We start from the raw sequence: 54,961 nt of genomic DNA on the forward strand, positions 1-54,961 counted from the left end.
AACAAGCTCTTAGAACTTGGTATGAAAGGCTTAGTAACTTTCTTTTGCAAATTAGTTTTTCAAAAGGAAAAGTTGATACAACTCTTGTTAAAAATTATGTAAATGATATCCTTATAGTACAAATATATGTTGATAATATTATATTTGGTGCTACTAATGAGTGTTTCTGTGAATAGTTTACTAATAGCATGAAGAGTGAGTTTGAGTGAGCATAATGAGAGAACTTAAGTTCTTCCTTGGGCTTCAAATCAAACAAGCTAAGGATGACATCTTCTTCAACCAAGCTATGTACACCAAAGAATTGATCAAGAGGTTTGGAATGCATAATAGCAAGCCAAGTAGAACTCCAATGAGCACAAACACCAAACTTGACAAGGATGAAAAAGGAAAACCGATTGATGAAAAGCTCTATAGAGGTATGATTGGTAGTCTCTTATATCTCATAGCTAGTAGACTGGACATTATGTTTTTCATATATTTATGTGCACATTTTCAATCATGTTTTAAAGAGTCTCATCTGCATGCTGTTAAACGTATTCTCAAATACTTGAATGGTACATTGCATTTAGGTCTATGGTATCCTAGAAATGCATCCTTTGATTTATGTTCCTACTCAGATGCTGACTTTGCTGAAAGCATAACTCAGGTACTTGTCAACTCCTATGACACTCTTTAGTTTCTTGAAGTAGCAAAAAATAAAACTCAGTTGCACTTTCCACAGCTGAAGCTGTCACACTCTACCCCTTAGTAAGATGTAACATGATCCCGTAGTACATCTAATGAATTACCGTACTTTGCATATCGGTAACTCATTAAATATACTACAAGGGATTTTAAAATAATTTTCTTACTTTTTAAAAGTGGTGAGCTTTTATAGCAGGTATTAAAAATATTTACTTAAAGTTTAAAGACTAGTTAAAATTTTTATATATTTTTATTTTTACGCAAATTTTGAAAAATTTTCAGCAGAGTGCCGTATATATTTGGGAAAAACAGTTCTTCAAAACCTGTGAAAAACACTTTCAAATAATTCATTTCAACCCAATTGCAACCACCAAAGCTCAAATCATCACAAATCCAACCAATCTCCATAATTTATGACAATTGCAAAACATTTAAGTAAATTCATTCTCATTGCATTGAAAATATTTGATTTCATTCACAATATAGTTCACAGCCATAACCAGCCAAAAGATAATATTTTTACATATGACTGTACAACTGCTCAATTACACAAAAAAAAAAACATATGACTATAACATTATTTACATCAACTAATTACAAGGGTATAACTAAATACCCGTACAAAAGCCTCAGTGTAGTCCCAATAATCAGCAGCTCACTCTGCTACTTTTTCCTTGTTTCTATTTGCGATAGCAAAGAAAGCTATCGCTGAGTATAAAAATACTCAGTAGTGCACAAAAAAATATAAAATGTAAGATATAAAACATTTGTTATTAATTCACAGTTTATATATTTTACAATCACATTTCAATTTTCAAATCACATTTATCACAAATCACAATTTAAATATTTCACAAATTTCAAAGCTTAATATAACACAAATTTGATCAAATAATTTAATAAACACAGTATTGCCAATCAATAACACAACTTAGGCCATGACACAAAATTTCCGAACATACCGTGTTGTACACCACGACAAGGCAAACTCACCCCACTAATCGAAATCAATGAGGGAGGTGGCTAGCTTGCTAATGAGTACTCATCCGTACTCACCTCCGACTGACACGCCAGAGGGAGGAAAATAATCATACTCACCCCATAAATGGAGGAGGAACATAGTGATATTGCCATGCCAAGTGTGAATCAAAAATAATTTAAATCAAGTTATTCAAACATTTCACATAAAACACAAATCAATTTTCATTTCAAATTTTCATTCATAAAATGGCAACACAGCATTTCTCGAAACCCATAATTAGTACAACTAATTCATAATGCATAGCTAAATAAGTTTTTAATTAGAAAACGATAAATTAAAGTTTATTGTGCACAAACCTGATGTGAGTCACCTCTAGGCCTTGACTCAGTTTGCCCTATCCTTATCTAGGTCTTTTTCAGCTGAAACACGCAATTTATAGTATCTCAGTATCTTATCTCACAATAAATCTAATAATTAATTCATATATAGTTAATTCTAGCCCCAATATGCTTAAACTAACGTTCTTGAAAATTTTCATTTCGGAGTTACTATTCACGATACTATTCAAGTCAATTTATTGACTTTCTTATACTTAATAGGTATAGGAAATCTAATTTGACCCACATACCACATTTTGGTTACTAATTTTATTGGCATTGATTGCCAATTCATTTTCTAAGTATCCTAAGAGAAATTATAATTTTTCAGTTTTGGTCCCCTGTATTTTACTGTTCCATTGGTCTAGTTACTATGATAATTTAGCTAAGTGTCCTTCATCAAAGTTGTTCCTTATTATCTTAGCTTTAATTACCTTTTTGAATCACTCCATTTGGATTTTTGTAGCTCAAATTATGCCTATTTTTCTAAGGTTGGCCGGATTAGTGTTACCCAAAATTCTGGGCATTTTCTGAATATTGCCAATTTTTGTACACTGACTGTAGGTGACTTTTTAGATAGATTATGGTCAAAATTTGGGTTTATTTTCTTCATGAAAGTTGTAGGGATATGTCTCAACTTTCTATCGATATAAAATTCAGGTCATTTGGACCTTCCTAGACCAAGTTATGATTATTTACGTAACTACTGTTCATTTGATTATTTTTATATAGGGCAGTGTGCCCAATTCCGGATTTGGCCTAATTGTTCACTAAGTTATGATCATTTTCTGGGCATAATTCCTCAATGAAAAATGTTTCATTTTGTGTCTAGTTTCATTCTCAATTGGCCTTACACTAATTGGGTTTGTAAATTTTAGTTTTGGTCCCTGAAAATTACCTAGGTCAAGCTGCCTGCATATTGACTTTAACCAATTCGAATTGAAACTTATTTCTAACAATTCACACACACCATAAATGGTCACAATTTACCATTTATCAACTCAAATAAGGTCAACTACATCAATTGACCAATTCTCAACTTTTTCTCCAATTTTTCAAAATGCTCAAAACCCTAATTACATAGAATTCAAATCTAATGCATTCAAAATATATATCCATACTTCACATACACAACTCAATCTAAACAACCATTCAAACACCTCAAAATCATTCATTTCAAACCCTAACGAAGGCTGGCCGAAATTCTCTTTTAGTCCCTCAACAATTATTTTCTTTTGATTTTAATTTAAGATCTAAGTTAATTGAGTCATAAACACAATAAATAAACATAAATTTCCAAGTACAAGTGCTTACCTCCACTAGAATTTTCAATTCTTCCCTTTCTTCCTTTTCTTCTTTTCTTTCCTTCTTCTAAAGCTTTTTCAAGTTGATCTAACAAGTTCTTATGGACTAGTTTGGGGTCAAAGTAGGGTTAAGTGGTTGGAAGCAAGCTTAAGGCATGCTTTAATGGAGGTTTTTGGTGAGAGAAGAAATGGGATAGAGAGAGCTACGGGAATTTGTAGAAGAAGAAGAAAAAAATTAGTCTTTTTAATTTTGTTTTTATCCCTTTAATTGACTTAGTCAAATAGAATAATTAAATGGTAATTATTTATGAGGTAATGCTTAGGTCATGTAGGTGATGTCATTATTCTAACTTTCTTTTCTTTTTCTTTTTCTTTTATTTTTCCATAGCTTGTTAATTTAATTCCCGATTCTAAAATTTTCTTTTCTCTGATTTTATTAGATAGTTAGGTCAGGAGTCAGCTCTAGGGGTGAATTGACCAAATTGCCCATCGCTGGTTGAATTCGGTTTGTAAGTTATTCGGTATTTCTTTCGGATCTCTGACTTAATTATTTGACCTGCTTAACAACTCTTTTTCGTGATTTTCTCTTTTCCACTGTGTTCATAATAGTCTTAAGGACCGCGTCGTCATATTTTTCAGTTCGAAATTTGAGTTTAGACTGACCTTACAGTCATTTCCCGAGAAGGTCACCCATCGCTGTGACTCCCGGCTCATTTAACTTCTTGTGCTTTGTTTTTCTTCTTTATACTTAACTATTTAGCAATTACTAATTATTTACGTTCAGGACTTGTCTAGGTGTCTTAGAAGTGATTCTAATCCCCTTGATTGTTTGGACCGATACTGGTCACCGGAATAGTAAAATTTACTAGGCTATGCAAATAGAGGTGTTACAGAAGCAAAATATGTGGCTGCGGGTCTTTATTGTAGCCAAATACTTTGGATCAAGCAACAATTGAGAGACTTCAAAGTACCTCTTTCTCACATTCCTATTAAATGTGATAACACAAGTGCAATCAATTTAACCAAGAACCTCATAAAACATTCTAGAACCAAGCATATAGACATTATACATCATTTTATACGTGATCATATATTGAACGGTGATGTTGTTCTTAAGTTTGTTGATACAAATCACCAATTAGTTGATATCTTTACAAAGCCTTTGTGTGAAGATAGGTTTAATTTCATTAAGAGAGAATTAGACATGCTTGACAACCTTGATGCTTGAGATTGTGATTTACTATTCACATTACTAATCACATGACTGTTCACATGAATAAAATATTGGTTTCCTATTTTTGGCTACCATATGAACACAATACCATTTCTCATTAATTTAGATTGTTCTCCTTGACTGTTCTATGAAAGTTATTTGCCAAAATTCTATTGTTGCTTTGAATAGACTCCTTGATGGTTTTACAAGTCTTATGCAAATGAAATTACTAAATTTGTAATTTAGTCCTTTTGGATCTTTAGGCTATTCTTGAGAATAGTTGTTTATGCTGCCTCTAGATTGAGCATACACTAGATATGTGGTTTGAGTGTCTAAACAATATAGTTGTATTCATGATAGGATTCAAATCCAATAAACTAAGCCTTGTCTTAGAATTGCACCTTGTCTTGTAATCTTTATATATTACCACATATTCTTATATCTTTTGGCATGGTAGTACGCCTTTGAATGATGTCATAATTTTTGTATGTTTTTTCTTCTGGAGTGTATTTTGATGATGCTAAAAGGGGGAGATATATAGCTAGTGGATGAATTAGCTAAGTAGATGAATAATTCCAAATTTTAAGCTTTAAACATGATATATAAATGATGATTTAGTGCGATACATATTTTGGGTATACTTATGTGATGCTTCTTGATAATCCTTTAATACATATTCTGAATTGTTTTTGATATAAAAACAACTTTGCATCATCATTCACCTAGGACTCATGGCATTGCATTCATTGAGTCAAAGCCTCTCTTATGTGCTCTCCAAATTCTATTTAGCAAGGCACAAACTGTTTTTGAAAGAGAGAATACATTAAGGAAGAGAATTTCTGAAAAATACACACTTCACTTGTGCTTAATTTTCTTCATCCACTAATTGTTTATCATCATAAAAAAGGGGGAGATTGTTGAACCTAGGTGTCTTAACCCATGTTTTGATGATAATAAACAATTAGTGTGCTACTAATATACTTTAGAAGTGTTTGTGTTGAGTTTGTAGGCCCCAGATTCAAAATTGTCAAATTACTTCAAATCAAGATTAAGGAAGAGCAAGATAAGGAAGCAAATATTTATGGGACCCTACAATATAACTTTTATGTATTTTATATCTTGTAAATCTCATTTTATTAATTGTGTTGGCTCAAGTCTAAGTGGTACTAAGAATATCTTATTTAACTTAGTTTTTACCTAATTTTTTATCAAGAGAAAATTAAATAAAATTTTCAAAAATGCAAAATTAATTTTGAAAAGTATTTTAGTTGCAAAATACATTGAATTAGCTTTCCAATTGTTCAAACAGATCAAAAATCTAAATTCGAATCAAAAAGTTATAAGTTTTTTAAACTCTTAATTTCTTAGTGTATTTACTTGTAACTTTTTCTTGACCAAGGGGGGAGTAAAATTAAATTTTCAAATTTGAGAAATACAAATTTGTTTTTGAAAGTGTTTTCATTGAAAAGTTTATCAAATTAGCTTTCCAACGGTTCAAACAGATCAAAAATCCGAGTTCCGATAAAAAAGTTATGCATTTCCGAGACCTAAGTGCCATTTTGACACTTTTTGTCCAAAGAGCACTTCGGCAGTCGAAAGTGAGAAGTTCGGCTGCTAAAGTTCATTCTTTAAATCATGATTTTTGAGCTTTAAAAACCATTTTGTCCAGAGAGCACTCTTTGGCAGCCGAAAGTAACTTTTCAAAAGTTATTTTTTTGCGCTCCAACTTTCGGCAACTGAAGTAAATAACATCGGTAACCGAACCTGAGTTTTTGCAACTCTATAAGATAGAGCTTTGAGTGGTTGAATGGCTAGTTTAGCATTTAATGCACCCCCAATGACTATTTTCTTGCAAAAATTATAAATAGATATCATTTATGACTGGAAATAAGTTTTTTACAATAATAATCTTTTTAGAAATTTATTATATTCTAATGATTTTCTTCACTCTCTTTCTCTAGAACTTGAGCTATCATAATTAATGTTGAGAACTTTATATTTGAGTTGTAAATTTTTTATTCTAAGAGTTCATTCAAGGTTGTTGTGAGTACTTATTGTTATTTTGAATGTGATAGATCTTTAAATAGCTCTTGAATGTAAATGAATTTGTAAAAGAGCAAGGGTTTGCTCTTGTGGTGATTGTAAATGGTTTATTCTTCACCCAAAGAAGAATTTTAGTGTAGTTAAGTATCAAGGAGGGCCTTGAGGAGAAAATGTAGGCTTGGAATAGCCGAATCTCTATAAATTTCTTGTGTCCTCATTCTTCCTCTACTTCTTTGTGTTTAAATTTCTTTTAGTATTTAATTTTACAATTAAAACCCAATTCACCCTCCCTCTTGGGTTGCTACAAAGGACCATATGCCATTTTCCTCCCACTAATCAAGTCCATTTTTTTAAAAAAGGAAATGTATATTATAAATACTTACATTTCATTTATTTCAAGGAGAAAATATTTTCACATTTTCTAATATTTAGAGCATTTAGAAAAATATATCAATGAAAAATATTTTTCTAATTAAAAGGAAAATCAATTTATTTAAAAAAATGACATTTTTTTTTGAAAAGAGGAAGTCATTTAAAGTCATTTGTCATTTTTTAAAGTTTGATGATCTTATTAAAATGTGAAAATGCATATACATACATAATATAAATACAAATCATTAATTTAACATTGTAATCAAATAATAAAAAATATTTTTTATAAAAAATATTTTTTATATACAAATTATTTTTCGCAAAACAAACGAAATATAAATACGCAACTAAGTATTTATTAGTTAGAAAAATTATATTAAGAAATAAGAAGTATATATTATAAATATTAAATGGGAAGCTATGTTGTGTTTTGGCTATATTTAATTGATTGATCAAAGGAGAAGTTTATAAAGTTGTGGAAGATAGGACATGGATCTAGTATAGCCATATTTCTCCATGGGCTGGACTCTCTTTCTGGGATATGAGCTCTGAGCTTGTTAATCTTACCATGGATATCATGAATAACATTTGTGGTCAGAAAAAAAAAATATATTAAAAAATATTAAAATTAATTTAAAATTAAATTTAATATATTTTAATTATAAAAATTTTAAAACAATTAAATAATTTTTTTAATTGTATTTTTAATCATATTTAAACTTATGCATTTAAAAAAAAATCTCAAAAAAAGTTTGAGTAAGCTAGTTTTGGGTTGAAATTAAAAAATTTCAAATTAATATTAGAATCATAATATTAAAAAAATTTTAAATTGAACTGCAAATCAAGATTTGATTAAAAAAAAATAAATTTAATTATCCATAAAAAAGTAAATTTAATGAATGATTTTCCATAAAATTCACTCATTGCTTGTTGACCCATATGCTCATTGATGGATAGTGTAAAGTCAAATTATCAACAACCATTATAATTGGTGATTATAACGTTCAAACATTATAAGTATGCATTGCACTCATTTTCTAAGGAGCAATTATTACATATAGTTGAAATCCAGTCGGGACAATTTTTAACTCTTCTCTTTCCAGCCTTCACTTCTCTCCTTTATGTTATTCGTTGGAACTGCAATTATATATATATATATATATATATATATATATATATATATATATATATATATATATATATATATATATATATATATATATATATATTAAATATATTATTTAGAATGTATTATAAAATAATAAAAAATTAAATTTAATAAATTTTAATGATAAAAACATTAAAATATTAAGAGTCTATTCACTTATAAAAAATTAGGGAATTTTTTGAATTTTTTTATTTTAAAAAATAAGAAAATAAAAATTTGCATTCACATGTGTTAATTTTATAAAATTTAATTAAGATTTAGAAAATAGTTTTAAGTTGTTTTTTATTATTTTATTTTATTTTTTTTAAATAGACAATCATGATTTTTTTTTATAATCAAAAGTATGTTATAATTTTTAATACCTAAATTTGAATAATTATTTAAAAAATAATTATTTATAATAATAAAAAATTAATCTTATTATTATAAAATAAATAAATAATACATATTTTAAAGTTTTAAAAATAAAATTTTTAAATATATTTTACAATAATTTATTTTTTAATTATAAAATATATAAATAATTTTTTTAATCTTTATTAAATTAAAATATTGTTTCTGATTACTATTTCTATATTTTCCTTTATTTTCCATGAAAATAAAAATTATAGTTTTCTTAGAAAATGAAAATAGAAAACAAAAAACTATTTTATACAGGAATAGGCCCTAAAATATTTTTTTTAATTATTTTTTTAACAGTATATAAAATGATATATTTTTCTTAAAAAATAATTTTAACTCTCAAATTTTTAATGTCAAACAGATGCTATGTGTTTGATTGATTTTAAAAGATAAATAAAAATAAAAATAGATAAGAATTCTATTAAAAATATGCTTAGATTTCGATATAAATGTGGTAAAATATTTTTAGTTATGTGTTGTTATCAAAAAATAATATTATATATTTGGTGTATAATCAACCTATTTATACCCTATTTTTTTAAATAATAGATTTATTTTAAATAAAAGGTTAGGTTGTTCAAATATTAAAACATCATAAAAAAATATATATAATTAAAAAATTGCTTTCAATTCCCAATTTTTTAAAGCCAAACTTTAACATAACCTTATTGCTTTTACAACTAACTAAACGCATTTTTCAAGCAATTGGTAGCCTAACTTTACATGGTAGCATTTTAATTAATATTTTTTTCCTTTATATTCATTCATCATTCTAATCAATTTAAAATAAAAATATTTAATTTTATTTTTTTTATTTTAAAATATATTAGTGAATAAAATTGATTGAATTAATAATTCAATAATTTTATTATTATTTTAAATATAATAATTTAGAATATAAATAATTTGTAAATAATTAATAAATATTTTATAATTATATTTGACTTTTTAAGAAATATAATGCATAATGGCTATAATTAAAGTTTTACAAGCTATACCAAACCTAATTCAATGCAAAAAACTAGGTCAAGAGAGAATGCTTGAACAAATCTTATATTATAAATATCTTATCTCAAATCAATGTGAGACGACATATATCCTCATATACAGATATGAAAATTAACATATCTGTGAGTGATTCAATATAAAATCGAGTATATTCTATATAAAGAAGTTAACTTTACATGGACAAGAAGTTCACAAGAGACAAAAGGTGATTGCAAGTCTCAAACTTTCTATTGTTTTATTCAAACAATATATTTAATAAATTAATATCAATATTTTTTAAAATAATTAATATATAAAAAATTAGATATAATCCATGTTAAACCATAATATGTCACATGCCATGATTTAATAAAGGACCCCTTGATAATTTAATTTTTTTATCAATAAGATTATTAATCCATATAGATTAATAATTAAATTTATAAAATAACGTGATACATAAATTATCAAAGATAAAATTTTATTAACATGCAAATTCTATTATTTTATGATTTTAATGCAAACTATACAATGTGAGTTATCCTTAATTTTATAATTATTTATAATATTATAAAAATATATATAAACTAAAAAATTAAAAAGAACATAAAAATGAGAAGAAATTAAATAGAAATCTTTTTTTAATATAATTCTATATTAACTTAATAAATAATATAAATATATTTTAAAATAAAAATGAAAATAAAATTTCTATTTTTATTAACTTAACATATATATATATATATATATATATATATATATATTCAATCTCATTTTACCGTTGATTTGAACAATGTTTTTTTTTAATTATATTTATAGACACCATATTTTGGTCAGTCTTTAAAAATATAAATTTTTCCTTTAAAAGTTATTATGCAATTTTAATCAGTAAATGAATTTCCCCATCTGAACATCATCCGACCTCAATAAGCTACCTAAATTACAATCCGATCACAGGTCTTTTATCTGAATTCAGCAATGGTTCGTCTTTAGAATAATTCGATCTCACGCACAGTTAGGTTGTTTTCCGATCTTTTCGTTGTATATTTTAAGTTTTAAAACTGTTTGTATGCACCTTAAAAGTCGTTTTCTGATCTCTTCGTCTTTATTCGACCTATTATGATCGATATTCTATCTTCAGATCATTTGATCTTGCATTCTGTTATTTTTCGATCTCACTATGTTCAAAGTACCCCAAAATTCCAAATTACAGATAGTTTTGTGATCAATTATCCAGCGTGAATTGCTCAAAATAAAGCTAATGTTTTATCCGATCTCTAAATAATTATTCCTATCCTAGCAAGTTACTTCGATTATGATTCGATCTAAAGTCACTTTTCTGATCTTTACAATATTCCTAATCACTCCTCAAATGTCTCGAGGTTTCGATCGACATTCGATCTCAGGTTCATCAATTCTCATGTTCGTATGCAATGGTTTTCTGATCTCTTTAAGGCGACGTCTTATGTTTTATGATTAATAACCGATCTCAGAATCGTCTAGTTCTATGTTCAACTTTATTCAATTGATTGGGAGTTAATTTTTCTTGATCTATTTCAGTACTTGCGCATGTAACTTGATCTGATGTTCTTCAGATCTCATCAAGAAAATTGATCATAAAAAAAGAGTTAATTCATTTCAAAAGGTAAGAGGGTACAAAGTCATTCAACAGAAGGGTCTTCCCCAGCCCGCTCTTCAGGTACATTCTCAACATTCATTCCCTCTTCCCCCTCTTGGTCGCCCTCACTCTCTGCCTTGGCACCCGAAGCAAGTTCCTTGAGCCAGGCGAAGTCTTTGTTGAGCTCAGCATGGAGATCATTATGGGCTTTCACATAAACCCCAGCTTCCTTCATCAAAGCCTCTTCCTCCTTCGCTTGGATCTCCATGAAGAACTTAACCCGGACATTGTCAAGTTCCTTCTCTAACCTAGCTGCCCTCTCTTCATGAGACTTCGCCTACTATTCCAGTTCGATGATCCGAGCATTTGCAGCAGAGAGTTAGTTCTGCACTGCCGCCGCATCTTAGGCCATCTTTGACATCTCCCTCTTCATAAGATAAACCTTTTTTCTGACTGCGTGCTGGGTCGCCATCGCTTCCGAGCTCAAACTCATCGAGAGGCTGAGAATATAATCAATACTCTTAGGGCCCATTTTGGTTCAGTCCTCAGGAAAGTGGATCGTAGCGCTCAATATTTTTGCTAAGTCGAGGTTTCCCCGCACCAATTTATTTTTCTCCAATGATTGGAGTAGTATTTTAGCACCTTGTGAGTAGAGGTGAGTAGATTTCGGTTCAAACCGAAAAATCAAACCGAACTGAATCAATTTGGTTCAATCGGTTTGGTTTTAAAATTCAATCGGTTCGGTTTTATATTATAAAAATTTCAGTTATTTCGATTCGGTTCGGTTTTGAAGAGAAAAAATCCGTTAAACAGAACCGAATAGTAATTTTATATATTCAAATCAAACCAAATAGAACAGAATCGATTTTTGAATTGATTTATTTTATAGGGAATTTATTAATTATATTTAATTATATATATATATATATATATATATATATATATATATATATATATATATATATATTGTTTAATTTCATTGATTAATGGTTATTAGATTCAAACCAAAGTCAAAATTAGACCAAATAAATTGAAAATTAAGTCTAAATTAAAAAATCAATCAAAAATCAAAACTAATTAGTTTGAATCGAACTGAATCGAAATAGAGTGGTTCGGTTCGATTCGTTTCGATTTTCTATCCATTTCGATTCGGTTCGATTTCTAAAATATATAATTTAGTTTTTATAATTTAATTCGGTTTAGCTCAGTTTGGTTTGAACCGAATGCTCACCCCTACTTGTGAGAGAGGTTGCCCAAACGAAGCTCCCTGCCCTGAGGATCCGCCCTCTATTGCCGAAGAGACTGGAGGTCGGGAAGGAGGTTCAGATCGGGTGGGAGGCTCTGTAGTGAGGATTTGCACTTCAGGGACGGGTTGCTCTTAGATTCGAAACTCAGAGCTCATCTCTTCAGTTCAGGCTCTCTTCCGAGTCTTGGCTCTCTTCATTTCTAGCACCTTCCTGCTGAGCTCCTTATTTCGCTTTTGAGTTTCTCTCACAGCTTCACCTCCCGCCATATCTGCACAGAAAAGCAAGTTAGTGAGATCGCTAGGGCTAAGAGGTCAAAGATCTGGGTTTTACCCGTCTCGGGGTCGAGGTTAGAGAGTTGCAACTCGATGTTCTCTTGGGCGATCACACTCATTATCCACCATTTCAGCTCAGCAAGGATTATGTCCGAACACGAGTATCTGCGAGTGGTCGCTTAACTTTTCAGTTCCTTCACCATGGCATCCTCGGTTTTGTTTAGGGTGATTTTCTTTTTTGACTTTGGGACCAGGTAATTCCAGTTACAGGGAATGCCCATAAAGCCATTGGGGTCTTTGCTCCTAAGGATAAAGAACCGATATTTCCAATTTTTTAGAGAGGAAGGGAGATCGGTGAAGAGCCTGCAGTTCGGCTTTGCTTGAAAGCACCATAATTCATCATCTTTCCGCCGAGCAAGCGTGTGAAGTTCGGCGAAGACCTTCACTGTGGGCTTTAGTCCCTTGGCTTGGTAAAGATCTCTGAAGGCCACCAGAGTTTGTTAGAAGTTCGAATGCACTTGAGCTACACTAACTCGATGATACTTTTGAACGTCCTTGTAAAATTGCTCTAGAGAAAACTACAGCCCGGCTTTTAATTGCTCTTCATACACCATAATCAAATCTACTTCATCAAAGAAGTGATCGGCTCGAAGATCTCCGTGGCACTTAATGAGCTCGAAAAAGTCGATTGGGAGATTGAATTCTAAGCTAATTAACTCGAGATCGGATATCCCGAGGCTAGATGGGAGCTCGTCCACAAGTATATTCTCCTTCCTCGTAATAGGAGCTTGTCTTGGCATTAGCCCAGCAGTCTGACTGGTGGTCAGAATGGTTGTTATAGCAAGTTTGGATTGCCCACTTGGTCAAGCCTCATCACCCTCTTCTGAAGACCATGAGAAGTGAATGGATAGTGGGCTTGCAACTCTCTGACTATCGGTGCCGCTCATTTTCATGTAATGAAGTTAAAACTGACCAGAAAAAGATCAAATTAATACCAGGTTACAAACCGGGGCAGGAAAAAGGAAAACGAGAGAAAACATTTAAGAAGCTTCAGGAAATAGAGAGAGAGAAGTATGAGAATGACTTAGCTCCTCCCTATTTATACTCATCCAAGCATTAAATGCTCGCGAGACCCTAAGCGGTGCATCAGAAAACAAAAAATTAAATGTAATTATAGTTCTCCATGTGCGCCTAGAGAAGGTTCCAGAGGGGGAGAGATCGGACAAGTGAGGTCGACCGAAATATTTTGTTCAGAGATCAGATAAAAAGAGGGCCAAAAGAGTTCGGTTGAAAGGACTATGACTAGAGATCGGGTAAAAGAGAATCCAGACAAAAGAGATCGGCTAGGAAACCGATCAGAAGGGTAATCAGAACCATGCAAATAATAAAACATAATAAATAAATACAAACAGAATAAATAAATAAAATGGAATCAAGCTTAAATAAAAGTTGATTTCATTTCCAAAAGATCATATTACATCATTTGGGCGATTTCTCCAGCCCGATCATTAATTATAGATATTCCTACCTACTCTACCTAATGTTCTGCCCTTGTTTTCGCAGTTCAACACCTCCCAATCTCAAGATGTCGTTCAAGAGATACGTGAAGATCAAGAAGGTAGCTCTCGTCAACTATGGTAAAGACTACGAAAAGTTCATTGCCATCATCGGGGGACATTCTCTTAATTCTCTGACCATCAGTATCATCCATTTTCAGGTAACAGGCAAAAGAAGTAATCGAAAAAAGATCAAAGCGATTGTCATAGTAAAAAGGGGTACCGAAAAGGTAAGGCATGGGGAAGAGCAGGCCGAAAATTGACCGAAGAAGGAAAGGTGAAAACTTGAGAATGGCAGTCTACTGCCCCTAGTATATATAGGCCTAGGCATTTAATGCCTGCAGAACTCGAAACGGTTCATTGGTAAGTAGAGAATTTAATGCTTCACCATTATTCGAGGTTCACTGACATAGACTAGTTGCAGAGGAGGGATGGGAAAGAGTTCAGGAAGCGAGAAGAGATCGAACGTGGAAAGAGTTGGTTTAGGAGATAGGAATAGAAGGTCTCAGAGCTGCCAACCATAATGAGAGATCGGGTAGATCGAGAAATGCCCAATAAAGATCGGAAGGTTTGGGGAATCAGGAGTTTAAAAGTTACTTTTAATCGTGACCCTTGATCTACAAGATTAACCCCCCACTGTCGGATCTGAGTTAGTTAAAGCATTTGAGGTACGATCCAATCTCCACCATCCATCTCATTTGTAAGGACGAACCCAAACCATTGGATCTGAGGCAGTTAAAGCATTATGGTATGCCTCAATCTACACCACTGATCTCACTTGTAAGGACGGGTTTTGGGCCATTAGATTAAAAGTAAATAACAGATTCGACACTTTTCATTCCCAGCCTTTAGATCTATTTTGTAAAGCGAAACCCTCAACTATTGAATTAGAAAAGAAAGGACAAAGGAATTCTGAACTAAATCTCAACCCTCAATTTTGATCCTCTTTAATTCCAAGCCATTGGATTTTGTCCTTCTAAATATAGACTCTTTATTTTTTCCTATTTGAATCCTGACCCTCCATTTTAAGACCCCGTCTACTATAAATACCTGAAAGCTTCACTGTATAAGGGATCTTTGGTTTGAATTTTGAGATTTTGGGTATTAGTCCTTCGCTGTTTGATCTTGAAATCTCGATCTCTGTAATTTCTCTTGGCACTTTGATCTTTTCTCTCAAGTTTTAATCTCTATTTTTTTCATCCATCTCCTATAATATAAAGTTATTGGTGCGAAAAGGGCTTTAGAAACGTGTTTTCTAAAGAACCTCCTCCAGAAGTCCCAATATTCCTGTCTCATTCTTCAATAGATTTGCTCAGAAGATTGGTGATCTAGCTTTGGTTCGTCATTCCTTAGTGACCCCATCTTGACGTGAGACATTGGCATTGGCTCTCCCATCACCCTGTAGCTCATTACATGTAAACGTCTTAATAGTCCCTCTACTGATTAAATGCAACTAGGCTGTATTTGTTACATAAGAACTTTTAGGATATTGAATCATGCTGAACTTTTAGAATAGACTAGTGTTATATTGACTTATCTCACAAATGTTACCTTTTGCACGCTATAGTAATGCGTACGTCATTTCAAAAGATTTTTATTTTTGTTATTGTAAGAATAAGAGTTCGGATGATGTAAATGTTACTGGAGTTCCGAAAGGGTAGTAAAGAGTTTGAATATGAATAAGATAAACACAAGAATGATGATGTGGAGAGTTCGAATTCGATTAAAGAGGGATATATAATAAGAGCCAGTAGATGTAAGTTTGGATAAACTTGGAGAGTTCGGGTAACCAATAAGAGATCGGAAACCAAGAGAGTGAAAAGAGTTCGAATAGTGATAGAGATCGGAAAATAACGCACTATTAGATGTGTCATGGACACATATAGAATCTTTTTATTCTTAAAATTTTTTTTTTTGAATATTCTCGTTCTTCTGCAGGAGTTCGAGAGAGAGTCCTTTCTTCGGATTCCCACAATTCTATTTTTGTTATAAAAATCATCCTTTACAAATATGAGAGGCCGGGAGAGAGGTCTTTTTTGAACCTCCGCAGTTTTTACGTCTTTATTTATCAGACTCGCTTTTCATAAGTACGAGAATTCGAGAGGGAGTCCTTTCCTCAAGTTCCCTTAGGTTTACGTTTTATAAAGTTTATTCAATGCAAATAGGGGAGATCGAGAGAGAGTCCTTTCTTTGAAAACCCCAACGCTTATTATGCACTCTTCAGCAGATTTATCGAGCATATTTCAACATTCGGTTAGCGGGAGAGTCCTTCCAAGAGCTCCAAACTTTATATTTGGACCAAATGGAGAGTCCTTCTTGGAGTCTATACTCTCATATTATAAAGGAAGTTCTTCTTTCGGTTCGGCTTAGTCTAATAAGACATCATTGTCGTAAAACACTAAATAGTTTAATATGAAACGATTTGGGTAAAGGTTTTATAGATAATTATGCCGATGATGAGACCTTCCTTCATTAACTGAGAGTCCTCATTAATGAAGGAAACTCTCTAGGTCTTAATTAATACATCCCTTTTCAATTAGAGTCCTAATTAGATTAAATGAAAATTTATACCCATATCGGTTTATGTATATTCACTACAAACACCGCTTCCTCAATTATTCAGATGCCGGCATGATGTGTGAGCCGAGAGTCCTCCTCACTCATTATGAATCTCTAGAGACTAAATAATACCTCTTTAAAATTAGAGTCCTAATTCGGAGAGGGAGGAATTTAATAAATACATAACAAATTAAATAAATACAATATCAACTCACTTTAGGGACATCTTATATACTCGTGTTATTGAGAAGTCCGGAATAGTAAAATATCAAATGTTCCTTTAATAAATAATGGGAAGTAATACTATAATTTTAATCCCAAAATTATCAGTCTTAAATTATAAAGAACACATCATTAAGTCCACTTGTCCTTATTGAGAGACGATCTGGGGTGCCTAACAGCTTCCCCACTCGTATACGAATCCCGAATTTAAAATCTCTGTTTTAGAAGTGGCTTTATGAATTTTTACAAATGGTTTTCTTTAATTTTCCTCAAAATTAAAGTGGAGACTTCTTACTTTTTCACTTCGGTGAGAATCGTCTGGCGACCGCAAAACTCTTGCGATAATATTTAATAATATTTTTTTAATTTTACTTTTTTTTAATTTTACTTTTCTTTTATATTTCACTATTTCAATTAATAGTGCTATTTCATTTGTTTTGATTTTTTTTACTTTTTAAATTATTTTTTTTTACACCATATACTAAGATGATGTTCATAAATAATATTTAAATAACTAATTTTAAAAATTATTTAAAAAACTTATACAATAACAATTCATATAAGTCGTGTCTTCTAAAATAATTATATGCATCAATTAATTATATACACAACATGTTTGTAAATAGTATAATTAACATAAATTAATATTTTAATTAAATTATAGTCTTAAAATTAATATTCTCATAAAAAAGATTTAAACATATTCAAACATAAAACTTATCTACGCTTGCATAATTATATATTCAATATAAGAAACAATAAATGTGCATATAATTTATCATTTTATTGCAATTTCTAAATTATTTGTGTTTGAACTATATATAAGATTTATAAAATTTTTAATTTTTATGATAAAATTAGGTTCAATTTATTTATTTTTACACAGTATTAGAATATTCAATTTATTTCTTTACGTAGTATTACAGCCTATTATATTTTAACAATCGGTCATAATAAAATTTAAGCGAATCTCTCCCCTTAAAATTTATTTTTTTACAAATCAACATATTAAAAAGACACGTGTAATGTGCACGTAAAAAAACTGATAGTTTTAAATTTACCCGTCTATGTAGGTTAATCTCAAGAATAGTTATTTTTAAATAATAAAAGTAATTTTCATTTTGTGGATAAGAAAATAAAATAAAAATAAAGTATTAAAAAAATATGAATAAAAGGCACCACAGATATATGATTAAAAGTTTTCATAAAAACATAGTCATTTATTGCTCTTTAATATTTAATTTATAGTCATTTTATATGAAAATAACAATATGATCAGATTTTTGTTATTGGATTTTGATTAATATTTGAATTTAAAATTTTATTTATTTATTTTTATTAGAATGAACCTAAATTTTTTTCAAAAATAGTATTAATACTATTTAATTAAAATTCATTTATACTATATAATAAAATAATATAAATAAAACTATCAAATTATTTTAATATTAAGTTAACAAATGCCACGTGTGAGTTAGAAGGCTTACGAATCGTGAACTCCTTTTTCTAGAGAAGACGCAATGAAGGTGTTTGCAGAATAAGTATCAGTTAACTCAGTGTTAGCGGTCATGGTAATATAAACAATACAAGCGTTATTTGCAATAATTAAGCGTAAAGCGTATGTAAATGACTTTTTAAGTCTTCAGTCAAATCTCAGAGGTATCAAATTATTTTAATGTTAAATTATCAATCTCCTAATATATATATATATATATATATTTAAATAATTTTAAACTAAAATTAATAAATTTTAATTTAGTATTTATTTAAAATTAAGATCCGAGGGTTAACTTTAAAAGAAAAAAAATATTATTTTAAGTGTCATTGAAAAAATAATCTATAAAAAATAATTTTATTATTTTATTATCTTTATTTTAATTTATTAAATTTAATTTTAAATTATTTTTTAATATTTTTTAATTAAAATATTTAAAATATGCTTTTTTTATAATAATTCTAATAATAATGTCAAATAAATTCTTATGACTATAAAGTTATGAGTTAAAATAAAAAAATTAATTTAAATAATTTTAATACAGAAATTTAGGAACTTTATAATTTTTAATTAAATCTTTTAATCATTGTTTTATAAAAATAATCTATTAATCAAAGTTTTTTTTTTTTGGCTTATTTAGGTTAGGAATTGGCTCCACTACTAATGACAAGATATTAAATCCAATTTTAACTAATTAGGGTGATTAAGTGCTTATGGTTCCGCAAAACGAAAAAATAAAAAATAGAAAAACAGGGGAAGCAAGCAAGAGACAAATAGAGAGAAGAAACGGTCCTTTCTTATACAAATTGTTAATGGCGACGGAGGAAGAGCTCCTCCCTTTCCCATCTTCTGCCACTCCCTTTCTCAGAGATCTCATTCTCTTTATCCTTCTTCTTCAGGTACTCTCTCTCTTCCTCTGTGTATACATGCATTTATCTTTTTTTTTTTTTTGGTTTTCTTAGATCAAATCATCTGATCATCGTTTGATTATCAAAGTCCATTTCATTTTTTTTTTTCTACTCTCAGTGGATGTGTCCATTTGGTTTCATTCCCAGTTAATTTGTATGTTGAATGAGTTGGGTTTTGTAAATATTTTTTTGGCTTCATTTTAATCGGAAATTTGTGATGCCAATTCATTATGTCTGATTATTACGATTTATTATTGATAATTTATGTTTCACAGAAATCAAAATTCTTTTTTTGATTCCTTTTTATTAGTTTAAATGGTGGGTATTGTTGCTGATTCGTGTTTTTGCAATCAGATGTTTGTTTTTAAGTGACATTTATTCTGTTTAGCTTACGTGTTGTTTTTGTTTTTGTGTGCAGTTGATTGGTTTTTGAAATTGAGTTTCGCTGGTGATGATGATAAGGAAAGATTGAGTGTGAGTGTGTGTGTATGTGTGTGTGTGAGCGAGAGAGAGAGAGAAAGAGAAAGAGAGAGAGAGAGAGGTTTATTTGAGCTGTAAATGTCGTCTGGAGAAGACGAAAAGCAATGGAGTTGTGGAAAAGCCGGAGCAGTGAATTTGCAGAAAGTTGGTTCAATAGTGCGCGATATCGGAGAGCCTTGTCTTTCTCAATCGCCCATAAAGGTTGTTATTGCTGTAAGACTCTCTTCAACCGTTTTATTGTCTCTTTTTGTTTGTTTGTGTACCTTACTATGATTATTGATGAAAATCAACACCATTTCTTTCTTCTTCTTTTCTTTTTTCCACTTAAAATATGTTTTGGGCGCTTTAGGAAGTTGTTTGTTCATTTGGTCCATATCAGACTTTGAGTGGCGAGTTCTTCAAGAATCAAAATGTATTGTCTGTGCACAATGTTACATATGTTAGATGGTTTATGCCTTTACGTAAAAAGTGTTGCCACTTATGCACTTACAGGGAAAGAATACAAAGAAATAAGAAAAATTCTTATCAACTGCGAAATGGCATGCCCGACTGTCGCCAAAAGTGAGAGATTGTGGGGTAATAGGATAAAAAGAATGATGTGAAGCGGAGAAGTAAGAAGAGACTTGATTAGAAATTAAGTGAGAAATTGAGAACAATAGCTTGACTTCAGTAGTGGTAGGATAGATGTATGAGATCATTAACTGTGATCATGTGTCTTCTGTCCCTGTCCCTTTGGAGTCAAACGATTTTAGTATATGCCTGGACCATAGGGATGACACGTTAGTCATTTTATTATATATATTGGGAATTCTAATCTACGTTTCTATTTTGAAAAGACATTATTTCTAGTGACTTGCTCAATTTGGATGGAATTGCTCCCCTTTTTTATTATGTTTTTTAAATTTATTTTTTAAATGTAATTGTAATGATGATTGGTTTTCTCCTTATCTGAATAAGGTTCTCACATTAGATTCTATTATGGGGCAGCTAAGCAGAATGCTTAAACCAGACAAGTGGCAGGCAATTTTTGATACTGATGGGAAGGTTTTTGGTTTTCAAAAAGCACTCAAGTCTATTGTTTTGGGGGTATGTTGTTTCATCATTGCCATATATCCAGAAATCATTTGCTGCTGATTCACATGTGCTATTAGTTCATTTCTATAGAAAACTTACCCTTTTCAGTTCATATTTTTTACTCATTGAAGTTATATTAGTAATAAGATTTGGGGGGCTGTGAGGGGGGTTTGTGAAAAGTTATTATTATGCTTAATGCTCTTGTCTTTCATAATTGTTTATCATGATTAATTCATTCCAATTAAGATTTGGGTATCTTCATATGTGCATGGAAGTCATTTAATAAGCATCTCAATCCATTTTCATTTTCATGCAATTCTAGTCTAATCTAAAGTTTAGTATCTGTTGAATTTTCCGCATGAAATTTTCCATTGATTAGGGATGTGGCTTTGTAGCTTGACCATACTAAAAAGGCTGAGGTTGGGAGCATTTGTTGCTGCATATTATTTTGATAAGAGAAGAAATTTCATTGAGAAAGAAGAAAGGAGAGCGGACAGGAATCCTTTTATAAAATTCAGCAGACAACTAAAAAAAAAAAAGGATAACAAAATAATGTCTACCATTCAAGTTGGATAACACACAAAGAAATCCCCCTAAAAGCTATATATATATATATATATATATATTATTTTATATATGTTATATTTTAGAATAAAAAGAATTGTAATATGGTATTGATGTGATGCCACTTGGTCATCCATGTAGACGATACTCAAGTGTTATTTTATGTCATACAAGCACTACTTAAGTGTCATTTTAATAATGTTAACCAAAATTTATATTAAAAATGATAACATATAAAAACATCGGTTTCTAAATTGACACAGAAAACAGTTCCACAGTAAAGTAGCACTAAACCACATGACATGTATTTTTAGTTTTTGTTTTTTCATATATACTAAATGTGAGTCGCATTTTTTGAATTGTGAATAAACATGCTGATACTCCATGTTATAGCTCTGAATAGTTTTATATGGTTCTCTAAAAGCAAGCTTTTATACTTCATTTCTCTTCTTGTTTATTTGTATTTATATCGTCACCCATTTTGTTGAAGGGTTATTAGGCCTTCCTTGCTGGAGGCTAAACGAGTTTGAGCTGCTAGTTGTAGAAATTTTGCATATGTTTTGTTCACCTTTAGAATGATGATCAACCTCAGCATAGCATACCTGCCGTGGATGCTTTAAGATTATAGGATCTTTCTTGTATTTCATATTGTCTAGCTTTGTCTGCAGTTGCAACTTGAAAGTTTTATGTTTATTCATTTAAATTTTTGTTCAGTCTACTTCCTTCTCACGTTTTGCTTTTTTCACTTGTTCTCTATATTTGGGCATTTTTTTTTAATGTTGCATTGTTCACTAGTTTATTGATTTCAATGTCTCAGTGTCCTGCTTTCCCTGTTACCCTAAAAGATGATCCTATCTAGTTCCTCTGGCTTCTATATAATTGTAATTACCTCATTTGCTGCGTGTCATAGGGTGTGGATCCAGCAATAAGGCCAGAAGTTTGGGAATTTCTTCTTGGTTGTTACGCATTGGATAGCACTGCTGAGTACCGAAGGCAACTGAGGACAGCCCGAAGGTCTAATGCTTTTTATTTTCTATTTTTTTCCGTAATAAACTTTCCTTAAGGTGCTATTTCTTCAGCTGCACTGCTTGCATGTAACTAATTGAATAATTATGCAGGAACTTCTACTAGGTCTTTTAAGTCTACTAATTTTAGGAAGTAGCATTTTATTTTGGAAGTTAGTGTTGGTTTTATGTTCCTAATTAGATTGGTTAGTATTTTCTTATTTTGAGGTACTTGATCCTAGTAGTAGTAGTAGTAGGATTAATATTGTTATACTATAAATACTGATGTCTGGTATTGATGTGGACTTGGTGCCCAACAAAGCTGAATTTCAAAAAAGGATCCATATTGCAGAACTCAACTAATTTGGGGTTAAGGCTTAGTTGTTGTTGTATGAATACCTATGTTATCTAGGAATTTTATTAGAGAGTCTATTATGATTATTGGAAATTGAGAATTAATAAAATTTGAGAGTTTATTTCTTTTCCCCTTTTGAGTGTTCTTTGTGGTTCTACGTCAACTAATCTTGGTAAATCAAATTATTTCTATCTTTTGCAATTCTTTTGTTTTCTGCATTTTCTGATTATTGAGTTCATTCTCCTTCTCTTGTACTTTTTATGTTAATCTATGGATGCCTAGGCTTGTAGTTATTTGGAGGAAAAACCTATTCATGTAATTTCGGTTTTATTTTGTCATCTCTATTTACTTTTTATTGTGAAGAAAAATCTTAATTTATTGATGCTGTGAATTATCTTTCCACATGATTTTGTTTTCTATTTCTGCTTTTCTAGAAAAAAAGGATGATCATGTGTTTCTCGATTAATAAGATCTTAACATAAGACCAATCTTTACCAAATTTACCCCAGAGATTTAGACTTAGTTACTAGGTTGAGCTATGAAGTTCCTTTTTTTTCCCTTAATGTTCTCATCTTCATATTTTCTTCTCTTCTATTTTCTCTTGCTCAGCCTACACCCATAATTCTTGCATTGTCATGAATGGGGTGGTTTACATTTTAGATATATGCAGTGAGTACCTCCTCTCTGGGTTAAGCTACTTTTTTGAAGGATTTGGAGTGATTAACATTTTTTAATTTCTAGATTATTGTAACTTTGTCTGGATGAAACAACTTTATGAAACCTTTCATGCAGGGAGCGCTACGAGGAACTGATTAAGCAGTGTCAAATGATGCATTCAAGTGTAGGAACTGGTGTACTTGCATATGTTGTGGGGTCCAAAGTTATGGATATGAGAATGTCATCCAAGGATGATGGGAAAGGGGAAGCTCAAGTCAAAAGTAGACATGCTTCTATTGATACTGCTAACAAATTAGAGAATTATAGTGATTGGAATAATAATTGTACAGAAACATCATATGCATGTGAAAGGGAAAGTTCTAGTGATTCTGGTGAGCTTGTCAGTGTGAGGGGAAGCACAGACAGTGCAACATATGATTCTTGTTTTCTACCCACTTCTGGCCCCTATAATAGTGGTTCGCCTGAAAGAGGGAGTGAAGCTCATGAATCACAATATGTAGCAAAGAGTTATTTTGATTTTCCTCCTTTACCTGTCACAGATTTATTTGATCGAGGAGAAGATGAGGAAGAATGTATTGTGCATGATTTTGAACCTTCTACTCAACAAAAATTAAGATTTCAAGATGACAGAATGCACAGTTTTCAAATTGATAACAACATAGATTTAATTATGGAATTGGTTGGTTCACCATCTAACGATGTTTCACATTACAACAACTCTGAAATTGAAATAGTTCATGATGATGATCATGAACCAGTATCACGGTCTAATAATCAGGATTATGAAAAAGAAATAGTGAACAGATTGAGAATATCAGATGCTCCGGAGACACCCTTGTTAAATGCAGCTTCTCAAGGAGGGGCTAGAGGTGATGACAAAGTGTCTGAATGGCTTTGGACTTTGCATCGAATAGGTACTTGGTTATGCATTTTTTTTCATGTTATCTCAAAGGCAGTGAAGCTATGCCATGAATTTATCTCATCACTGTTCTTCTGAGCAGCCAACATTTCTTGTTTTCCAGTTGTTGACGTGGTACGAACAGATAGTCATCTTGAATTCTATGAGGATAAGAAAAATATAGCTAGGATGTCTGATATCCTTGCTGTCTATGCATGGGTTGATCCTGCCACTGGTTACTGTCAAGGTTTCGACCTTTTTCTATTTCTTAATTTTTCTGACAATCCTTTATAATTTATGTGTTATTTGTATAAATATTATTTAATGCTAAATTTTGAAAATTGACTTTGGCCTTGGAAAATTTGAACATAAAGTTCACCAATTTTCTTTGGTTTTCTGATTTTAGGTATGAGTGATTTGTTGTCTCCTTTTGTTGTCCTCTTTGAGGATGATGCTGATGCATTTTGGTGTTTTGAGATGCTTCTAAGGAGAATGGTATTACTAACCATTGCAGACTTGTTTATCTAGATATCTTTATTTTCTTATCTAAGACTAACAAATGGTTTTATACCTCTCCAGCATGAAAATTTTCAGATGGAGGGACCAACTGGAGTGATGAAACAGTTGCAAGCATTGTGGCACATCTTGGAACTCACAGATAGAGAAATGTTCGCACACTTGTCACGTATAGGTGCTGAAAGCCTCCATTTTGCATTCCGAATGCTAATGGTTCTTTTCCGTCGAGAGTTATCTTTTGATGAGGCTCTTCAGATGTGGGAGGTTTGTAGTCTTTAGCCATTCTCCATCATAAATTACAACAACTTTATGACGTTGGTTACATCATTATTTATCCATTATTGGATTTTTTTTTGTTTTGGAACATGAAAATTTGCAGCAACAAGTAGATGTGTATAATGGTTCTTGTTTTGCATTTTTACCTTGCTAAATGCATGTCTGTTTTCCCAAAGAATGTGTCCAAGAGGGGGGAGGGTTGCATTGGACTAGTCAATATTCCGGCTCTTGCTTGAAGCCTTAATGAAAATAGAAAATATGAACTTCGGCATGTGAGATCAAGATATGTTTATGTGTGCTAAGATGACTAAAACAAAAGAACAAATGGTGGTAGATCACTTGACTACAAATATAATTTGTTTTTGAACTAAGAAATATGGAAAAACAGTAATATAATTTGATTTAAGTGATATTTAAGCAACAACCCTTCAAGATAAAAAAGCAAACATCCAAGCAATTTAACTTAGAACAAATATATCAATATAAACAATTTAAAGTACTGAAATATAAAAGAGTAGGGTTAAGAAGTGTGAACACAAAGATTTAGAGTGATTTGGCTTCCAATGCCTACATTCACTACTCAAAGTTCTTCTTTGAGCTTTTCTCTCCGCTAATAAGTTCGTTTCAAGGGCAAGCATTAAGCCAATCTACACAAAGTTTCATGAGTGCTTGTCAACTGTTAGTGTTCATACACTTAACTTTCTGTCAAGCTTCACCAAGATGCTTGACAACCTTCACAATACCTTTAAATAGGTTTTGATTTTTGATTTGAAGTCACACTCAATTCACAATGACATATTTGAATAAAGAAGAGAGAGATTGTTTGTCAGGAAGTGCACAAATAGTAAAATGCTCAAGATTGAAAGCTCTCCACAAATCTCATAAATTCTCACAAATTAAGTGGCTTTCAATTACTTCAAAATGGCTAAAATAAAGGTATATATGTGTTCTTGACTAGAATTTAGAGAGGGACTGCCCATCAAACGGCTTGTTTGACATGAAAAGAGACATTATTTTTGTCTTTTTCTACTGATGTGACAGGTCTGTAGGATTGAGAAAATTAGACTTCTAATTTCAAACTTAGTCATCTAATTTTGCTTATGCCTGAAAACCACAAAAATACTCAATTTGGCCCAGAGCAATTAGCCGTCTATTTTTAAAATTAGACATCTAATTTTGCTTATGCTAGCAAACATCTGGGATTTCAAAAGGACACTTAAAGATTTGTTTTAGGCCTATAAAATATTTTATCATGAAGCAAAAACCTGTTTAAAATCTTGGATTTGAAAAAGATTTACAGTAAAATGATTTTCTTGGCCATCCAACTCTCTATCCTTGTACAAAATCCAATGAAAATAAAAATTAAGGACATTCTTGAGACTTTGCACTCTTCAAACATTCTTCAAGCCTTTTTCACATCATGTAATTTTTACTCCATTGAAGTGCTTTGACTTTGAATGTAGCCTAGGTTGTCTCAAATGGACTTTTGCATAATGGTTAAGCATGATTCTTTTAAGTTTTATTATCATCAAAATTAAGCTCATTTGAGCTATGGGGCTGACAATATCATTTGTTATTCTGACCAATTGTTGAACAAATCTCCTCAAAGCTGTTTGTCTCTTTTAAGAACATGAATATTGTGGTTGTTTGCCTTATCATTTGGTAGATTTGCTTATTATCCTCATGTTGTCATTTTCTTTCTTCATGTTTTTCTCAAAAATTTTTTTAGAGTTTGATCTATTTTGTTTTCATATAATGACTTGACCTATAGGAATCCCTAAAATTTCCAAAGCTTTTGAGATCCTTTCTTTGCCACCGCTAAAATTCTGACTTGACTCTTCAAATCAGTTAAACTTAGTTCCTCCATCAAAAACTTAAATCATCAATTAATAAATAAGATTTGTGTGCTAGCAAACCACAATAAGAACATTTAAAAATAGAAATTAAAATAACATGGAAAGTTAAGGGATAAAAGCTCTTGGTTCGAATAATAGACCTAAAATAGGTTAATAACAAAAGAAGAGTTTTAAACTTTTTTAAATCCTTTGAAAATTACTATTTTGCATTTTTTTTTTGTAATAATTGTTTTTTATAATGAAATGGGCACTTTTTATTTGTTGGAAAATATTATGACTCGTTTCTTTTTAATCAATTTTCAAATTGTTATTATTGCAATTAGTTAAGGCTCTTAATTGGTATATAAATAAAAAATAAAGAACCTAAAAAAATTACCATCTCTCCACTTCTTTTATCCTTCTTATTTAACCTATATATGTAGCGGAGAGCAGTTTTCGGTTTAAACCGAAAAATCGAACCGAACCGAACCAATTGAATTCGATTCAATCAGTTCGGTTTTAAAATTCAATCAGTTCGGTTCGGTTTATAATTTTGATAATTTCGATTAATCGGTTCAGTTCTGTTATTTTCATAAAAAAATCAAAAAAATCGAACCGAACCGAAATTATTAATATATATAGGAAATAAAAAAAAATCGAATCGAACCGAACCGAAATCAAAGAAAACAGAACCGAACCTTTAGATTTTTGAGTTTTGATTTCTAATTTTTTTTTGTTTTTATGTTTTTATTATTTAGATTTAATGTTAAAAATATGAAATTTTATAAATTTCGGTTTGATCGGTTTAAAACTGAACCGAACCGATATTTATCGGTTCGATTCGGTTCTGTTTTCTCTTATCAATCGGTTTTGTTCAGTTTTTAAAATTTTTGATTTTCGGTTTTCGGTTTTATCGGTTTGGTTCGGAACCGAACCGACCGTTTGCACACCCCTATATATATGATAATATTTTATTTGTTGTTACGTCTATAAACCTATGAATTCACATGGACAATATGACATAATAATGTTTTGTAACAAATTACATGGAATAGAGAATCAATTGACCATATAGGTTGCAAATTGGAAAATTGTTGTTTGGTATTAATTTTGTTTTTTGTTTTTGGTTTTTGTTTCTGATTTTGAAAATTTAATTTTCGAAAAAGAAGTTGAAGGGTTTTCCTTTGTTGCAACAACCTATTTTTATGCTTTAAAACACCAAAAAAAATTATTTTATTTTTGTAAATTTTTTTTTGACGATTAGGCAACAAAAACCAAAAACAAATAGACATCTTACGGGCTTTATCTATTTGTGGTTGTTTCAAAATTTATACATTTAATTGATTGATCTCTTTGTTCCAGGGATCAAAATATAATGTCTAGTGCATAGAAAATGTATAAAATTGTTCTCTCTCTCTCTCTCTCTCTCTCTCTCTCTTCCTTTTTAAAGATTATGATGCATTCAATTTTGAGTTCTTATCTACATCTGGGTATGTACGAGTACACCCACCCAATCATGAATGATAGATGAGATAAAAATGAGTGGTTCCTGTCTAAAATCACTGAATCATGGTAGGTTGCCTACATAATTTTTCTCCTATGATAATTTTATATTAGTTGGATGTATGAAGTGGGGCCATAGACTTTGATGTAGACAAAAAATTTCCTTTAATGTATTTAATTAAGTTTAATCAAAATATTTCTTTGAAATGTTTATGTTCATGATTAAAGAAATTTACTACAACTTAACTCAACTCAACTAAGCCTTTATCCCAAAAATTTATTGGGGTCGGCTATATGGATTCTCTTTATCCACTCTAAATGATTTTGGGTTAAATTCTGGGAAATGTGTAATGTTTCTAGGTCATATTGTTCTACTCTCCTCTAAATCAGTTTAGGTCTACCTCTTCTTTTCTTTCTATTCTCTAACCCAATGTGCTCTCCTTGTTTAACTGGAGCCTCCGTATGTCTACGCTTTACACGACCAAACCACCTCAATCTCCCTTCTCTCAACTTATCCTCAATTGGCACCACTCCTACCTTTTTTCTAATACTCTCATTATCGACTTTAAATAGTCTAGTATGGCCACTCATCCACTTTAACATTCTCATCTCTGCAACTCTCATCTTAGACACATATAGCTTCTTCATTACCCAATACTCACTACCATATAACATATCCGGTTGTATGGTTGTACGGTAAAATTTTCCTTTCAAATCATTGGGAATCTCACGTTCACATAAAACTCCCGTGGCACGTCTCCACTTCAACCATCCTGCTTTAATCCTATGATTAACATCCTCTTCACATCCCCCATCTACTTGAAAGATTGAGCCGAGGTATTTAAAGTGATTACTTTGTGGTAATACCACTCCATCCAAATTAGCTCATTCCGTATCACTAGTTCGGATAATTGTAAAAGCTGCAAGTGTAAATCAGATTTATCATTTTATATTATTCCTTTTGTTGCTTAAATGATTGTTGAAAGTGGCTTCACTATTATTGACATTGGGGCTGTAAATGAACCAAGCTATTTGTGAGTTGCTCAAGACTTGGCTCGAAAAAAGGTCAACTCGGTTCGGCTCATTTAGAAAATGAGTCGAGTTTGAGCTCATTTAAAAACAAGCCGAGTTTAAGCTTAGTAGTATTTGGCTCGTTAATGCTTGTGAGCCAATTTACAAGCTTGCAAGCTAGCTTGTTAAATAGACTCATGATTAAACTCATTTGTAAAATTATTTATATTTGTTATTGTATTTCATTATATTATAAATATTTTTTATTTTATTAAGAAATGTTCTAAAATAATATGTTGTTTAAAATTATGATACAATCAATATATAATGTGTATTTATTAAATATAGTTTTTTATAATTTAAATTTAATTTTTTTGTGAAATTTAGGTTATTTTTTATATGAGAGCTAATAAAAATTGTATAGTTTGAACTTCATAACCATAAATCTAAACTCACTCTGGAAATGAGTCGAGCTACTCGAGTTTCAATTCTATAAAAAGTTTGGTTTGGCTTGATTCCTTTAGAATTTGTTTTCTAAACGAGTCAAGCTTGAACTTATAGATGTTAGGCTCGAATTCGAAAAAATTTTGACGAACCAAGGCCGAACTCTTTAAAGTTCGGCTCGGCTAGGTTTGTTTATATCTCTAATTGACATATATACACCTATTATTTATAAACTAGACTTGTATATTTGCTCCCATTGACCAAAATCCCTGCCTTCGCCACTGTCTATACCTCGTCATGATGGGAATGAGGTGGGCTTGTGTTGTTTACGATATTCTATGGGGGCTATAGTTGTGGTCCAGTGAACAGGTGCTACTTATGAATAATGGTAGATATGGATAAAAGATCTACATAATTTTTGAAATAAAGTTGAAGTTTATCATTAATTATATCAATGGATTGCTCTGTTACAATGAAAAAAAATGGTAATTTAAAGGACCTAATGTCTTAGAGTACATAATATTTGATAAATGTAGTAGACAACTAGAAGTAGTAATAACATTTGCATCTCATATGCACATTCTGCCAAAAGTTCTGACATAATAGTGTTTGGGTCATCATATTTCAATAATAGGAATGAGATATATATATATATATATATATATATATTTTTTTTTTTTTCTAAAGCTGTCGACTTTCAAAATGGTATGATCCATTTACATGTTCTTTTCTTCTTTATTCTGGAGTGACAAATTTAACCTCGGCTTTCCTAAAAATTCAATTAAAGTTAACAATTGAATATGCATACTGGGGTATAACTGGAATTTTGTTAAATGGTTATGGGTCATTTGAATGGAGTGGTACTGTCCCAAAGTAATCACTTTAAATATCTAGGCTCAGTCCTTCAAGTAGATGGGGGATGTGAGGAGGATGTTAGTCATAGGATTAAAGCCGGATGGTTGAAGTGGAGACGTGCCACGGGAGTTTTATGTGATCGTAAGATTCCCAATAAGTTGAAAGGAAAATTTTACCGTACAACCATACGACCGGCTATGTTATATGATAGTGAGTGTTGGGCACTGAAAGAGTCGTATGCGTCTAAGATAAGAGTTGCAGAGATGAGAATGTTAAGGTGGATGAGTGGCCATACTAGACTAGATAAAGTCCGTAATAAGAGTATTAGAGAAAAGGTAGGAGTTGTGCCAATTGAAGATAAGTTGAGAGAAGGGAGATTGAGGTGGTTTGGTCATGTGAAGTGTAGACATACGGAAGCTCCAGTTAGGCAAGTAGAGCACATTAAGTTAGATGATAGAAAGAAAAAAATGGGTAGACCTAAATTGACTTGGAGGAGAGTAGTACAACATGACCTAGAAGCATTACACATTTCTGAGGATTTAACCCAAAATCATTTAGAGTGGAGAAAACGAATCCATATAGCCGACCCCAAATTTTTGGGATAAAGGCTTAGTTGAGTTGAGTTGAGTTGGTTATGGGTCATATTTGTGCAACTTGATACAATGGCCCTTGTAAAAAAAATTGCTGTTTTCAAATTGGCAGGTTGATTAATGATATGACCGATTCTCGTGTTAGAATAGTTTGACACAATTATGATACTAACATGATTAAGGCAAATCCAAATCCTCTTATTAAATGATGATTTAGTAATGCTTTGAATGTGCCTCTATTTTGTCATCTTTGAAGATGACATTGAAAGAAAGCTGAATCTGAAATTGCTAATTTTTCCTTGATCTGGCATTTCTGCTAAAGAGATTTCATGTTTTAACCATGGTTATATTATCTTGAATTGGTTTCAGCATAGTTGGAAGACAATTATAAGCTTAATTGATAGGTTTTTGTTGGCCCCTTCATCTTCTTGTGGTGAATTTGTATTCGTTAGTGACAGATGTTTTCCTAATCCTGCAGTTTGATGAACATAGTATTTTAAAATTTAAACATGTTTTTATAGATGAGTAGTACCGAGAAATGATGAAAGATAATAACTTTCTGAATTTTCAGAGTTGGCTTTATTAGATCTGATTTTTATGAGATCATCTTTAATACAGATGATGTGGGCTGCTGATTTTGATGAATCATTGGCCTGTGATTTAGAAGAGAACTGCCTGGAGGCACTGGTGCTACATCTTCCAAGGGATTCTGGAGGGGAATTAAAAGTAGAAAGCACAGAAAATGGTAATGGTAGTTCAAATGATTGTTCACAAGTGAAGCATGGAAATATGGACCACTCCATCTCTGAGGACACTGCAATGAAGTCAGTATCAGCTTATCCCTTTTGTGGTTTGACAAGGAGTTTTTGGTCAAGAACTGAACGAATGCAGATTAGCACTGTAGTCTCATCTACTAAAAATGGGGATGATGAATTACCTGTCTTCTGTGTAGCAGCAATCCTCATCATGAACCGGCTGAAAATTATTAGAGAAACTCGCTCAATTGATGATATGATAAAGGCAGGTGCATTACTGTCAATTACTTGCTTCATCTAGTTAATGTGAGATGCTTTGGGATAAGAAGCACTTTATATTACCATTAATCCTCAAATTTTCTTTTGTCAACTACTGGGACCATGTATTTTTCTTTGCCCAGTGTCTACTTCTTTACTTGTTGATGATCTCTTTCTCTCTCTCTCCCTGATGACGTAATGTATGACCAGTTAAGAAGAGCATATGTCTTGCTTATTGAAGTGTATATCAGGTAAAATGCTTGTATGGGATGTCTTGAAAAGAAAAGATTTAAAGAAAAAGTTTAAAGATAGAGTAGTTTTTCTCTTCTTGAGTTCTTGTCATAGCAAAAAAAGTTCCTGATGTTTTGATCATGGGATCCTGTATAAGTGCCAGCAATCTTTCATAGCATATTACTGACTTTAATATGCTAGGATTTATTATGTTGAGTAGCATTCGAAGAAATTTATGATCTTGCCAAAAGTCAAATTGATGCATGTCAACCTATCTACAATTTTTAGTTACCTATTAATTATCTTTATTTTTCTGCCAGTTTTTTTTTTTTTTTTTTTTTTAATCAACTCTTATGCCCTAAACTGAGTATATTGTAGGGAAAAGCACTTTATAGCTAACCTCAACTAGTTGGATTTGAGGCTGACTTGACTTCTATTGAACCTGTATATTTAAATCATTGCAGATTTTCAATGATAAACTGCCAAAGATCAATGTCAAAAGATGCATACGCACGGCAATCAAACTGCGCAAGAAGTACTTTTACAAGGTTTGGTGGTTATTTATTTGCTCATTTATTTAGAGCATCAATTAAGATAGTTTGATTATATTCAACATAGAGAATCAAATGCCCCAGTATGAAAGTGTGATAAGTTGTTTGAGGAAGGAGTGAAAGGGGAAGGGGGAGACTTAAGATAACATGAAGGAAAGTGGTATCAAAGTATTTACTAGTTTTGGTTTCGCATATTGATGTGGTCTTGGTTTCCAACAAAGTTAAATGGTGAAAAAGTATTGAAATAGCTAATCCTACTAGTTTGGGATTAAGGCTTAGTTATTGTTGTTCATGCAACACAACAAAGTAAAAGAATGGATTTTAAAAAAGAAATCCTTTAATTTTTTGCTTATTTGATTTTCTTTACAACATACCCATAAGATGAGTGTGGTGGAAATTCAGATGTTAAGATGGATATTTGATAACATGATAATGGATAAGGCTCAACTAGTTTGAGATTAAGGCTTAGTTGTTTTTGTTGTTGTTGATTTTCTTTACAAAGTCTTTTTTTTCTCTCTTTCTTGAAGGGAAATGCTATCTTTTGCTTATGCTTGACTCTATGCTATTTTTTTTTTCTATCACGGCTTCTTTTCATGAAACCTTTTTTTTTTTTTTGAACAGCTGATAAAAAGCAAGAACCCTGCAGCTCAGAATGGTGACTAGGCAGTGCTATTTCTTGTAAACTTCTACCAACAGAAGCACTGCAACTATGGTCTGTGATGTAAAGTTTGAGTAACACCTACAAAGTTATTTGGGTCTTTTACAATGGAGTTGTGTAGCGCTGCCGTTCAAAGGCGTTGTTCAGATCTTTGTACTTTCATTATCTCCTTCATAACTTTTGTGAGGTAACTACTGTGTGGTTAGGGTTCTGCTTTCCTTCACTGCAATAATATGCCTGATGCAAGAAAATTATCAAATCATATGTATTAATGCTGTTCAGCTTCAGAGTTCGTTTTACGCACTTGCAACTTTCTGCAAATAAATGTTTTGTTCAGACGGTTTCTTGCTGTGGTCCCTTAACAAGTTACTTAGAAACTATAAATGCCTATATTGTTGAAAGTATCTGGTTATGGGGCATGTTTCTGCTCTTTGTAGTTTGTACACTACTTATGACAACAACATTTATAGGTTAGTTAAAAGGTGAAAAGGTGAGAAATAATTGTGTTTAATTGGATCAAATTTCAGGAGAAATGAAAGAATAGTTGGAACAGCATACATTATATAGAATGATTGAATGAAAGGTAGATGTTTGGTTTTTCTTGGAGCCATCTAATCCAGTCCTTATAAAATTTATTACTAATAAAAATGTTGAATATAAGATACATTATTCTTGTTCTAATTTATTATTGATACAATGGTATACAAAGTTTCTGTTCAAACCTTACTATCTACATACTGAAAAAAGCTTGTTCAAATACAGACATTCCGCATGATCTTGGCACTTATTTCTTTGTACCATGTGAATTTTTCGGCCTTTGCTTTTGGTAATAGATACTTAGGCTCTGTTCAAACCGTACTATCTGCATACTGAAAAATACTTGTTTGGTACAGATATTTCACATGATCTTGGCACATATTTCTTTGTACCATGTGAATTTTTCTGCTTTTTTATTTTGTTAGTAGATGAAATTTTTTAAAATAGTTTTGGTAGGTAGTCTTAGTTTTTATTTTGCAGCATAATATGTGTGATATATTTTATACTTCTTATAGTTTTAAGGGAAAGATGTAGTTTTGGTAAAAATATGTCATTTTAATTTATAAAATTACTCAAATGTTGAATTTTATAAATCTAGAGGGCCAAAGTGTTTGTTTATGATAAAGGAATAACTAAAATGTGTGTGTCAAACCTTCTCCCCCTCCCCACCAAACTTTAGGATTTTTCACTTTGCTGTTGTTTGTAAATTTTGAGAAGCTTAATGTTACTTATCAAAGGTCAAAGGAGAAAAATAAGGAGGATTGAGGAAGTCTTCAGGAGGATCCCAGGAGCATGCCACAGTTGTAGCGGCAGGTTACTTAGATCAGCTGGAAGTAGTTATACCAGCTTTAGTAGGTACTTAGAGGAAGTTACAGTAGCTAGTAACCCGTTTACAGTGTCCAATAGAAATTCAGCAGCTGTTACTGACAGTTATAGTATTGATTAGGCTATGAAAGGAAGGAGCTTTCTATAATTCATTCTAGAGATGTCAGAAATAATATCTTCTTTGCCCTCTCAGTTTCCTCTCTCTCTCTAACTTCTCAATTTCCTTCCTTTCTTTCTCAATTGCTCTGCTATGGTTCTGAAACGCTAACTTGTGGTATCAGAGCAGTACAATCTTAGGGATTGCTTCTGCATACACTCTTCCTTTCTATTCTCTCTCTGTTTCTTTTCTTCTCTCTTTCCTCTCTTCTTTTCTCATCTCTTTCCCTCTGTTTCTTCTCTTTTCTTCCCCTTTTTCAGATTTTTTTTTCTTCTGCCCTTCTCTCTATTCTGCTTTTTTTGCTTCTTTCTTTCTCGAAATTCTTCTATCTTCTTTTCTTGATTTCCCCTCACAATTCTCGTTCCCTGTCTTCCTATTCTTCTCTTTGAGAATCAAGAACCCTTTCTTTCTTTGGAAACAAGTCTTTTTCTATCAGTCTTTTTCCTGTTTTGGGTGTTACAACATCAGGTTATGGAAAAACTATCTTGGGAATAAAAGATTCTTGCTCTAGAACATGGCATGCACAAAGTTAATGAGAAAGGATTTAAAAGATTTGAAGAGTTTCTGGAGCAGAAATTTAAAAAACTAGAAGTGCTGGATCAGAAAGTGGAATGATTGGAGAGTCGATTCAAGCTGCACAACCCAAAGATCGATTTCAAGATTTGGAGCAGAAATACCAAATTCAAGAAGAAAATATTCATCAGGGCTTTAAAGAAAATGATTCTGTAATTGTTTCCAGCTGCAAGAAAAAAGCAATCTTGAATCAAAGTTGAAGGTTGGTGAGTTCTTTGCTATTGCTGGAAAAATGGAAGACTCCAACATCAAATCTAAACCCTCAAATCAAGATAACTATGGTATGATTCTTGCCTTTGAATCTATTGCAGTTTCAGAAAGAGAATTTGAGGTGTCATTAAAAAATTCTGGGTATGCACAATTCATTCCCAAAACTGAATCTTTTGGTGCTGAGATTCTTGTAGATGTTCTTGAAAAAGGGAATAATAAAGGAGTTACAAAAAGTGTGGGTGTTGTCAGCAAGTGGCAGTGTTTTGGGAGCCAAGACGGTGAATTCAGCTGTTGTGATATTATAATTCTCATGAAAGATGAATGGGAGATATCAAGAAGGCAGAGAAAGAAATTAATTCCATATTATGGGCTGCTGGATGAAGTTGATATAGTAAATGATATTCATACAGAAAATGTCATCTCTGGGGCACTTGTTGCAAACAAAGGTAGTCACAAGTGGTCACCAAAATGTCCTGCTAGGGCTAATTGAATGGTATGAGATGTCAATTGCTAATCTAAGAAAGTGCTAATTTGCTGACCTTAGAAAATGCACCGTTGTTTATTGAACTTTGGGGAAAATTCACCATGATCGTTAAACTTTGTTTCAATTTCATCACTAAAATTTGATTTCACATACAATGTAAGTCAGCATGGTGTGTGGTGATCAACATCTCTTGAAAATCAACTATAACGAGTGACCTCACCTAAATATATAATTAAGCTACATGTTGCCAAATATAGGTCAAGGAAACTGATGTAAGCTTTGCATGCTTACTTTTTAAAGAGGGTTTATTAATTTTAGACTGCACATTTTCATCATCAGCTTGTCATTATTTATGCTTAACTATCATTTGAAGTTTTGAACTGCTGAGGTGATTATCTGAAGGGCGATCAGACATTTTACATTAATGAATTCAATTCTTGCACTTTTGTGCTCAATGGCATTCTATTTGAAGCTGGACCATATTATATAAATCATATTAAGAGTCAATTCAAGGATTTTTCATAAATGGTATTATTTGAATTGTGGTTCTGTTTTTCATTTTACAGTGGAAGGGTCAAAAAGTGCAACAAGTTTTTTTTTTTTGGTGCATCTGGTTCCTGATAAATTTTCTGCCGTGGACACTCCTGACAGGTTAGGCAAATACATTTTGTATTTTTCCTTCACAGATTTTATTATACCATACTCATGTATTGAAAATTTTGATCCTTGCGCTTCTGTTTATATGTGAAATTGAGAAGAGAACTCAAACCTGTTAGAGACAACATGATCAAATGATTGTAGAGGGTCTAAACATCAAAATCAAGTTCGTAACTTGAAGTAATAGTTATGTAATTTTATTTATGGATGGAAAACAGATTCTTCATGCTCATGCTTTTATTATTTCTGTTTTTTAGCTCTATCCCTGACAAAACAATATCATTTAATTATCATTTTGCTGAGTATGTTTATGTTGATGAATTTATCCTTATAAAGATAATATATTAGGTGTTATTCTGTTATTTCTTGTTTACGACCGAGCAATTCCGGCGTATCTCTCCTGCATTTCCCGTTAGAACATTGATGTTTCCCATCCGATTCATTGATAGAGCAAATGACTTCCTCAAGTCTTCAAAACCAGCAGCAAATTCTTGTGTTATCTCTAGCGTGTCATTACTGAATAGCAGCTGCTGGTCAACACCAAGGACAGATTTGTAGGACAAAACCCTCTTGTAGAAAGTCTCTGTGAATATGTAGTTAGAGCCAGAATCAGGGTTTAGAAACACCAGAGGATCAGATTGGCTCTTTTTGGTTCTGGGTGGACAGAGCTTTCTCATTTCAGCAGCAAATGCTGGGTCCATGTATGGGTCTGGCTTTCCTGTATTATTGTAATTGTACAAACGGTCCTCGATATAGCGACAGTGGGTTTTGCCCAGTGAATGTGCCCCTGTTGTACACAAACACACATACGCTTATTTGACTGGAAAATGTACAGGATCGTATTGAACAGGGCATATCGGATAGATAGCTACTACCATTGTTAGCCTAACTAGAAAATCATGGAAAAATCAGAGAGCTTTTAATATCATGATTTTGCAGATTAGAATAGACTATAGGTTTTTTTTTTTTTTATGAAATTAGATTCATACCTAAGAGGGTTGCAAAATCCAGCACATCTAAGCCTTTAGATTTGAAGTATGCCAATGCCTCTGACAATGGGATGGACGGTGATGGGAGGTCTACCGATGCAGCACTTGATGTCATTCCATCTCTTCTACCTGTATATAAGGGATAAGATGGTGCACCCGCCTGTTGTTTCATTTAGATCATTAAACATATCTCATGAAATTTTTTGTGCATTCCTACATATAATAATCAAGGACTAGATTGCATTGATTAGTTAATATGTTTTCATTTGAAGTTTTTGGATTTTTGTGAAGCAAAGATTATTGGGAAAATTTCCCCAATTTATATTATATCAATAAAGGTAGGATTTGTAGGGTTTCTTACCAAATGAACAGCATCTCTGGTTGCTAGGTTAAGAATATCAGCGCAAGAGACGACTCCAGGGCACCGTTCTTCAAGAACCTCTTTGATCTTGTCTATGAGTGCAAATCCACCGAGTCCCCGGTTTTGTGGTGCAGTTTTCTCTGAATTTGGTCCATCAAGAAGAATTGATGCATCGCAGCCCTGAATTTGGGTCAAATTATTAGTTGTTTTAGCTAGAGAATAAACATAACTAAATGGAAGCTAATAATTTTGGTCAGCAATAATAAAAATAAGTTCAATAGGATATAAAAGCTAAACATTTACGTAAATTAGCAATTATATCCAACCGTTTTAATTTCTGATAGAATGGGCCAAAACTTTAAAATTGGAGTAATTCTATTCAACTGTTAAAATATGCGGTAGCAAGATGTAGATGTTAATGTGTTAAAGTTGTTGATAAAATTACCAAACAAGATTAGTACAAGCGGTGAAGGACTCTTTATCTTTTAAGTAAAATTTTGATTCATATAAATGGAGAAAATCCCAATTAAAAGCGCGCTTTATTAGGATTAGGTCTAACTCGATAGATTACGAGATATATGTAATTTACTAAAAAAAATTGTTGACAAAATTCAAAATGTTCAAATTAATTTTAAAGCAATTGGTTGATTGTAGAATTTAAATTAATTACCAATTTGTTAATCACATAAAATTTTAAAGACTACTGTAATTTATCATTAATTTTTAAATTAAATTTAGTCTCTTTAATTGCAATTATGATAACTAATTAACGATCGCTAATGTAAATCTTTAGATTTTTTTTTGTCCAATTAATTTTATTGTTTCACATCTTAAAACTTGGCCTTTTCTATGTAAAATTGATATAATTATTAATTAGCCAAAAAAATTGGCTGTTTCTGTTGAATAGGCTTAGAAATGATTGAAAGCTATGGAGGGGGAGAAATATTTGCAAGTACTTACAGAGACAAAGCAATCTGAGTAGAGCAGGCGGAGAAGCTTTGGGGTAATGGACTTATCCTTTTGCCAAAACAACTCTACTTGGTGTCTTATATACACCTCTGCCTCAGGGCACGTGGTGTTCCTCTTGTAATATTGCCACTTCAGCTTCACCGGCGGTTGCAGAGTCACCGCTGCCTCCACAATTGCTACAGTAAACAAGCTTAATGCAACAACCACTAGAGGAGAAAACACCATCCTTTGTAATCTTCTCATTCTCTCTCAATACCTAGCTGATGATGGAGTAATGTGCCATAAATGATGATCATTATATAGACTAGCCTTCTGGGTTTCGTCCACGTGGCATTACCAATAACGCCAGGCTAGATAAAATATCATATTAATATTTGAATTTTAGGCTTTAGCACTGAAGTTATTAATGAGGAAGAGTGTGAAGAAAGGCGGAGGGCTAAAAGGCTGTACACATGGGCCAAGGAAGGAGTTTCAACTATAACATTTCTCGTTGCATGGTATGGTATGGTATTCAAGTATGTAAGAAGCAAAGAACGTGCATGCATGTGATCTCTACCCTGGTTTTAGGGTTTTTCAATTCACTATGCAAAAATTCTCTGATCCAAAAATTTTCTTTTGGATGTCCAAAGCACATTTATTTTAAGTTGATATTGAGATTACCAACATAAACAAACTGATTATATTGGTTAATTATCAGTGTTGGATTTTGCATATCAGATTTGGTTCCTATGGCTATATTAAACGAGAAATTAAATAGTATTGCTGTAATTTTATAATAATAAATAAATAGTGTCTAGATAAATAAATAAATATGATTATTTAAAAAAATTGTAAGGCGATACATACGTTTTTACATGTCCACTATTATTAGATTGTCATTTTAAATTGGATATCTCATATGAAATAACCGCTTTATTATATAATTTCTCATGTGATAGATTGACTTTCCTATTTGAAACATTTTAAGTAAATTATATAAACTTATGGGTATGTAATCAGTTGTGAATTTAAAAAAGAAAATTCTAGAGTCTGTATAAACAAATTATATGATATGTTTTGTACACTAAAAAATAGTACATTGAATACTCATATAAAAGCAATTAAGTTTTAAATTTAAGGTAATGCCTTAAATTTTTAAATAATTATTTTATATGAAAATTATAATATTTTATTATATTAAATATTGTGAAATTTATTTGAAATTTTTTGAATTTTTAAAATCGGGTTTGATTTTCTTAAGATAATAAATTTTATCTATTTTTAAAAATTAATTTAAAGACCATGTGGTAAATCTAAAAATATATTCAGACTCTACAAAATTTTCTGAGTTTTTTGTAAATTTTTCAGAATTTTTAGGCCTCATTTTGGGTCCCAGAACAGAGTAAAAATTTAATTTCAGGTATTTTAAATCAAACCAGACCGGATTAGATTGGTTGAATCGAATCGGCTCATCTTTTTCTTTCCTTCTTCCTCTCGCGCGCACCCGAGCCCTCTCCTTTCTCTCTTCATTTTCTCTCTCCTCTATTTTCCCCACCACCAGCCACCACCTCTCTCTCCTCCCCAGCTCGCTGACACACCACCAGGGAGCCTCCCTACCATCGGCCATTGCCCCAAATGTCGGAAAATCTAGCTTGAAACTCCCTCACGAGCAACGAGCGACCCATCAACTTTTTAGCCAAAATCTAGCCAATTCGACCATCAATTATACCAGGTCCAGTCTCAATCACTTTCTACACTTCAAGAGTTTTTCAAAAATACCAAGAACACGAATTTTTGTTGAGCGGTTTGTCCGATTTAAGCACGAAGAGTTTTAGCCTATTTCTACTTTTGAGCTAAATTTCTCCCAAATCGGAAACCCCATGGAGATTCCGAGAGTGCCAGCATGCCTCACTCGGCGAGAGCTTAGCGGTGATATAAATTTCAAAATTTTCTGACACCAAAAATCTATGAGTCCCACAAACTTCGTAATATTTTTTCAAGCCTTATATAAGCTTATTTAATTTCATAAAAATTATATTCTAACTCCTAGTAATGTGAGCTTCGTGTAGGTACCTTTGTTTTACGGAAATTTCATCGGTGCCCGGATCTGTATTTCTGAGTCAGACAGATGAGCTGCCGGAGCTGCTTCAGAAAACAAAATTACAATCCTTGCCACCATTTTCAGATGCCTCGAATGTATTCTAAGTGTCAAAATCAGTGTAGATAAATCTGAACTCTAAATTTCCTTATTTACATAGTACTAAGTTTAGAATAAAAATTCATAAAATATTTGTGGAAGATTAAAAAATTATAATTCCTTTTGCAATAGCCTTATAGCATTGTTAAGGACTGGGAGGCAAAATTTTAGAATTTTTAGAGCTAGTTTGAATAATTTTGCAGAATGCCAATTTTAGGGGCTATAATTGAATTTTCTGATTTTGTGAATTTTGCCTATTTTAGAGGGCCCAAGAGGGGCCATATGATATTGATGAGATATGGATATGAGACTTGTGATTTTAAAAGTGTGATTTGAACTACTGTGCAGGTTGAGTAGGTCCTAGGTATAAGGAAAACTCTGCTAGATTTTTGATATAAATTAGGGTGTCTTTTGACTCTCTAAGTTCTTATTTTGCGTTAGAGCTAACAAATTCATTAATATAATTATTTAGGTGAGCAGAGATAACTATCTTCCTTCATTCAGTCGCCCCAATAATCTCCGGTGTATAGTGAGTAGATATTAATTTTATTTATAATTTTAATATTATTATACATACAAGACATGTTCATGCATATACTTATAATTATATGTATATAGCTATTGTAGACACGATTTGTGTTGCATTATCATTATTTGATGAAATTGATGTGGGTGTTACCTTAGGGTAATTTGGAATTATGTGCGTATATTGGCATGTGTGAGGTGTGGTATTGGATATGGGTAAGACAGGCAGATCGGCTTGAGCTAGTCTTGCTTGGCGCCTGATCCTTTTTGTGATAAGTTGGGGTGATTATGGCTTTGAGTTGATCTCGCTGACCCCCGCATTTGGATTATTAAGAGAAAGTCCGGCTCGAGTTGATCTCACTAGCAGAGATTGAAATTAAGAGAGCTGTGTAGGGAATTAGGTCCCATATATATATATATATTTGATTGATGTGACATATGGATATATGAGTGCTTTAAATTATTCTTTGTGCAAATATTGTTTGAACTTAGTTGAATATGTTGATATATGTTGCATTTCATTTTTAGGGGTGCATTAGCTATAGATAGTTATAGAAATTGTATTTAAAATCAATATTTTACTCTATGAGTTAAATGTTCACTCTTGTTCATCATATTTTTCCAAGCTACAAGAGGGTTTTATTTGTAGAATTCATCATATTTTTCCAAGCTACAAGAGGGTTTTATTTGTAGAATAATCTGCTTCATTTTTCACAGGTTTATCAACAGCCACTCCTTGTACCTCGTTTTTCTTGATTTAAAATTTTGAACTCCGTATGTGCTAAGAATATTATATTTGACGTGAGACTGTAAAAGATTATTTGTTTTAAAATTGTGAACTTATATTTATGCATGTGTAATTGAATGCGATGAATATATATCTTGGATGAGGAAGCTGAGCTCTCATTAGATATATTTATTATGTTAAGAATTGTGAGGATGAGCAGAGCTTCTCAAATTTATATATTTGGTGATTACAGGTCGAGTGAGCTAAAACTCCCCATCGGATAGTCCAGTTTATGGCTGAACTTTATCCGGTTGATTTTTTGAAAATGGGCTCTAGGTATGGGCTTTATGGTTGGGCTAAAATCAGTAAAGCTTATTACGGACTTTGAGGGTCTTATGCTAATCTAAGTCTTAATATCGGTCTGACCCATAATTTGGGTCATGAGATTTAAGCAGAGGACACTCACGCTTTTGTGGGTCGAGGTGTACAGACATAACAAACACATAATAATTTGCTTAATATATAGGCATTAATTGATTTCCTACTAGTAAAAATACATTCTCCATTAAATTTTTTTTTTAAAATATATAAGGGTATCTTAAGAAAAAGGAGGGGTCAATTGACCCTTCTTTTACGATAATAGACCTGCCTCTGTATATAATAATATGGTATTTAAATTTCAGTTTATAACATAAATTCATTTATTTTTAATTTAAATAACATAAAATCCCCTGTGACTTTACTAGGTGATTTTTAGGTTATTTTTATTAATGTGATGCTCATTAAATTAAAAAAAAAAAAATATATATATATATATATATATATATATATATATATATATATTTCCATGTATTAATTTGATACTTGTAGCAAAAAAAATTTAGTTAATTAAAAATAATATTTTATAATTAATTTCTCCCAAATTTCTCTCTCCAGTTTTCTCTCTATTCATAACCCGACGATATAAATTGCACAAATCAATGCTTCAATAACTCAAAATCTATTTACTCAAAGCTACTAATTTATGAAAATACATATACTTTTTAATTTGATAAATATCACATCAGTATAAATAAACTAAAAACCAACTATTAAAGGTCACAAAAGATTTTATATTACTTAAGTTTCGTTTGTTTCATGGAAAATAACTTGTATATAAAAAATATTTTCCATGAAAAAATTTTTAAAAAATTTTTTTTATGAAAATATTTTTCGTTGTTTGGTTATAATATTAAATTAATGATATGTATTTATTTCATATATGTATAATTATGTTCACATCTTAATAAGATTATCAAAGTTTAAAAACCGAAAAATTATTTTCTCTTTTTAAAATAGAAATTATTTTCCTTAAAAATGACTTAATTTTTTTTATCAGGAAAATATTTTTTATTGACAAATTTTCTTGAGTACCCCAAATTCCTGAAAAATATTTTTTAAAAAATATTTTATGTAAAACAAATGTAACCTTAAATTAAAAAAAATTGTATTATAAGTTAAAGTTTAAGAACCTTATTTTCGGAAATCTTTCATGTAATTTTTTTTATTAACTTTTTTAAATACAGTTATATTGATATGCTAATGATTTTTATATATCTCAATTAATTTAATTATTTAATTCGATCTATGTATTTAGAAATTATCTTTTGAATTAACATTAAAGTAGAATTAAATTTAGAAATATCACAAGAGAAAATCATTTTTCATTTTTTAAACTTTGATAATTTTATTAAAATATGTAAATATTTTTATATATATAATATAAATACATATCATTAATTTAATATTACAATTAAATAACGAAAAATATGGCCATATACAAATTATATTCCACAAAACGAACAAACAGAGGCTTAATTATATGTTATACCATTTGAATTACACCTCATTGATTGGAATAGTGGAATTTAATGAAAAGAGGTAAATATCTGCATTTTGAAGTATGTTGTTTTTAATAAGTGCATTATTATTTTTTCTTTTAAAGATCTTTATAATTTAACACTAAGAATAGGTTTGATAGTAAGTTAAAAAAATTAAAGGTTAAATCTTACTATTATAAACTTAATTTTCTCAAAATTAACATTTAATCTTTCAAAAAATATAAATATTAATTAAATTAAAAATTAACTTGCTTCCAAACAATATTAATAAGATATTAAAAGTTATCAGAATAATAATTACTCCTTATTAATCCAACAAATACTAAGTTTTTTTATCATTTGATTTTAATAAAACATATTCTTATAAGGACTTGGTATTTAAAAATAAATAAATAAATAAATAACATGATATATTTAAGATCATTACTACTCTCTGATATATTTAAGATCATTGCTACTCTCTAAGTAAAACTAGACCTTAACCGATAATAACAAAAACTCTCATTTTTAATCAATTGGACTAATCACATTTTTCTAATACTGAGGATAATCTTTATAAAGGCTTTTTGGATATACTTAGATTCGACTATATATATTCATTTAATTTATAAATAATATATTATTTAAAATTATAAAATATTTTACCTTATTTGATATTATTGTTGGAGTTATTAGTAAAAAAATTTTTTTTTAAATATATTTATTATTAAATATTAAAAAATTTAATATTAAATTTAATATATTTTAGTCACAAGAATATTAAAATAATAAAATAATTTTCTTTTCAAATTATATTTTCAACCAACAATATCGAAAATTGTGCTTTTGTTAAAAAACAATTTTAACCTTTTAACTAGGGGTGTGCAAACGTTCGGTTCGGTTCCGAACCGAACCGAACCGATAAAACTGAAAATTTTAAAAATCGAATCGAACCGATTGATAAGAGAAAACCGAGCCGAATCGAACCGATAAATTTTGGTTCGATTCGGTTTTAAACCGATCAAACCGAAATTTATAAAATTTCATATTTTTAACATTAAATCTAAATAATAAAAACATAAAAACAAAAAAAATTAGAAATCAAAACTCAAAAATCTTTAGGTTCGGTTCGGTTTTCTTTGATTTCGATTCGATTCGGTTCGATTCAATTTGATTCGATTTTTTTTTATTTCCTATATATATTAATAGTTTCGGTTCGGTTTGGTTTTTTTGATTTTTTTATGAAAATAACCGAACCGAACCGATTAATCGAAATTATCAAAATTATAAACCGAACCGAACCGATTAAATTTTAAAACCGAATCGATTGAACCGAATTAATCGGTTCGGTTCGGTTTTTCGGTTTAAACCGAAAATTGCACACCCCTACTTTTAACCTCAATATCAAATAAATGGTTATAAATTTTATTTAAATATTATAATATGCTTATTTTTTTAATAATTTAGTGTGCAATGTAAATAAAAAATTTTTCACATGACACTTTTCAAAGTCCATCAAAAGATTTAGCAAAAGTTAATTAACCTAATTATGAAGCTAATTCAAGTAAGGTTTCAACATTACACTCTTTGACTATTACTTTGAGAAATTAATTATAAGGTCCTTATCTATAATATTTATACTTATTTAGTCCTTTTCAGTTAATAATTTAAATTTTTTGAAGTGAATGAGTCCCTTTAAGACGATATATATTTCACAAAATTTTACATTGTATTCTATAGCAATATAAATTGTATTTTTTTTTATTTAATTTTAATTGAGATTCAAATTTGAAATTTTTATAACTTAAATTAATTCCTATATTTTCAAGGAGAAATAACTTAGTCTTTAATGTATGATTCTGTTAACAGAAAAAAAAAAAAATTACTATTAGTGAGTTGAAGGTTGTAACATTTTACTACATTACATTTTATTTTTTTTAATAACTTATTTTCTATAATTTTAAAATTTAAAATAATTTAGCTCTAGATTTGAGTTGACTGCTTTAATTTATTGTTGATTAATGATAAATTATAATAGAAAGATTATTTCATTGACAGAAACATATAATTTTTGAAAATTAATTTACTTTTCTTTAAAATTAAAAGAATTAAATTACATTTTAAAAATTAAATTATAAATTATCTATATAATTATCTCATACATGATATGTGGGATATATATAGTCGCTCATCAGAAAGCAAAGTATTTGTTTCTTTTAAGTGGAGAGATTGAGGGATTGAAAACTCGAATTTGAGTATATCAGATGAGTAATATGCTTAAGCTAGGGTAGGCTAAAAAGTGGAGTTATTTAAAAGAAAATGTGACTTCTTTTTCATCAACTAATTTAGGTTGTTGGTTAGATCAAAAGGTTGTTGCTCCAGAACTAAGAACAAATGGTCCTCGTGAGGCAAGACCCACTTGTGCAATTGGGCAGAAGCTTAAAGCAGTTGAATTAGGCATTAGCTTAGCTTTGCATAAGGCAAGAGCTTAATTGAAGGTCAAGCATATATATAATAAAACATTTATAAGAAAATTAGTTGAAGAAGGAAAACTGCTGGCCACGACCGACCTTTGAGCCCTAAAAGTTTTCTTGAATTTGAGATTGTTTCTTTCACTACACCCCAAATAAATTTTCAACTCTAATTATTTTTTGTTATTGTTCTTACGTGAAAATTATACCATATTGTATCTTAAGAGCTACTCATTCCTTTTACATTACTCGAGAATTGTTATATTATTAATAAAATCTATTAATTTTGATATATTTTGTAGGATAACAGTTTGAAATTGTTTATATATTTGTAGGAATAACAACGGGCAGATCGAGGGTGAGGGTGGGATTGCTCTCTCGTCCCTGCCTCATAGGAATTTAGGGTTAAGACGAGAGTTTCTTGTCGGAGAGTGAAATGGGCAAGTTTTTCTATGGGGATTTTTTTTTTTCATTTTAATTTATTATTATGTAATATAAATTTATTTATTAAAAATAAATTTTAAATTAAAAATATAAGTTTTAAACATAATTTAATAATATACCTATTTTTTTATTAAAATTATAATATTTAAATATATAAAAGTTATTTATTTAATAAAAATAATAATATATTATCGTATGAGGCAGATTATAGAGATTTGAAATGAAATCGGAGAAAATTGATCAGTTGCAAGGCTGGTCGGATTGAATTCAAAAGCAATTACCCTTCTTATATATTTGATGCCAAATTTATTTTCATTTCAAATATCTTTTTTTTTAATTTTATTTGATTTCAATTATAACTTAAATATAAAAATTTATAATTTTTTAAAAAATTTAAATATTTTTTAATTTATCTAATTTTTATTGAAACTCGAATTTAAAATCTTATATTTTAAAAACAGCTTTAATATGATTTAGCTAAAACTCATTTGATATATTAATATTTATTTGCTAACGGATTTCCCATTAGTTTCCTTTAAAAATCTTTTAGTTTCATCATTATTTTGATATATTCAAAAATTTTTAAAATGTAGGAGACTATTGAAATTTGAATCCTTAATATTCTAAGCACTCAACCTTTTTAACTACTAAGCTAGCTAGTTCAATGGCTCTAATTTAATCATAATTTTATTCATGAGAAAAAAATAATTTTAACATTGATGAGATTTCTCAATAATATTGAAATGTTTTAGATTTCATAATTATGAAATTTCAAATTTAAATCTCACATAGAGCCAAAATAAACAAAGAAAGCAACCTTAATCTTGCTGTGTATGAAAAAAAAAAAAGGCTTATTTCATTGGAAATGATATATTATTACTTGTGTATGTATTTAGGGATTCTTAAAATTGTGTATATGTATATATTTATATTGTGTTTGAATTGAGAGTATCATATCATATTGTACTATATTGTATTATATGATTTTTATTATTAACATACTTGAAAAGATGATATGGTACAAAATAATTTAATAATTTTTTTTTTAATTTGGTTAGATAGTATGGTATGATGTAATAAATATAAAAATTACTAAAATACCTCATTACTGTTTTAAATATATAAAGAGTTGTTTTAAATTTTGCTTACACTGTTTGAAAAACAATGAATTTTTCCCAGAATCCCAGAACCAAAGAGTTCAATGTTGATTACCTATTCGACAAAATATACGAAATAACTTAGATATATAAAATGAAATCACTCACTAATAAACAAAAAAAAAAAAGTTTTAGAGCCAAGTAATAAAAGAATCAGAAAACTAAACCCAACAATCAGACAGAAACATAGAAGGATGTTTACCAATAAAAACTCACACTTGTGATGAGTTTTGACTATATCCATATCCAAAATTGATGGCTAGAGCAAGAGTAGAGAGGGTTATTAAAGCGTAATTGCAGACTTATCAAAGCTTGAGAATGAGCTGTGGAGGACCTGTGATGTGAGAGATGATAAGAATTGGCATATGTGAGAGACTAAAGATTATTTTTTTGGAAGGAAGAGATTGAAGATGATGGATAAAGAAGGTTTATAAATAAAAAAAAAGGGGATATAATTAGAATTTTATAAATTATGTACATATAAAATTGAAATGTAAAAATTTTAAACCATATAAAACCACTAATTTGGTGGTTTAAATGTAACACCCTCACTTTAGCTAAACTGTACATTCTACTGTTCTGGTGATCAATGTCTGTCCGGACAACTAGAATGTCTGAAATTATATTTAGACTAAAGTGAGGAGTCATAAATAATTCAAATAAGTGTAAGCAAAATTAAGAAAAAATTGTAAAAATAAAATACAATGAAGTTAAATGAATCGGTGCCCTAGCGATGGGTGACCTAACGGGAAGTTGCTGTCTTCACAGCTAGTAGCCCTAAATCCGAGGAAAATTCTATAAAATAATTTTTGGGACTCCAGATAAGAATCATTGAGGTTTCGATTATATTAGAATGTCAAGAAAATGCTTAGAAAAATTTTTAGATCGGTATAGACAATTGTAGTCCGTTAAGTAAAACGAAGGGCATTTTGGTCATTTTGCCTTCAGAGATGATTTTTTACCAACTTGCCCATTTAAGTGGGTAAATTATATGACATAAAATATGAATTAATATTGATGAGAAATTAATTAGAAATGAGTAAAAAAATGAGAAAAGAAATTGAAATTAAATGAGATTTATGACATAAGCATGATGTCATAAATAACCAAATAAAAATTGTCAACCAATGGGAATTTACCAAACATTTTAAAAGGGATAAAGACCAAATTAATTCATAAAAAATTTCACTCATCATCTTCCTCCTCTCTTGTGGCTGAAACTTATCTCTCTCTTCCTCCATTTTTTAAAGGGATAAAGACCAAATTAATTCATCAAAAATTTCACTCGTCATCATCCTCCTCTCTTGTGGCTGAAACTTATCTCTCTCTTCCTCCATAGCTTTTTCTTTCTTTAAGCTTTGATTCCCTTCAATTTCCCTCATAAAACCTCTTTGCCCTTTCATAAAAAAATTGTCTTTACACCTTGGGCAAGGTTAAGGTAGCAAAAAGAAGTAGAGAAAAGGAAAGTTAGCAAGCTTAGAAGTGACTCCATTCAAGGTTAGTGCCACTTTTGTTCTCTCTCTTCTTATACTCCTTGTTAAAACATCAAATTAAGTTAGAAAGTATGAAATTGGAAGTAAATTAGGCATGTTAAAGCTTCCTCAAAATTTCGGCAGCCTTGGCATGGGTTAGGGTTATGTGAAATTTCAATTAAATTCAAGTGATTAATGAGTAACTTGATCGGAATATCCAACTTGACAACTCAATTGGTGTATGTGAGATTGAATTGGATCTTTTGAAAATTTAGGTTGAGAGCAAAATTAGGGTTTTCCAAAGTTAATGGTGAATTGATGTTTTAATGGTCAATTAGTGACCATTTAGCTTAGATTGACCATAAAATGAAGTTCATTGTGGCAATGAAGTGTGAATTAGTATTCTACTTAAAGGTGCCAAAATTACTGGACTTGAGTCCAGTTGAGCTATTTGCTCCAATTGATGCAAGGCTAATTGAAGATTAAATTTGACACATAATGACACGTTTTTTTATGAAGGAACCATGCCCAGAAAACCAACTTAACTTGCCCTAAAAATTGATCTAATCTGGGTTACACATATGCTGCCCCTAGAAAATGACCAAATGAATAGTATTTGTTCATTTGGTCATAACTCAGTGTAGAAAAGTTTAATTGACCTGAAATTTATATCAATGAAAAGCTTAGACAATTTAGGACAACTTTCATGAAGAACACAACTCCAAATTTTGACTAGAACTTAATGAAATTGTCCACCAAAATCAGGACACCAAAACTACCAGAATGGGATTCTACCCAGAAATCTTGGGTAGATACAAATCCAGCCAGCCTTGCTAAAATTAGCATAACTTGAGCTAGAAAACTCCAAATGGAGTGATTCAAAAAGAGAATTAAAGATAACACATAAAGGAACAACTTTCATGAAGAGAATTTCATCAAATTTCTACTGTAGCAATGACCAATGGAATAGTAAACTTAAGGTATGAAATCTAAAAATTTTAAATAACTTGCAATAAGCATTGAAATGGTATTGACAACAAATGCCAATAATTTTAGAATGCAAAATGTAGTATGTTGGTGATATTAGAACTAATATACCTATTGTCTATGAAAAAGTCAACATTTTAGTTGACTAATAGGATAAATAGTAACTATTGAACATCAATTGCAAAGAAATTCACATTTAAATTTGTAATATGCCCTTGTAGGCCTAGTGTGATTGGTTTGAATAGGTTGACATGCCAATAGGGTTCTGATAGCAGTACTGCATATGGCATCATGCCATTCTGTGATTTATGGCTTATGTAGCCATTTCGTGATTTTATGGCTTTTAGCCATTCTGACACTATTGTGATACTTGGCCTTGTGCCCGATTTCTGTGACGGCTTATCAGCTGTTCTGTTGCACACCGGGAGACACATTGTGATCGATACTGTGACGGCCCAAGGTACTTGGTACCCAGTGCTAGTTTACTCGTGTATCCAATCCAGTCAAATAGTATAGGTTATTTGGGCAACCGAAATAAATCTTAATAAAATTTTAATTAAATAATTAATACAAACAGTACAGAATTAATAATGCTATAAATAATTACCAGAAACTTGTCCATATGAAATATCAGCATACACTCTGTATGTTTATTTCATTCTAGTTATTTTTATTTTATTATTGACACCACTAAGCAGTACTGCTTAGCGCGTTGCTTTTACTACGCGTAGGTACTAGAGATACGGAGTACGAGCCCAGTAGACCCTAGACTGGATGAGAGTCAGATTTGCTATTGTCCTGTGTCACCTCTCATCGGCAGTGTATTTTGGGTAGGGCACTACAATTCTCTTTTGTATTTTTGTCAATTGTATTTTGTATTTAGATTTTCATGTTATCATGTAAATTATAAACACATGTATTATTTTGTAAATGTGTAAATTAATGAAATTAAGTATTGCCTTCATAAATTTGAGTTTGAATTTAATTATGTATGATATAAATTGAATGAATGAAAATTGTTGAGAAATTATTGAGAAATGTTGAAATGATGTTGATTATTTGGAGTTGAGAATGTAACACCTCTATTTGCATAGCCTGGTACATTTTACTGTTCCGGTGACCGGTGTCAGTCCAGATAATTAAGGGAATTAGAACCATGTCTAAGACACATAGATAAGCTTTGAACTCAAATAAATAGTGACTACCTTATAGGTAAGTATAAAAAAGAAAAACAGAACATAAAAGGTTAAATGAGCTGGGAGTTACAGCGATGAGTGACCTTCCCGGGAAGTGACTGCGATATCAGTCTTAACCTGAATTTTGAACCAAAAAATGTGACACTGCGGTCCTTAGGACTATTGCCAATACAGTGGAAAAGAGAAAATTACAGAAAAGAATTGTTAAGCATGTCAAATAATTAGGTCAATGATCCGGAAGAAATATCGAATAACTTACAAACCGGATTAAATCAGCGAGAGACAATTTGGTCAATTCACCCCTAGAGCTGACTCCTGACCTAACTGTCCAAATAAAATCAGAGAAATGAAAATTTCGGAGCCGATAAATTAATTAAAGAACCAAGAAAAAATAAATGAAAAAGAAAAAGAAAAGAAAAGCCTTTAATGACATCATGCCTACCTCATATTATGACATCATAAGTCCAATTTAATTTTTCCTACACATTTTGATCAAGTCAAGATCTATTATTAAAGATAAAATATGAAAATGAAAAAAAATAATAATAAAAGTCAAATTTATCTTCTTCCCATTTTGGTTGCTGTCTCTCTCTCCCAAATTCTCTCTCAAACCTCCATTGTCACCCAAGCTTGAAATTGTTTCCTCTCTCCATAAATCTTTCCCTAAACTAGTAGAAAACCTTAATTTAAGTCATTATTTGGAGAGTGGATGGAAGAAAGACAAGAAGGAGAAGAAAGAAAGAAAGAATTTCAAGCCTTGAAAAGCATCACATAAGGTTAGTGAGGTTCTTCCCATACCTCTCTTTACATGCATGCTTAAGCACTTCAAATAAATTAGAAATTGTGTTAAATAAGATAAGGGAACTAGGGTAAATTCGGCAGCCATGGGATTTGATTGGGGATGATATATTTAGTTTAATAGATAATGTATATAAGTGCAATGGAGATAGTAAGTGTGATTGGAATACCTTAATTTTATTAATTATGTTCATGGTGAAATTAGGGTTCTTAACCTCTTGAAAAATTGGAAAAATTTGGGGAAATGATCAATTGATGCAATTGAACTTAATTGAGGTGAGAAATGGTCAATTGAGACCATTTGTGATGTGTTTGAAATAGTAGAATAAGATTACAAATCAGATTGGTTAGGGTCACTATTCTGGCAGCTTGACATAGGTCCCTTTCAGGGACCAAAACTGAAAATTTACCAATCCAATTGGTGTGAGGCCAATTGGGAATAAAAATAGACACATAATGACACATTTTTCATTCAGGAATCATGCCTAGAAAATGACCATAACATAGAAATAATTAGGTCAAACCCAGGTGTAGTGCACTGCCACTGTACCAAAATGACCAATCTGTTCATTTGACCATAACTTGGGTTATACAGGTCTAAATAACCTGAATTTTGTGGCATTTGAAAGGTATGACATAGCACTACAACTTTCATGAAGAACACCAAACCAAATTCTATGCATAACCCAGTCATTTTGCCACCCAAAGTTAGTGATCCAAAACTGTCAGAACCAAATTAGGTACCCATAAATTCTGGGTTGACCAATCCTGCCAGACATGTTCAAATGACTATATCTTGGGGAAAAAAACTCCAAATGGAGCGATTTGAAAAAAGGAATTAAAGTTAAGACAATAAGGAACAAGTTTTATGAAGAACACTTTGTCAAATTCCCACAGCAACATGACCAATGGCATAGTACAAAACAGGACATCAAATTTGAAAATTTTGAAATTGTATCTAAGAGACCTAAAATTTGAAGAAATAATCAAAACCAACAAATTAGGCACCCAAAATGTGGTATGTGGGTATAATTGGATTTTCCATACCTATTAAGCATAAGAAAGTTAATATTTTGACTTGAATAGTATCATAAATAGTAACCCCGAAATAAAAATCTCCAAGAACGTTAGTTTAAGCATATTGGAGCTAGAATTGAGTATATATGAATTAATTATTGGATTTATTATGAGATAAGGTACTGAAACACTGTCGATTGTGTGTTTCAGTTGAAAAAGACCCGGAAGGGACAAATGACTGAGTCAAGGCCTAGAGGCGACTCATATCAGGTCTGTGCACAGTAATTTTTGTTTAAATATATGATTCTTGAAAATTTGATTTTTGAATTAATTATGAATTGTGTTGCCATTTATGATTGTGACTATGACTTTGTAAATTGACTAGATTTCTCTCAAATTATTTAAATAAATTGTTTTGAATTGAT

The 54,961-nt window shown here is 30.9% G+C and overlaps 2 protein-coding genes across 7 annotated transcripts; one reads left to right on the top strand and one right to left on the bottom strand.

The window, feature by feature from the left end:
• Nucleotides 1-19,209: 19,209 nt before the first annotated feature.
• LOC131168732 (uncharacterized) lies at nucleotides 19,210-38,905 on the top strand. Of its 6 annotated transcripts, XM_058148338.1 has the most exons (13): nucleotides 19,210-19,400; nucleotides 19,828-20,102; nucleotides 20,847-20,975; nucleotides 22,438-22,541; nucleotides 23,679-24,478; nucleotides 24,587-24,709; nucleotides 24,869-24,957; nucleotides 25,042-25,242; nucleotides 32,111-32,512; nucleotides 33,201-33,284; nucleotides 33,909-34,132; nucleotides 37,298-37,382; nucleotides 38,766-38,905. In XM_058148338.1, the coding sequence occupies exons 2-11, from the start codon at nucleotides 19,968-19,970 to the stop codon at nucleotides 33,948-33,950; spliced, it is 2,109 nt and encodes a 702-aa protein (XP_058004321.1). In that variant the 5' UTR covers nucleotides 19,210-19,400; nucleotides 19,828-19,967; the 3' UTR covers nucleotides 33,951-34,132; nucleotides 37,298-37,382; nucleotides 38,766-38,905. The 6 variants fall into 6 exon arrangements, with proteins under 6 accessions (XP_058004321.1, XP_058004320.1, XP_058004323.1 ...); XM_058148337.1 differs by lacking the exon at nucleotides 38,766-38,905 and having other exon boundaries at nucleotides 37,298-37,614; XM_058148340.1 differs by lacking the exon at nucleotides 38,766-38,905 and having other exon boundaries at nucleotides 19,211-19,400; nucleotides 20,877-20,975; nucleotides 37,298-37,614.
• Nucleotides 37,748-40,063, bottom strand: LOC131180750 (probable peroxidase 61). Its single transcript, XM_058148343.1, has 4 exons — nucleotides 39,699-40,063; nucleotides 38,739-38,918; nucleotides 38,378-38,537; nucleotides 37,748-38,175 (listed from the first exon to the last, which is right to left on the bottom strand). The coding sequence occupies exons 1-4, from the start codon at nucleotides 39,948-39,950 to the stop codon at nucleotides 37,748-37,750; spliced, it is 1,020 nt and encodes a 339-aa protein (XP_058004326.1). The 5' UTR covers nucleotides 39,951-40,063.
• Between the last annotated feature and the right edge of the window lie 14,898 nt (nucleotides 40,064-54,961).

This window comes from Hevea brasiliensis, chromosome 6 (genome assembly GCF_030052815.1).
Source record: "Hevea brasiliensis isolate MT/VB/25A 57/8 chromosome 6, ASM3005281v1, whole genome shotgun sequence".
In the NCBI taxonomy this organism is placed as follows: Eukaryota; Viridiplantae; Streptophyta; class Magnoliopsida; order Malpighiales; family Euphorbiaceae; genus Hevea; species Hevea brasiliensis.

Coding starts and splice junctions, on each gene's coding strand:
- LOC131168732 (XM_058148338.1), top strand. CDS start 19,968: ATGTCGTCTGGAGAAGACGAAAAGCAATGGAGTTGTGGAAAAGCCGGA. Junction 20,103..20,846: donor CCATAAAGGTTGTTATTGCT/GTAAGACTCTCT, acceptor TATCTGAATAAG/GTTCTCACATTAGATTCTAT. Junction 24,479..24,586: donor TTGGACTTTGCATCGAATAG/GTACTTGGTTAT, acceptor CTTGTTTTCCAG/TTGTTGACGTGGTACGAACA.
- LOC131180750 (XM_058148343.1), bottom strand. CDS start 39,950: ATGAGAAGATTACAAAGGATGGTGTTTTCTCCTCTAGTGGTTGTTGCA. Junction 38,919..39,698: donor ACTCAGATTGCTTTGTCTCT/GTAAGTACTTGC, acceptor ACCCAAATTCAG/GGCTGCGATGCATCAATTCT. Junction 38,538..38,738: donor CCAGAGATGCTGTTCATTTG/GTAAGAAACCCT, acceptor ATGAAACAACAG/GCGGGTGCACCATCTTATCC.